Source organism: Coptis chinensis, chromosome 6 (assembly GCF_015680905.1).
Source record: "Coptis chinensis isolate HL-2020 chromosome 6, ASM1568090v1, whole genome shotgun sequence".
Taxonomy (NCBI): Eukaryota; Viridiplantae; Streptophyta; class Magnoliopsida; order Ranunculales; family Ranunculaceae; genus Coptis; species Coptis chinensis.
The window spans coordinates 55,088,509-55,160,597 of record NC_141461.1 but is presented as its reverse complement, the minus strand read 5'-3'; the positions used below and the strand labels follow the sequence as shown (position 1 = coordinate 55,160,597).

The 72,089-nt window shown below is 38.8% G+C and overlaps 4 protein-coding genes and 2 long non-coding RNA genes across 9 annotated transcripts; 4 read left to right on the top strand and 2 right to left on the bottom strand.

The window, feature by feature from the left end:
• Positions 1–3,752: 3,752 nt before the first annotated feature.
• Positions 3,753–4,430, bottom strand: LOC147493653 (uncharacterized). The gene has a single exon (XM_086567895.1). It carries the CDS (start codon positions 4,428–4,430, stop codon positions 3,753–3,755), a length of 678 nt encoding a protein of 225 aa, XP_086424021.1.
• A 2,241-nt stretch (positions 4,431–6,671) lies between these two features.
• Positions 6,672–13,893, bottom strand: LOC147493652 (adenylate kinase 4-like). Of its 3 annotated transcripts, none has more exons than XM_086565119.1 (6): positions 13,358–13,893; positions 13,135–13,280; positions 12,945–13,064; positions 12,691–12,858; positions 10,135–10,224; positions 6,672–6,926 (listed from the first exon to the last, which is right to left on the bottom strand). In XM_086565119.1, the coding sequence occupies exons 1-6, from the start codon at positions 13,539–13,541 to the stop codon at positions 6,825–6,827; spliced, it is 810 nt and encodes a 269-aa protein (XP_086421245.1). In that variant the 5' UTR covers positions 13,542–13,893; the 3' UTR covers positions 6,672–6,824. The 3 variants fall into 3 exon arrangements, with proteins under 3 accessions (XP_086421245.1, XP_086421244.1, XP_086421246.1); XM_086565118.1 differs by having other exon boundaries at positions 10,038–10,224; positions 13,358–13,671; XM_086565120.1 differs by having other exon boundaries at positions 10,131–10,224; positions 13,358–13,670.
• A 4,944-nt stretch (positions 13,894–18,837) lies between these two features.
• LOC147493651 (uncharacterized) lies at positions 18,838–19,518 on the top strand. Its single transcript, XM_086567894.1, has one exon. It carries the CDS (start codon positions 18,838–18,840, stop codon positions 19,516–19,518), a length of 681 nt encoding a protein of 226 aa, XP_086424020.1.
• A 21,174-nt stretch (positions 19,519–40,692) lies between these two features.
• LOC147493650 (uncharacterized) lies at positions 40,693–41,992 on the top strand. Its single transcript, XR_015199750.1, has 4 exons — positions 40,693–41,461; positions 41,612–41,650; positions 41,733–41,786; positions 41,938–41,992. It is a non-coding gene; the product is annotated as an uncharacterized LOC147493650 (long non-coding RNA).
• A 145-nt stretch (positions 41,993–42,137) lies between these two features.
• On the top strand, positions 42,138–44,104 carry LOC147493649 (uncharacterized). Of its 2 annotated transcripts, XR_015199362.1 has the most exons (4): positions 42,138–42,202; positions 43,113–43,237; positions 43,405–43,553; positions 43,877–44,104. It is a non-coding gene; the product is annotated as an uncharacterized LOC147493649 (long non-coding RNA). The 2 variants fall into 2 exon arrangements; XR_015199361.1 differs by lacking the exon at positions 43,877–44,104 and having other exon boundaries at positions 43,405–43,643.
• Positions 44,105–44,641: 537 nt separating this feature from the next.
• On the top strand, positions 44,642–46,473 carry LOC147493648 (chaperone protein dnaJ 15-like). Its single transcript, XM_086566638.1, has 3 exons — positions 44,642–45,142; positions 45,407–45,596; positions 46,212–46,473. The coding sequence occupies exons 1-3, from the start codon at positions 45,123–45,125 to the stop codon at positions 46,245–46,247; spliced, it is 246 nt and encodes an 81-aa protein (XP_086422764.1). The 5' UTR covers positions 44,642–45,122; the 3' UTR covers positions 46,248–46,473.
• The last annotated feature ends 25,616 nt before the right edge of the window (positions 46,474–72,089 follow it).

Sequence of the window (72,089 nt, the reverse complement as noted above, 5' to 3'; positions counted from 1 at the left end):
TTGAAAAATACATTATTGATAGAATACCTTCAGATTATTGACATTCTGAGGCTTTGCTAGCAATTCACCATCAGCTTTCTTTAGATAGTACGCTCCATTTATCCCCACCTTGTGGACAATGTATGGGCCTTCCCAATTTGTCGATAACTTTCCAGCTCCCTTTTCTTTTGTCGCCTATGTAACCTCTTTCAGCACTAGGTCACCTTCTTGGAAATTTCTTTCTTTAATTTTCTTATTGAATGCTTTTCTCAGCTGCCTGAATTTTTTACCTGTGATAGGAATCAAGCTTCATTCTTGCTTGCTCCCTTCTCTTTTCCAAATTCAAGACTTCTGCCTGCATCCCCTAGTCATTCAACCTTTTTTCTACAAGCATTGTCCTTGATGTCAATACTACCATCTCAACTGGAGTCACTGCTTCCATACCATAAACTAGAGTAAATGGCGATTCCCCCGTTGCTACTCTTGGCATTGTTCTGTATGCCCACAACACACTGTTTAACTCATCAACCCATAACCTTTTCTTATCCTCCAGCTTCTTTTTGATGGTGTCCATAATAGTCTTATTTGTTGCTTCAGCTTGCCCATTCCCTTGAGCGTAGTAAGGTGCTGATGTAAAGTGTTTAATCCTGTATGATTCTAAAAAATCTTTCACTTTACCGCCAATGAATTGAGGAGCATTATCCGATATAATAGCATACGACAATCCGTATCGGCAAACCACTCTTTCAAAAAGAAAACCGATGATGTCCTACTCTTTGACATGTTGCAAGGCTATCGCTTCTACCCACTTAGTGAAGTAGTCAATTATTGCCAACATGAATCTTTTCTTCCCTTTTCCAGGTACTAGAGGACCCACAATGTCCATCCCCCATAAAGCAAATGGCCACGGGTTCGAGACACAGTGTAACTCCTCTGCTGGCACATGAATGGCATGTCCATGCTTCTAACATTGGATACACTTTTTTGCATATCACAGACAGTCCCTCCGCATTTGTGGCCAGAAATATCCCTACCTTGCAATCTTACTTGCCAACGATTTTCCTGCTGAATGATTCCCACATTCATCTTCATGTATTTCTGCAATAATTTTCTGAGAATCTTTTGCCGATATACATTTTAAATGTGGTCCTCCTGGATTTTTTCGATACAGTTGATCGTCAATTAATAGATATCTTTCGCCTCCTCCTTTTACCCTTCTAGCCTTATTCTTATCTGTTGGTAGTTTTCCTTCTGACAAAAACAGCATATAATCGCTCAACCATGACGCCCCCAGCGTGTCTATTTCCATCACCTCTGTATGTTTTATACTAATACTTAGAGTTTGCTGAACACCGATATGCAACAAACGACCTTCCTCATTTTCGAGCATAGCAGCTACATATGCCAATGCATCAACATGTCAGTTTTCTCCCCTCTCGAGATGCTGAAAAATAATCTTCCTGAAATCCTTGAGCTTTACTCTCACCACATTCAGATAATCTATCATGTTATCACATTTTGCAGAATATCCTCCATTGATCTGGCTTATCACCAACTGAGAATCACTGAAGACCGATAAGTCTTTGACGTTTAATGATTTAGCCATCTCCAAACCTGTTATTAGAGCCGCATATTCCGCTTCATTGTTCGACGCATGAAAACCTAAAGTAACTGCTGACTCGAGTCTTTGGTTTTTTGGAGTTATCAGAACAGCGCCGATACCACATCCTTTTTGCCCTGATGATCCATCTACAAAGAGCCTCCATCCATTTGTGCCAACCCAAGGATCGTCCTCATCCATTGCATTATCAGGCTCTTGTAACAGTAGAAGATTATCTTCTTAAGCCTTCCAATCTTCATCTTTTGCAGGAAAATCTGCCAAGAAATCCGCTAGAACTTGGCTTTTCTCTGATACTCTATTCCTATATTCAATCCCAAATTCATCAATAAGAACTGACCACTTCACCATTCTTCCCAACTTAGCTGTCTTAGCTAAGGTTTGATTCAGAAGAAGATTTGTCATGCCCACTACTGAATGGGATTGAAAATAAGGCTTTAGCCGTTGAGTAGAATATAGGAGAGCTAATGCATATTTTTCTAACATTGAGTATCGAGTTTCAGCTTCGAGCATTGTTTTAGATTGAAAATACACTAGTCGCTCAACTCCATCTTCCACTTTGACTAGTACTTAACTAATAGAGAAATCCGAAACGGTGAGGTATAAGAATAACATATCGTCTTCTTCTGGTTTTATCAGAGTTGGTACTTCTTGCAGATACTTTTTTAACTCGGTGAACACGAGTTCGCATTCCTCACCCCATACAAACTTTGTATTCTTCTTCAACAGTTTGAATAAAGGTTTACATCTATCGAAAGTTCAAGATATAAACCTATTGAGAGCTACAATTCTGCCTGTAAGCTTTTGAATTTGCTTTCTTGTATTGGGCGAAGGCATCTGTTGGATAGCTCGAATCTGATCTGGATTAACATCAATTCCTCGTTTTGTGACGATATATCCTAGAAATTTTCCTGAGCTTACCCCGAAAGTACACTTTTCATGGTTAAGCTTCATATTGAACTGTCGAAATATTCGAAACACCGTATCTAAATCTTGAACATGATTACTCGCCTTTTTTTATTTGATGACCATATCATCTATGTATACTTCCACAATATGCTTAATCAGATGTTTGAACATCTTTTCCACCAATCGATGATATGTTGCCTCTGCATTCTTCAACCCGAATGGCATTCTAATGAAACAGTAAAGACCCCTTTCAACAACAAATGCTGTCTTCAATTGATCTAATACTGACATAATAATCTGGAAATAATCGGAATGACCATCGCAGAAACTCAACAATTCGAACCCAGCTGTTATATCCACCAGTTCATCAATTCTAGGCATCGGATAATAGTCCTTCGGGCATTGTTTGTTAATATCTGTGAAATCAACACATATCCGAACCTTGCCATTCTTTTTCGGGACAACAACAATGTTTGCAACCCATTCTGAATTATAAATCTCTTTGATGATTCCACATTCTAGCATTTTCTGAATTTCATTTTGTACTGCTTGCACATATATCGACCTACCCCTTCTATGCCGCTGATGAACTGGGGTTGCTCCTTGCATATTCAACTTATGGGAACATATCTGAAGGTCGATACCTAGAAGATCAGCCATCGACCAGGCAAATATATCTTTATTTTTCTTTAAAAATTAGATCAAATCACTCTTGATTTCTGAACTCATCTCTTTTCAATGAAAGTGAAGCAACTTTCATTGTCTTGCCCGATATTGATCTTTTGCACTTCTTCCATTGTCTTATTTGGAATTATCTCGGGCTCTATCTTCATCTCCGATATGAATATAAAGTCCTCCTGATGGTTTTTGCTATTGGGTTTCGGAGATGAACTTTCCATTAATTGCTATCTGGCGACTTCCGAGACGCCCCCAGTGTCCACTTTCTTTTTTTTCATCATACCCTTCACGGTAACAAAATTGCACTTCTCAGATTCTGACTGGTCGCCTCTTATCTCATGTGGCCCATGCGCTGTCGGAAATCTGATAACTTGATAAAAAGTACTTGGAACTGCTCTCATAGCATGTATCCATTTTCTTCCCAAAATAGTATTATGATCTGAATGATGTTTTATGACTATAAACTTAGTCATAATAGTCTGTGGGCCTGCCCTTACTGGCAACTTGATTTCCCCGGCTAGTCTTGTTGAGGTTCCATTGAAACCAAACAGATTAAAATGTGGTTCTTCTAAATGGGACTCATCAAATCCGATGCCTGTATATGCTTTCCAAACAGAATATTGACGGAACTACCATAATCCACCAATATCTTTTGCGCATTATATCCTGATATTCTTAATGTAATCAACAGAGCATTATCATGAGGTAACATTACCTTTGGCAAATCGTCAGGTACAAACATAATAGTTTCAAGTATACTTGCCGATATGAGAGCAGGGTCTACTGGTATCGGCTTCACATTTACTTCCAGCACCTCCTTAACTGTCGATATCTTTCGAATTTTATCCCTTATGATTTTCTTCTGTGGGATAACCCCCTTATATATCATATTGATCACCCCTAAAGGCTTATCATTCATCACCGCCGCCACCTCTGGTCTAGCATCAGCTCTAAACTCCCTGAGTTTTCCATCTTTCATTAATCGATCTACTTCCCTGAGCAATTGAAGACACTTGTTCGTCTCGTGATTCTTTACCATGTGAAAATTACAAAAGGGTTTATCTGCTATCTCCCGAGGCTTGTGAGTCGGATGCTGGAAATAAGGCTCTTTCCCAACCCTTCTCAAGATGTCTTCCAATGTAGTATTAATAGCGATATAGTTGGATGGATCCAACTCCTCTCTTAATGACTTTTTCGAATTTCTTCTTCTGTGAAGGTTGACCCTCAGATTTCGAGTAAGAATCATTCAACTTTCTCTTATCGGATTTATGATGGGTCTCTTCTTTGGCCGAGTTGCTTGCCTCAGACACTTGTAACACAGGTTGAACTAAAGGCGATAAAACACACCCTTCTTCTTGCTTGCGTCTTTCTCGGCTTTATCATAGAGTTCTCTCAAAGTCTTAATATCCTTTCGAAGCATATACTTGTGCATATCGGATGCAGGAATGAGCCCTGTCTGAAAAGCCATTACTGCTGTCATTTCTAACTCATCCAAATGCTCTACTAACTGCGCATTTGCCTTGAATCGCGACAAAAACCCTTTTGGAGATTCCTTCTTTCCTTGCTTTAGTTGGAACAAAGCGGATACCTGCTTTCATTTCACTCGCTGATGCCCATAATTGGTCAGAAATTTTTCTTCAATCTCCCTATAGCATGATATTGATCCTTCTTGTAAAAAACAGAACCACTTCAATGCCTTCCCCTTCAGACTTGAATAAAAGGATTTGCATAGCAATGAATCCAGATATGCAGTTCCCTCATATATCGAAAATTGATGCCGGTACGCGAAGAGATGGTCCATCAGATCCGATGACCCATCATACTGAGTGAATTTAGGCAGTTTAAACTTCGGCGAAATAGGCATCATCTCGATACTTTGATGTATCGGATTCCTACTAACATCATCCGCCAGTTTTCTTATTGACGCTGAAGTCTTCTCGAGCACTTGATTTCCCAATTGTTTTAACATCATTTCTTGTATCATTTCCTTAGTGATAGGCTGTGGAATCGGCATTTCAGCTACTGGCGATACTTTTGCCCCTTTCTCATTTCTTATTGATGCCTTTCCCATATCATGACTACCCAATTTTGAACTACATTCCTCCTCTTTCTTCCTCCTGAAAATCTCTAACCACATTACTTGGACCTCCTTTATTCAACCCTGATTCTCCTTTCTTCATCTCTTGATTCTCCTTTAGTAAAATAACATTCTGCCTCTCTACTTCTTTGAATCTTTCCAACACTTCCTGAAGCGACACCTCCACATTCATATTTGCTTCCATCTCCCTTCGACTTATTGAAGCTCTTGTATTTTTTGTATCCGATTGATTATCGTTCTCCATTCTTTTGCTGTTTGCTTTTTTCTTAGGAGCCATTGTAATCAAATTCAAACTCTTATATCACACTTCCTTCACTCAAATCTATAGAAAACTTTGGATTTTGGATCTTAGAAGAAAAAAATCGGAAATTTTCTTGTTCTAGATACACAGACAGCGCCAATGTGATTGCCAAGAACACTTACTTCTAACTAATGTTCTTAGTTCACACAATTCATGATGAAGATATGAATGAAAGATTTACAATAATTGAAGAAAAGCGATGTGTTTATTGATTGATGATAAACTTCTTGACAATTTCTCTCTGGTTCTCTCTTTCTCTCTCCTGTTTTTACAATTTTTTTGTAGTCTGAATCCAATGAATCCTTTTTTCCTTTTTCCAGTCTTTATATAGCCCTCTCAATTAGCCTTGACCCAATCCGCTGTTGACACATGTCCCTTGTCTTTCTTCCTCGTTTCCTGCCTTCTACCTTCAACACAATTCAAATACCCACGAGATCTACCGTTTATGGCAATATCTCGAGTTTCAAAATACTGAAATGAGCACATTTATAAGTACGATATTTGCCCACTACAGTTAGTCTACTTGGTCACTCGGTCAGCAGTCGGCCGACATAGGTGGAACATCAATCAGTCCAGACACTATCGTTAATCCTCGGAAACCAACTATCCATAGCTTGTATAGCATCATCCCCTTCAGAAACAGTATTGACCCAGCCATTTGCAGTGCTTTGTTAATAGCCAACCTCCGCTGTCAAAAGCTCACATGTCAAGCTAAATTTATCAACTCCTCTCTGAAACCTCCCAAACAGCCACATGCACTTTTTCACACAACCATAGATAAGACACGAGTCTGTAAAAGCTAGATCAAAATTCAGTTTAATAGATCCTGTTGGTGGAGCAAATCCCTTCATCATTTCTTCATATATCGACAACACATACACCAATAAATAGTACTTCGCACAGAATTTTGACGTTCAAAGGTTCCGAGTAGTATCATCGATTCAATGATTTTTATGGAGATTGTTTAAGAAAAAGGAATGTTCTCGTGAGCTTTAGAACGCTTGTACCCCAATCCAAAGCTTAGCACTAGGAGAATTGAATATACTATAGGAAAGCTAATGCCTGAATCTACACTAACAAAGTTCATATACAAAATTCTGACTTTTTTGAATCTCACTGAACTAAGCAGCACTTTCAGTTGGCAAATGAGGCAGATGAACAAAAAGGATTAGCTGATCCAACAGTATATAGGATTAAATTCGAGCACATATCCACAAATGTTAACTAAGTGTGCCTCAATCTTACGAAGAGAGTGCCTTCTCAACCTCAGCAGAGACATCTTTTGGGGCCTTTTCCGCATGAAGATTTGCAACAACACTCTTCTTGGCATAGTAATCAATTACCTGCGTTTTCAATGATAAAATAACCTTTAATGGCCTACTCTATCTGAAATTTTCTACCAGTTCAACTTTATCACCAATAACATCAAATGTTAAACAAAAACATTAACATTTTAGGCAATATTATCCATGACTAAATTTTTTTGTTGCAAGTGACTAGCAAGTCTGCTCACATCAATTAGTATGGCTGAGATTTCAAAGTCATTTTTCTTCTCTTCCTTGCCCATATAGTAAATGTTCGAATTGAAACTTGGTATAGCAGCAGGACTGAGGATTTAAAGGGGTAAGGGAAACACATAGCATAACAAGTAAATCTCAAAAGCAGAGTCTAATTCTAGCGCAATATTTGAATACATTAACTGTTCTTCCGTGGCACCTACCAGGGAGAAGTAATTTCTACCATGATCAATTAATCTTAAAATGAATCCGCAATAACTTACAAGTTTCAAGTTTCAACATTCGTTCAGCAAGTGACGCGTTGACATTTTACGAACACTGATTGCTTAACTTCCAAGCATCATTTACAAAAGAAGACTGGAATTATTATTTTTCCAGAAGCAAGTACTTTCATAAGCTAATAGTGACCAATTTCTCAAGAAGACAGGTCATGAAGTGTATTCCTTTCACTCTCAATTTTAGTAAGCTATTTTGTAAATAGCCAAACATATTTACTCGTGTATCTAACTTGACCTTGTTTGTTTTCTTGACTTATTTGATGGTCATAACCTGTTTATTTCTGTGACTTATTTCCAGTATTAACATCATATGGTTATGAACTACTATATCAGAAAGCGAAAAGCAAGAAACTAAAGATACGGTAGTGTCACCTCTTGAATGTTTCATGCAAATTTCGCCGAGTGGTTGTGAGACTTGGGGACGCATATGGGTTTGGTCTGCAGGTTATAATTTCGCCTAAGAGAGGTCTAGTCCTCCTAATCCTACTGCTGCTTACACCAAAGAGATATAATCCTTTTAATAACAAAGATTGTAAAAGGGTGGTCTTATGATCTGGAATTATGTCTTTGTTCCTCCCCACAGCCAAATGCCCAAAATGATAGCAACCAGGCCTACACCAAAAATCTCCTTTTAACCTGAGAAGGAGCCCAGAGAGGGGGCTACCTCACTAATACCAGATGAGGATGCAAACCGATAAAAAAAGACAATATATCAAACTTCGAACCTCATGAAGACTGCCGAAGCTAAAGCTCAGAAAGATTCCTTTTCCTCAACAGAGAATTCTGAATGGGAAGGTTTTCTTCTGTCTGCTTTGTAACACGAAGTATGGAAATCTCCGCAATGTCCAAACTTACAGGCCAGGGTGCTTCCAGAAAGTAATTCTTTCCCTTCCCATCACCCTCATAATGCCTTTCCTTACACCATATCCATAGGGACCTCTCAGGGCATCTGAGATTGATTTTCAATCTTGAGACAGCCTTGAAGATGTTATGTACGCGGACTGAACTGCAATCAGCCCCACATCTGATAGGAATAACGCAATACTCCAATACATGAAGAGGCTCATCAGCTGCTGTTGCTCTCAATGGTGGCTAAGGTCGGGGACCGTATTAATCTAGTGTCAGAGCCATGAAGGTACCATGCGTTGTCCCTGGGCTTGACTGCGGTCAAGCGTGACAAGTTGGTTCGGTTGGGTAGCTTTGGTCCAACGTGGAGATTGTTAGGTATGTGGACGGCACTGCAATTGGTCCCACATTAAGTAGCAACAAAGCAATGCTCCAATAGTGGCTCTCACCCCTTATTAATACCAAGACCTTCTGAGTTGAAATCTTGCACCATAGATGGGGCCCAGACTATGCAGAAATAGGTGCAGGAGATGGCTAAGGCGCAAAGGTTGAGACTAGAGCCTAGGGCGATCGCTTAGCAATGGCCCCTTCCTCTTAGTACTAAATTCTCCAGTCTTGTTTTCTCTATAAGTTGTAAATTTGAAATCATGCAAAAAAAGTTTATTACGTGATGCATATGACCTACCAATACACAAACACAACGAAACAAGTAATCACACTTTCATCTGTTCATAAATCCACAAGCATCTTACAATTAACTTAAAGCTTAAGTACAAAAGAATACATATGATACCAACCAGGGTTAGTCATATTGCAGATGAACCAGGCCCTAGCAATCGCCTAGGCCCAGATGAGTTTAGAACACCCAGCGGCGCTTATAGTTAGGCTCTCCACTAGCACCTAGGCTCGCTTCTGACTGCATAAAGCCTAGCTGTTGTTGGGCTTATTGGTGGCTAAGGTGGGGACACTATTGGGCTAGGATGAGATCTGTGAGGGCACCATGTGCCCCTTAGGTTTGGCTGTGGTAAAGCCTGACTAACACCCTCAAGACCCATTAGACATCTCTCGCGCTTAGCGTTGTCTGCTAGAAATCCAATGGCATCATCTGCAAATCGTAGATGACTGACTTGAAACACGTCTCATTATCCTAGTTAAAAACTCGAGGACACCCAAATAATTAGCCTACCCAAGGATCCTAAGAGCAAATTAACGTGTTTTGAGAAAATTGGTTCTTGGAAGAGACTTTGTATCAGTAATATCATACGGTGAAGTTAGTCGGTAGAGAGGATCTACTAACAACAGGTAAAAAAAAAGATGCACAACAGGGATAAATACACAAATGATCTCAAGGATAGGGAGTCATCCACAACGTGGAATCTTGGATCAGACATAATTAAGGAAAAAACCCTGTTAGCCAAAGCACAAGACTGAAAATTCCCAGCGATGGAGTGAAGCATTGAGTACCCCCTAAAACTTAGTTGACTAGAAAATACAAGAATAAATACTGAAGATAGTCTGCCAACAGAAGGTATTAACAAGAAGGAACATCCTAGGCTGCTGCAATCCTGTGATAATGAGGGAGGCATGGCAATGATAAATCTAGAGCCAAGATATTGTGGCTATGTTTACAAGTTTCTTTATTCACAAAAAATTATTTAGTTCTGGAAGAACCAGTGGATGATTTTAACGATGACTGGTCACCTGGTAGAATATTTCAGCAGTTAAACTACGTAAATGGAAAAGAACTGTCAAGACAAATCTGAGTAACTTCCGAACTTCAAAAAGGATGTGAAAATTAGAACACGACAAATACCTTTATAATCTAGGAAACCAAAAAAGACCATTGTCCATTCCATAACATCAATTCCAAGAACAGGTTTAAATGAACTTTGACGAGAAAGCATACATACTGGCTCAGTTTGCTTGTGGAATGCCTCCAGTCTAGACCTAAGAACCGCTGCATTATCATCCTTCCGCTGGATCAAAGGCTCGCCTGTGACCTTTAGGGAAATAGACAAGTAAATGTACATTTTAAGTTCTTATATTCATAAAGGAGAAAATAAATAAACAAAATAAATAATTACTCGGATTCCTCCTTTAGAGGTAGAGAGTACCAGTGCCGTAAAACTAGGTGCAATACAAAACATTATCAGACCCGGCCTTAATTATAATCAGAAGCTGCAACGGAAAACCATAATCATTAAACCATCGCTCTAGCAAGAAGAGTGGTCTCATGCAATTTGGCGCCTAAGAGTCCTAACACACTGAAACTTCTAAATACAGAAGCCAGAGTTTGGCTAAGTTGATTCCTGCCCTAGGTTGACTACTTCTCCTAGTGGAAAGATCCAAAGACTTCTTTCAAAAAGGGGACTGTGGATGTCCTGTACTAGGGAATACTAGGAAGGGAGACTAAGAGGACCTATCATCAGAATACCAATATAATTTTAATGTGACCAAATATTACACGGGAATCTGCTAGGAAATCTAAATTGCAAAAGTGGGCAAGGAAAACAGAAGGCAAAACTGTAAAGGCAAAATTTGAACCTCAAGGAGGGTATTCAGTCTAGTCTATAACAAAATGTAAGTCCACATATTTGCACACACTTATTGTTAAATACGATGACTTTGCTTGGATTGATAACTATGAAGATCATTCTAATGGTTAGTGATAAAGTGGCTGATGGGGCTGTTGTTGTTAGTGTGTTCATGGTTTTGGTCATTTTGGTGGGTGTCTTTGTTTGTGTCATGCGTACTCACCCTTGCTCTCCATGCATACAGGCATATAGCTCTACCTTTCTTTGATGCTTTAATCTCCTTTCTTTGATCGGTAAAGTGAAATAAGTAGATCGAGAAAACTTGCGAGTACAACAAAAAAAGAAGATGAAAAACAATATCCTCAAAAACCACTGTACAACATATAGACTACCAATCAAGAGTCTGTACGAAATTTCACCCTCTCGCCACAAGGTGCTCAAAGAAAATACTTCTCAAATCCACAAATATTTTGCTCCAAAAACAAAGAAGGCCCTTTATGGTTATATTATGGAAATCCAATGATTCTCCAACCATAAAGATGCTTTAATCAGATGGTAACCTTGTGCAGATCGAATTCCCTTCAAAACTACTTAATACATTCAAGTCAAAACCCCTAAAACACAAGATATGATACCAATATATCTATATTACACTGCAGAGAGATTCGTAACACCATATCCCATTCAAACATTACATTTCAATTGTGTGAATATTGTATAGTTTTATGTAACTTACCAAACACGATTAGATGTGAACAATGAATCTTGTAGCATTAATAGGCTTTAAGACCTTTATATTCCTCTGTAAAAACGATTCATGTGAAATACTTAAATCCTTCATAGTAAAACTCGATCTGAGTCATAAGTTCCTACTCCAGAATCCAGGAAATTTAGAAAAGTGCATTGCATTGTATCTCTTACCTCATCACTTTCTAATTAAAACTGGAACGAGCAGACCAAGTGGCTTTTGGTCGTGGTGGGGAGGGGGGTTGTTAAAACGTTGTATTGTTTCTTGTCTTCATGTCTGACTTCTTTTTATCTTCCTCTCATTTCTTCTCCTCTTCATCTCTCAATCAATTTAGCGAGAACAGAAAATTGTCTTTCTCCTCCTCTCAATTCCAGTGCCTCAATGAGAAGAAATTAACTCTCCAGGTCTTTCCACTCTTTTACTTTCTTCTCTTCCCTTTTGCAAAGCGCAAAACCCTTCTCCATTTCCAGGCGGTATTCACCTCCTTTTCAATCTTTGATCTCCGCTTTCTGGTGACGACACGAGTTCGATCACCATCTCACGGCATAAATTACTAATTTTGGCAAATAAATTCTTATGTACCTTCCGAAGACAAAAAGAATATATATAGTGTTGACAAGGAAGTAGCAATGGCATATTAAAATGTGTATTTCAGCACCGGAAGATACTGCTTACTAGTTAGTAGTGTATGATTCATGGGCATAAAGCTGGAAGAGACTATTGTGCAAATAAAATAATTAATCAGAACTGGGCAAGAGGCATTAAAAAGATCTTCTGGAGTCATATGCCTATCATAACGTACGTGTATAAGAAAAACAGATTCCAATCTTCTACAAACAGTTATATACTTACATCTTCACCTTAAAGTCATAAGTAGCGGAACCATCCCGGGTGACTTTTGGAATGGTTCCACCACCTAAAATGATTCTTTTTAATAGACTTGGGAACTTTATAAAGCATATTTCTATAGTAATTCATCCACTCACTACTCATGTAATCCCATATTCATTAAGCCTAGAGAGAGAGAAAGAGGTATTGTATTGATGTTGTCTTTCACTAAAGTTCCTGAGATGATTAGTTTAATGAAAAACTTGTCATCTAGAATACCAAGCTCTCTGCATTAACAATTAGTAATTTATGAATCAAAACTTCTGAATAGCAGACAAAAAAAAACACAGTCTTACATCATCAACGCCAGGAACTTTAGGTGGTGCAAATTTTGTATGGTAACTGCGGCCACTTGAAGGGTGGACACGACGACCAGTGATTCTCTCCTCCAAAATTGCATCATCAATTGCAAAGTTGAGTACTTTGTCAATTTTAGTTCCCTGCCTTGCAAGCATCTCATCTAGCTGCATAGAATGAAATAAGAGGACACGTAACTAGAGATCCACGAAGAAAACAATTAAGTTGGGAATGAAACAAAAAGGAGTCGGACCTTTTCAGCTTGAGCTACAGTTCTTGGGAACCCATCAAGAATAAACCCTTTCCGACATGAGGGCTTTTTCATGGCATCGTCAATTATACCAACAACCAAATCATCGGAAACAAGTTGTCCCTGAGATGTCATGACCCATGTTTAACCACCAATATATATAGACACAAAATATATTGTGATATGGTTATACCTTATCCATAGCCTCTTTAGCCTTGAGGCCAAGAGGGGTTTTAGCAGCGACAGCAGCTCTTAGCATATCACCAGTGGCCAAATGACACAAGCAGTATTCGTCCTTAATCAATGGTGATTGTGTTCCTTTCCCAGATCCAGGTGGACCTGACAGACATTTGGAAATATTTTTTTTTAACAATCATGCAATCCACACCACTGATCGAGGAAATGGAGTTACCGACCAATGAGAATGAGGCGTTTATCAGGTTTTGTAGAGCACTTGATGCGTCGAAGAAGCTCCGTCATCAGATCTATAGTTTCTATATTCTCTAAAGACGAGGACGAGCTCGCCATTCGTAAACTTTGCCAGGAGAGCAAGCTTTCTTTTCCTTTTTCCTTCTCTCTCTTTCTACATTCATGATTCATCTATCTCGAGTTTTATACTTAAGGATGCTCCTTTCTTTTTCTTTTTACTTGCTTTTAATTTGAACTCTATTTCTTTACTAATTATATGGCTGTTTGGTGTATTTGCTGTTGGGTCGGGGGTGATATGTTCTTGATGAAAACATAATTCTCTTATAAGACTTTGATTTGTTTGTTTAATATTACTAAATGTTATTCCTCATTTATTTAAACAATCTATAATTTGTTTATTTGCTTTCAAGTTCTGTTTTATAATTAGTTCATCATAGGAGTTGTTGAAAAATAACTGTAGATGTTGTTTTGAAGACTACAAATAGAGTTCTCAATAAGAGTATAGATTTTTTTGTAGTGTCACGAAAAAAAAATGTTCACTTAATCTTTTTATTAACTTTGTTTTTTTAAGTTTTTTTTAATATATATATATATATATATATAATAGAATATTTCAACAAACTTAGCACTGCTAGTGAAAAGAAATGGTAATGTTTAAAGTATGAGAATGTACACTTCTTTTTTTTAGATATCCGGCCTTGAAAAAAATATTGAGAGGTTTTTTTTAGATATCATTGCTAAATTATTACTTTTTATGTTTTTGGAGTTAGATTCTAAATTTTGGAAGACGCTAAGAGGTTAAATGCAAAACATGAGAAGTGTAAATTTGATCTAAAAAGAATAATTGAAAAAGTGAGTTGTCTAGAGACTTTTACAATTAGAGACTCTTCCATTTGGCAATAGGGTGGGTGATAGAGTAAATAGAATTAATCATACTTTTGAGTGAGGTTGAGTTGCGGTTAATCTAGAAGGTCTAAAAAATCTAAAACACACAAAAGGTTTGTTGCCCAGCATATTTGAAGGAAGAAACTGGGTTTGTCATTGAGCAAAAGACTATTTGATAACTATTTTCTTTAATGTGTTGATAGCTTGAAGATATTTAGTTTAATTGTAATAATTTGTAACATAATTATAGTTATCAACAAAGTAGGTTGGGCTGCTGACAACACCGACAAGGAGAACACATGAGGGTAAACTAGCTGACGTCAGACCTGTGGTTTTTGAGGAGAGAGAACCAGGCTTGAAAGTGATCAGAACGGCTCTCTCTGAAACCTGTGTCGGGGTCAGTGACCGTTACTGTACCTGATTCGAGGGGGCCATCTCTCGTTGAAATGGGACATGGGTCAGGTCTGGATATCCAAGCCCAAGAGGAACAAGATACAGCAATGGGTCCCCCAAAAAAAGATAGGACTTTTTGATAAGGCCTTGATAGTCTACCACTCGGACAGAGATGGGTCGGGTATGGACCTGGATGGGAATATGGGTATGGAATGTAGCTCGGAAGCAAGGGGCTTGGGCCAAGGTACTGATACAGATTATGGTAGAGTGGAAAAGACCCAATGGATGGTGGGTAGCTTGGTGGACACAAGAGACCTAGGATTGGAGGGTACTAGCTTGTGAACTTAAAAAGCTTTAGGGAATGATTATACCTCGCCGAAAAATAGTTCTCCTCACCTTACCGAGGCAATTATTCCTCTCCTTGATTGTAATGCACAAGATGAGACTAAGCGTGCCTCAATCCAGACTGGAACTGAGACAACTAATTTTTGTTTCATTGGGCAACCAACACGAGGTAAGGGGGACAGATCTTTGGGAGCTCGAGAAACAAAAAAGAGGAGTTTTTTCAGATGTATTAGAAAGGTTTCAGAAGAGACGGGAGTGGGAAAGAAAAGAAAAGTGTCCAATCGGTCTGGAGAAGAGCTTACAACAGATAATATGGGTGATCATGGGTGGGGAAGGATAAGCTTAAGGCTGGCCATACAGAAATCAAAAAGGGAAAAACTCGGAGCTGATGATCTGATGGCAAGGGGGCTGGGACATTATATGATTCCATATAATGCTACGGTTATCTCAGTCTCTAGTGACTCGATGGAATCAAGTGTACCATCAGAACATTCTCTGGATTCCAATGAGCCTTCTGAAGCTTCAAGAGGAGACATCCCTGAAAAAGACATTCCTACGGATGCTTTCTCAGAGGAAGAATAGGCATATTCATCAGAGGAAGAAGATGATTATTCATCAGATGAGGAAGAAAGGGACCCATCAGAGGAAAATGAGCAAGGTATGGTGGTGTATAATGAGAATCAACAGGAAGAGGTCTCGATAGGGAATGCCCCTCGAGAACTGGTATATGAGTCTGATGACAGTATCACCTAATCATAACCTCTGGCAGTTGATGACTCATCTGTGGTGAGACGTCTCAACCTCAAGTTCAAAAAATAACAGAAGAAGAAAGGTAAGAGAAACAAGAAACAAAGTGGTTTATGTAGCAGGTATGGTGCTGATGCAAGCTCAAAGGGTAACAATGGTGAGTCAAGTAGCAGTGGAAGTCTGTGTGGTCCTCCTCCAAGGTTCGCGGTAACTGTCCCCAAACAGCTGCCTCTTCAGAAATGATACAAGTCTGGAATTGCCGGGGAATAGGTTCCTCCACGGCAATTCAAAATCTAAAGAATCTAGTAAGACAACACCAACCTGATATAGTTTGCTTGTCTGAAACAAAAGTAGGAGAAAATAGGATTAGTCAGTTAAGTAGGGAGATAAAATATGATAATTCATTTTGTATTCCGGCTAATGGGCTGAGGGGTGGTCTGGCTATGTTCTAAAAAATGGGAGTTAATCTGGAAGTGATGGGAGCAACGACAAATCAGATAACAAGTAAACTTTCAGATTATAATAGCTCTAATACTTGGTTTTTCAATTTTGTTTATGGAGAACCTAATGCTCATCTTAGACATAAGTTCTGGACTGAACTGAGGGAAACTACCCCTGCTATACCTGACCCTTGGATCATTTTTGGGGATTTTAACGTTATAAAATCCCTTGATGAGAAAATTGGGGGCATGTCTATTATTACAAATTGCATGTTTGATTTTAACTCTTTGATAAATGATTTAGGTTTAATAGACATGGGGTATAAAGGACCCAAGTTTACCTAGAACAACAATAGAAAGGTGAAGGATAACATCCTTGAAAAGGCTTGATAGTGTCTTTGCCACTGCTGAATGGATGGACCTGTTTCCCAACATGGTGGTCAGAAATGTTGCAAATGCCACATCAGACCACCTATCCCTTATGATACATCTCAAGCCAAAAGTGGAGAAAGCAATAGGCCTTTCAGATTCTTTAAGATGTGGCTTCAGACTGAATCCTGTTGTAGATCAGGCGTGGAACGAGGTAACTCATGACTTGCCTGATTGGAAAGTTATACTCAGGCTAAAGAATACTGAAAAAAGCCTTAAAGCTTGGAATAAAAAAGAGTTTGGTAACATCTTCCATAACATAAAGAAGATCCAAAAGGATCTAGATAAAGTGCTCCAAAAGGACTTCAACCCTACCAATTATGAGAAAGCAAATAAGCTGAAAGCTAACTTGTTTGATTGGTATGAAAGGGAAGAAGCCTTTTGGAAACAAAAATCTAGCCAACATTGGATAAAAGGAGGGAGGAACACTAAGTTCTTCCACCTATCCAATGTCTACAGAAGAAGGAAAAACCAGATTGATAAGATAAAAGACAGTGGGGGCAGCTGGAATGAGGGAAGGCAGGAGGTGGGAATGGCAGTTAAAGAATACTTTAATGATATCTATGCTTAAGAGGAACCTGATATCAATGAAGATATTCTTACACTGCGCTCTCCTTGCATTATTGAGAGAGGAAATGAGATCCTCACTGGCTGCCCTATGGGGGCAGAGATTTGGAATGTGGTAAAAAAGATGGGGGCTCTGAAAGCCCCTGGACCTGATGGTTTTCAGGGCTGTTTCTATCAGCAGTGTTGGGATGTTATTGGCAATTCCATTATTGAGTGTGTTAAGAACTTTTTTACACAAGGCACCATGAACCCTAGCTTCAATGAAACTTTTATTGCTTTAATTCCTAAGATATCTAACCCTGATCATATGTCTAAGTTCAGACCTATAAGCCTGTGTAATTTCTGCTATAAGATTATAGCAAAAATTCTAGCTAATAGGCTCAAAGCTTATATAAATAAAATTGTCTCCCCTTTTCAAGGAGCCTTCATAAAAGGTAGGAGCATAGGGGATAATATTGGCTTAGCTAGTGAGATATTTTATAATATGAATCATATGAAAACCAAAAAAGGTTTTATGGCCCTTAAGATAGATATGGCTAAAGCTTATGATAGAGTAGAAGGGACCTTTATAGATAATATCTTTCAAAGCTAGGTTTGGTTTTAGTGATAAGTGGAGACTCCTCATCTCCCATTGTATCTCCACAGTTTCTTATAGAGTGTTATTGGATGGTTCTCCCCTTGAACAGTTTACTCCTGATAGAGGCCTGAGACAGGGAGAGCCTCTCTCCCCTTATCTATTTATTCTTATGTCTGAAGCACTATCAAGGATGATAACCAGGGCAGAGAGTAATGGAGACATCCATGGTATTAAGATCAGGAGGAATGCTCCCCCTATTACTCATCTCCTGTATGCGGATGATCTTATCTTATTCACTAAAGCTAATCTAGCAGAGAGTGAAAAGTTTAAGATCATCCTCGAGGATTACTGCAAAGCTTCGGGACAAAAGATAAATTTTGATAAGTCCAACATCTTCTGTAGTAAAAATGTCCATAAAATACATAGTAAGATTTTAAAAAGATTCTGGAAGATAAGAGTCTTTGATATAAAGGATAAATACTTGGGGGTCCCTATTGTTCTCTCCCAAAAGAAGAAAGAAGACTTTAACTTCCTGGTGGACAAAGTACATAATAAGATTAAGGGGTGGAGGGCAAAAGTCCTATCTCAAGCTGGAAGGACTACCCTCATTCAAGCTGTAGCTCAGGCTACACCTCTCTTTGCCATGGCCACCTACAAGCTCCCTCAATCTACTTGCAAGAAGATTGATAAAGCTTGTAGGAATTTTTGGTGGCATGGGTAGGAAGATAGCAAAAATATCCACACCACAGGGGGGGATAGTATCTGCAAACCTAAGGCCTTGGGAGGCCTAGGGCTGAGAAAAGCTGGGTATATGGACAAAGCCATGCTTACAAAGCTGGCCTGGAAAGCTCTAACAGATGGGACTTCTATATGGGCTAAAACTTTCCTTGCTATTTATGGGAACTATTGGTTTGATGTTAAAGCTGAACCCCCACCTTGGGCCTCTTGGTTATGGAAGGGAGTTCATAGGATTGCCAGGGACATCCTACCAGGGGTTGTTTGGAGCATTGGCAAGGGGGACAAGGTCAATGTCATGAAATAACTTTGGATCCTCATAAATGATGCCCTAACTAAACTGGAAGAGATGTTACCTGGCAGACCAGACCTTGAGAGTCTAAAGGTGAGAGAATTGATGTTAGGGGATGATTCTGGGTGGGATAACCAGAAGGTTGACAGGTTGTTCCCACCTGAAATAGCCACCCTCATTAAGCAAGTGGTGACCAGACCCTCCACTCTGGCAAGTGACTCAGCCAGATGGGGGGATACCAAGAATGGTAAACTCTCTGTAAAGTCTGCCTACCACTTCTTGAATAACTCTAACTGGCAAGGAGGCACATCCTCCTTTAATACAAAGAGTGTCCTAACTCTCTGGAGAACAAAGTTGTCAGCCATCATGCAACTTTTCATATGGAAACTGTATATGGGAATCCTTCCCACAGGGGAAGTGCTGAACAGACACAATCTTAAGGGGGACTTCACTTATCCTCCTTGTTGGACTGAACTAGAGGACCCAAACCATTTATTTTTCCAATGTGAATGGATAAAGATGGTATGGTTTGCCTCTGAGTTGGGAGCAAGAGTGGAAGAGAGAGCAGCTCTGACTATCAGGGATCGGTTGGATGAATTTCTAGAGTGGACTAAGGCCAATGATCCTGGTCTTGCTGAAAAGGGGATGCTTGCAATCATTCTCCTACAAGAGATATGGGATATAAGGAACAAAGCCAAGTTTGAGGGTAAAACACTCAATAGGGATGGGCTGTTGTGAAGGGCTTATGCTAAGAGGAGTAGATATAGCCAAGCTTTTACTGATACTCAGGGAGTGACCACAACTAACTCAGAGCCCTCTGATTTATGTCATACTGTAGATTACAAATCTCTCTTCCCTTTGATTGAGGAAAACATTTTGGTATTTAGGTTTGATGTTGCTTATTGCAGGAATACAAGAGCTGCAGCTGTTGGTGCCTTGGCTTAGGATGAGGAAGGCAATTTGGTGGGTGCAGCTACTAGAAGTTTTGATGCTGGGAATGCTAAGGAGGTTGACATGGTGGCCATGGAAGTGGCAGCAAAGCTAGCAAGGACCATAGGAAAAACATCGTTCCTTTTTTAAGGAGACTGTAAGCAGGTTGTATAGAATTTACAGCTCTCCTATAACTTAGAATCTCTGAACTGGAGATTAGATGTTATTAGGTGCATGATTATAGGCTTATGTCAGCCCTTTACCTTTTATAATTTTAACTGGATTAGCAGAGGTTCAAATTTTGAAGCCCACGACCTAGCTAAGTGGGCCTTCAAAAGGCTAGCTTGATGTGAGCCTGCTGCCTGGACATCTTTTAGAGAGTAGCACTGTACCTTTGATGCTACAATATATGACATGCTTCTACCGGAAAAAATAAATATATAATATATTTGATGTGTGGGTTTATAGCTAGAAGAATCTATTTTGTAGTAGTACTTTGATCTAAAATATTCTATTTAGGGTTAACTAGTATTACCCCCCACTAGATGAGCCAATTAGGATTTCCCTCCACTAGATGGGAAATTAGGATCTCCTTCCCTCCCCAATACACACAAAAAAAAAAATTCAAATTGAGTTGACCGTTTTTTTTTTTTTTTTTTTTTTTAATACTACTTAACTCTTCTATTTAATGTTTGGGTTTAGTTGTCAATATAACAAAGCAAGCCATGCTACTCTTTTATACTCAACGGTTGGGATGGATTTAGTCCTACGATGTGAGTGGTGGCTCAGATGTTTTCTTGCACCTCGAACATAGTGTGAGCAAGATTAGAAAATTAAAGGTAGTAAATTAGCCCATGTTAGGAATTAAAGTTCATTAATTGCTCTTTAATTTAATAAAGTTTATTGATTATCCCCCCCCCCCTCCCACTAGGACTGGCTCTGAGATTGTGGAGGCCCTAGACGAGTTCTTACATGACAAAAAAGCCCATAATTTTTTTTCCTGCACCATTTTATATTTCTTTTGATATATATAAATTTTGAAAACTATAACATAAGCAATTGTGTGGTGTAGTGGTTGTGTATTTAGTTTCGGTGAATGTACGTGGGTTCGAGTTATTGCAGTAGCATTTTCAAAGATTATTATAATTGATTTTGGGCCTAACCAAATACAAACTGACCAGACCCATACCAACAAAATCTTACTAGTTATGGTCTGGATGGGGGCCCTTGTGTTGGGCTGAAGTTTGGGGGCAAACTCTCGAGGGAAGCTGTTTATTTTAACTTTCTAATTGATTTGATGAACTCTAAAAGCATCCATAATTATTTGGGGGTTACAAGTTTAGTGGAAGCACATAATTTTATTAGAAATAGGAGCTTTTATTGGAACGATATTATTTTTGATTAGGCTTGCCTTGAGCTCACATAATAAATTCGTTACCTAGTTCAGTATTATCACAAGTAGGCACCTAGGAGCTTAATCAATACCAATTTTAGTTGATTGTCTATGTGGACTAGACCTCTATCTCACCTCTTTGTCACTTCGTCTCTCCTTTATTCTTCTGCTCCTCCTTAGAAAACGATGGATTAAGTGTGCTTACAAAATTGTTATTGTATGGTGATTACAGTCTACATTAAAATTTAAGAGTTAGATGCAGACTTTTACTACTAGATCATAATATATATCCCACTAATTTTTAACTATTGCCTAACCTAAGGGCATCTCCAATGGGGGGTGTAAAATTACACCTCTACATAGGCGCCACCTAGGTGCCATTAGGATTTTACTACTCCAATTGTAAATTATTGTAGAGTCCATAAATATCCACTCTCTATTGTTCTCAATGGAAAAGTGTAAAAAAGTTCAATTTTAAACTCGAACGTCACTTCAAGTGACGTCCCTCTTTAAATTAAAGTGGGACGTCCAAGTTTAAAAAATTTAAATTGTGACTTTAGAAATAGATAGGGACGACACTCCAAGTGACGTCCGAATTTGTTTTTACTCAGACGTCTGTTCGAGTGTCGCCCGGGCTTTTTATTAGCTGATAACGAGAGAGGGAATTCCCCACCCTCTCTATCAACTAATACTCTATTACCTACGGTATAACACCCCTATTGGAAAGAATTTTTTGACATTTGGGGTGTAAAATTTCCACTCTATATGGTTTACACCCCGCATTGGAGATGCCCTTAGCTAGCAAAATTGATGAGATTTACATCAACCGCATAAGTACACCACATTATATACTCTGTAAAGAAGGACCAAAGTCAGTGTCATGTAAGGTTGGTTTAATAAATTCTTTAGGAGATTTCACTTTACGTTTGATGATGAGAATAACACTTGAAATAGAGTGGTTATTGGAAAAAAAAAAAAAAAAAAAAAAAAAAAACACTCGAAATAGAGTTTGTTAGCCTGCTAAGTGTATGGATTGCTCAAGTAACATTCAATGAGTCCATGAGTCTTGGAAATGACTTTATGGGGATTGATCAACAAGTAAACCAGTGATAATCTCTCTCCTTTAAAGAACGCACCCCACCTACAGTGTTTTTTTCATATGTTGTTTATTCGTTTTTCTGATTTTGCCCTCGCCAAACACTATTATTACAACTTATGGCACAGTCCATGCCATCCGAAATTTTGAAAATTTCATCGGAAATTTCGGACAAATTTTCACACTATTATTACAACCCATGCCACATCCTATGCCATCCAAAATTTCGACAATTCCACCCGAAATTTCGACAATTTCATCAGAAATTCTGGACAAATTTTAAGAAATTATTTTTTTTATTTCGACAAATTTAACATATTTAGTCTAAATTAGTGGGTTAGTGGCATAATTAGCAATTCGTAATACAGCAAAAATTCGATATAGAAAATATTCGAATAAAATTCGAGCTTCGATAAGAATTCGTTTTTTCAATTCGGATTAAAAAAAATGGAAACAGCAAAAGTTCGGTTTGTAAGTAATTCGAGTATAATACGAAACTAAAAATAAAAAAATATGATAAAATTTGATAACATACTCAGCAAACTTATAGTGAAAATACGAATAATTCACGAATTAATAATTTCTTGCCGAATTAACGAATTATTCTATATCATTGATAAATACAACATTTTTAAACGTTTTCCAAATTAAACGAATAATTCGCAAATAATTTGCTGAATTGCTAACTATGGTTAGTGGGACCTCCTTACATCTAGAACAACAAATCAGGGATTCAAATGTGAATTTTGGAATCGGGGTTTTTTATTAACCCGATTGATTTCAGTTTCGGACAGGTAACATAAAATAAGTGTGAAAAACAATAGGCGCATCGCGAGTACCAGAATAACTTTCACGCTCATCGAGCATGCCTAGAATGCTAATATCTATGTAAAAATTAAAGTGAAATTCATCTACCCCTAAAGAAAAAGCCACACAAGCGCTTTGGACCCCAACTTTTTACTTTTTGTCGAACTTTGGGCCCACCACCTTAGTCCACACACGATATGATAATTTGTCACCCATACTAGGGTGCAAACAGGTTTGGAATCAGATATGCTTGTATTCGAATACGAATCCAAAAATTTATACTAATATCCGAATCCGAATCCGACAGATATTAAAAAATTTATCCGAATCGATATAATATCCGATCCAAAAATTAATATTAATTAAAATTTTATTTGCTTTGAATAATTCATTTTTCCACTATAAAAACTAGTATAAATATATATATATATATATGCCATTTATTATTATTATTTTGTTATTATAGTTTTATATTATTAGTTGATGATTTTATACAATAAAAAATGAATAAATAAATTATATATAATAAATATTATTTTTTTAAATAGGATTGGATATGGATGTGGATATGGCAGTATCCGAAACCAGTTCGGACATAAAAAAATTATCCGAATCTGAATATGATATCATAAATTTTTAGATAATATCTAATTTTTCGAATACGAATTCGAATATTTGGATATCCACTTGCACCCCTAAGTCCCTAACCCATACACTAAAATAATTGATGAGCTTAATAAGATAAAAATGTATAGGTTTAAGCTGGCTTATGTCTAATGATAACGACAGGCTTTTAAAAAGCAAAAGATAATCAAACAATGTTCCTATAAAAAGTAAAAACACACAATTATATGAACTAATTGGAAAATTAAATCTATTCATCAGACATCAGACATCCCCCCTACTGACTGTAACTACCTATTCATTTCACAGCTCCCATAAAATTTGTAATATTAAAGCCTAAACTGATTCAACCATCCACTATTAATCAATTGATTAATGCTGAATAATTTTTGCTCTTTCTTCAATCAATCACAAAATTACAAATCGAATGGATTATATTACCGACTAATTTTTTATTTTTATTAATTTTTTATTTTTATCATAGAACAAATGTCTCACAAAATTGCAGTACACTCTAGTATTACCTCAAAAAGCAAAAGAAATTTTAGTATATGTAGTATATGTAGGGCCACAGGGCTGACACTGCCCCCTAATGACTATACCTATGGTAAACTTCCCAACCTAACGTTTCCAACAACAGTAAAACAAAATTTTCTTCTAACACAATAGATTGGCTTATATACTCTGTTCAGATCGTAGCTGGTCCAAACATGAACCTCAAATAACATCTCTTTCGCTAATCCTAAACATACAAAGGTACATAGTTACAAATTTTAATCCATCGGTAAGCATAGCAGAGATCAAGTTGATCATTCAGCTAGGTAATACATGGTTTAAAGACACTGTAAAGAAGCATTTTAGTTATCCCTTACAAATGTGATAGAGGAAAATAATGGGTTTGAAAATGGGAAAGATCGAGTTCGTTGTTGAGCAAACTGCCTACGTATCTATCTCTCGATTCTGGGGGGAGAGAAGAATCAGGTCTGGTGTAGTTCATGTAGGGGATATTTATAGCTTGTGATCGTGGAGATCTATCTAACACGTGTACTGACAAACACAAATGTATGGTTCAGATTGAGAAGGAGTATTGGAATGATGTTGGTAGGAATTCTGTAATGATGGGGAGTGGTTACAGTGGTTCGTAATTTGCGGTGACGGAATGTGTAAGTATGGCTTTAGCAATGATTGCTTCTAGAAGATAGGTTGTGCCACGAGATAGAACACTCTGTGTGAGGATGTGCGAGTCGATCTGTTCTTGAGCAATCTCGTAGCTCGTGGGTGTGAGTTAATGATGTAGGTCGCTCTGATGGCAGTTTGGGGAACGAGGTCAGAGGTCGGTGTGGTATTTCCGCTATGCTAGACACGTGCTTGATATTCCTGAATGAGGATATCACTCCCTTATACAACCCCTTTTCAGTAGGGCGTGCTGTTCATTGAAGCGACTTGCTGAGAGAAAACGGTGACGCGTGTTAAGCATGAGTGAAGAAGCTAACTGGCGTGAATGGAAATACCCACCGTGCTATGGAAGTCAATTTGTGCTGTATGATGAACTGATGTGGGGTGATAGTTAGCACGTGGCTAGCATGTGAAAGAATCTGAGCAGTTGGTGAGGAAACATGTCACTGTTTTTTCTGAAATTTTGAAAAGACAGGTCTTTGGTAGACGTGTGCGGGCTAGGGCTTAGGTTGCAATCATGATGCATTGGGAACTGGAGGGGTGGTTGTATAAAACAAATTTTGGAGATTTGAAAAGCCATTTTTTGTTTCGTTTCCAGAACCACAGAGACTAGAACTCTTCATGTTAGTGCTTCCGCCATTGTTGCTACTCATTTTTCTTGTGTTCTTGTTTGTTTCGTTCCATTGTTAGGTCATCTTTAGCTTGTCTTGTTTAAGGGTCTGTAATCACTAAGAAAAGGGGGATGTCTGATTCGAATGATACTCGATCTGAATAGATTTGAGAAGTTTCGTTGAGTTGTGGGGAAATGGAGGATGAGAGGGAGGAATTAGTAGAGGTTGAGAGTGAGGATGTGGAAGAGGAAGTACGATCTGAATCTGTTGCTACTGTAGCTAGTACTTCAGGTCGTGATGAGGGGTCGTCCTCTAGTGGGTTGCTTCCTAGGGATGTAAATAAACATGCAACAAAAGCTTTCGTTGATCTAAGGGAAGTGTATGGTATCCAGGGGGGCAACTTGGAGATACACGAACTGGAAAAAAACGTAAAGGTGTTTAGTGAGAGGTACACAGCACCGAACTACGGGATAATAGTGTGCGAGGGGCAGCTGAGTGCTAGTATGAGGATACCGTTCTCGAAGCTGACTTGTGACTTTTTGAACTTCTGTTGGAAAGCGCCCTGCCAGTTTGTGGGTAATACTTGGAGACTGCTTAATGTGTTTGATATGCTGAATGTGAGTGGTGAATACCGCATAGGGGTCGTTGACATTATTGAGCATTGCTCAGTAAAGTGATCTTGTGCTTTTAACTTTAGCTTGCAAACAGTGACAGGAAAATCTAGCATGTTGGATGGTGTGAGCAATGAGGCTTGGGAGAGGAGGTCGTTGCTGTTAGTGGGGAACTTCTGTGCCCGAGGATGTAGTTTGCAAACTAGGGTTTGCAATTTTTCGGGTGGGTAGGAGTGAATTATCCTGTTGTTTCGATGTTTGAGTTATTAATACGTTAACTGACATGGTTCTGTGCTGTTTTTGCAGAGCTCGTTATAAAGAAGTGAACTAATCGGGAGGTGATAGAGAAGTTTGCGAAGTTAACTCGGGCTCAGAAACGGGAGAAACTTCCTGAGGTTGTGCACTTCTTTGTGGAACGAGGAGGTCGCGTGGTTAGGGAGGAGAGGAGGAATCAGAAAGAAAGGGCTCAGGGCCAAACTGTTCGTGAATCATCTAGTGAAGTAGCGATGGAGAAGAACAAGAGCGATCTGGTAACGAGGGAGGACAGGAACCGCAGTCGTTCTGGTCCTAGGCGACCTGTCGGAGGTGCTGGAGCCTCGGGGGCTGGTGGGTGGTTAGGCGATTTGAAAGGGGAGGGGGGTCTAGTAGCTCTCCCCTTGAGTTGGAAGAGATCGCCTTCAGGCCTCGTGAGCGAAGCATCTCGTTGAAGAGAAAAGCTGATGTGATTGAGCCTAGGGCTGCTAAGATTTCAAAGGTTGCGGAGCTCGTTGTTGGGGGTGTCTCTGGTGCTGGTGGTGGTGCTGGTGGTAAGCGAGTTGGAGGTAAAACCACTCGGAGCGCAAGGTCGAGGCCTACGCCCAACCTGAGTATCTTGGATCTGGAGAACTTTGGGGTCCACTGCCAGTGCCCCGAGAGCCCAGCTCATTAGCAAAATTAAAGGTCCCGAGTAAGGTGAGTGGGAAGTCTGTTATGGCTGATGATAATTTGGAGCGCCAAGTGGTGTACTTGGACGACCAGGGGGTGCAGCGAACTGTGAAGCGAACTGATGTCAGCTTCAAATCGAGTAAGATTGCGTCTTATCTGATTGATTATGTGTCTCTGGATGGCAGCCGTAAGGAACTAGACTCCGAAGGCCTTGCTGACAATCTTACGTGAATGGATGTGACTCACTGCCTAGTAAGTGACGCTCTTTAGATCTTGTTCATTACTTTTGTATCTGCGTCTCAAATATCGATTGTTGTTGTACTTTTATGTGTGTAGCTTGTGAGTGGATATCAGAAGCTGAAGGAGATTGTTCAGATCGCTAAGTCAGAGAAGGAGTCCGTCACCTAGCTGAAGGATGAGTTGAGAAATGTCCAGGACGCGTATGTTGTTGATCGCAAGGAGCTCGAGGAATTGAAGAAAGAGCACTAGAACGCTTGCTTGGCGACGATGGTGATGAGCACCGAGTTGGAAGAAAGAAAGCTAAATATGCATGTCACAAGGGAGAAACTTGATGCTGCGCAGGCAAAGATTGTCAGGGTGACTGGGTACGCCCAACACTGTAAAGACATCACTCAGTAGGCTACCCAAGCTTACAACGTTCTGGACGCTGATTTTCTTGAGTTAGAGGCAGAGTACAGAGCTTTCAAAAAGGAGCATGAACGTGGGGCTCCCAGTACATCAGTGGTACCCGTACTGGGGGATGCATGTGATGTTCCTATCTTCTCTGCACCAGGTCTGGAGGTCGTTAGGTCTTAAACTGAACAGGTCGCTTTTGATGTGCTTGTGGATGTGGATGCTACTGGTCTCTCTATTGTTGCAGGTGATGTGAACGCTACGGAGGATGTGCTGGACCCCTTGTCTACCGAAAATATGTCTGTTCTTTCTTGAAGTCGGGAATTGTAATTGTTTTTTATGGTACTGATTTTGTAAGTTGTGATACATTAGAGCTAGTTTCCTGGGGTAACCTAGGCAGTTCACCTTTCTTTCGGGTTGGTAAAATACTGAACAAACTGGCTTCTCAGATTGTTCTGGGGAGCTAGTGGAGTGATGAATGGTGGATAACCAAGTTAGATTTCCTGAGTAGACTCAGCAGCTTAGTTAGTAGACGAACTGGGTTTGGAGTTCGCTTTTTTGCTTTTATTAAATGCATATTTCTTGTCTTTGTTAATTTTCGTGATGCTTTGAATGTGATATTCTTGATAATGTTGTAATTGTCTGGCTGTGTCTACGACCCTTGGTAGAGTGGGTGAGGTTAACTAATCTGTGAGCCTGATTAAGCATTCTGCTGCTTAATTCTAGCGTTGTAGGGTTCGAATTGTGAGAGGTCTAGTGAGCATTTTGCTCTTATGAAGCGTTCTCCCTTATAGAGCGCTCTAGTGAGAGGAGACCGTAGCACGTGTGTGGCACGTGTAGGAATATGAACAATTGGGGATACCAAATGATGGTTGCCAGGTGGCCTGACGTTTGGCATCTCGATGTAATTATGACATGCCTTGGGAAGAAACGTTACTTGAACATAAAATGAACTGTTGTTAGAAGTTCAAGGGTATTTGCTCTACCTCTTCTTCAAGTTGTTCTCCAAGGTACTTGTTTCTGCTCTTCGCTCGCTGAAGGTAAGTGCCTTTCATTGTTTTCGTTACGTTTTAAATAAGAAATCTTTGTTTTTGTGATCGTTCGTTGAATGTTTGGTTGTTTGTAGAATATACTATGGCCAAGCGACGTGAAAGTGCTGCTGACGATGAGGGGGCGAGGGAAACCTCTCCCCTTGTGATGGAAGATATAGAATTTAAGCCTCATAGTCAATGCGATCGTGGAAAACGGAAGGTGGTTACTCCTGATTCAAAGAGTAGAAAACGACCTAAATCTTCAGGTCATTCTGCTGGAGGTATTGTATTCAGGTCCCCTAGTCGTAGGGATGGGGCCAACTTGGCTAGTGAGGAACGTAGCGACCTGGGTCGGGGCCAACGTGCTGCTAGTGAAAGCTCTGTGCAGCGTACTGGCGATCTGGGGAGCGAGTTCTTCTACACTGGGAAGACAGGAAAGAAATGTATGGTGAAACGTTCTGACTGTAGCTTCCACTCGGCACCCATAACTACCTGTATTCTGGAAGGGATTGTGTTGGATGGTGATAAGGTAGAGCTTAAAGATGAAACCCTGGAGACGACTCTGAAGACCATGGATATGGCATGTTGTTTGGTGAGTTCTTTATCTGTACTAGTTTCTTGTTGCCTTGTTGTGATGTTCTATTTGTAGTTCATTGCTGGATATGATAAGTTAAAGAATACCGTCCAATGTACTGATAATGGTGAAAGCGATGTGAGAAAGGCCAAGGAAGAGCTATCGAGGATGTGAGCTGCGTGGGAAGCTGATAAGAAGAAGCTGAAGGCAGTGACGAAGAAGCATCAGGACGTTGCTGATGAGAGGTCGGTGTTGGTTAGTTCAATGATGAACTTGCAAGAAAAGCTGGTGGTTGTGATGGAGTAGGCATTGCACGCAAGGCGCATATGACCGGGCATGCAGCGAATATGCAGTGCTGGAAGATAAGTACTTGCAGCTGAAAGAGGCGTGTGATTGTGGGGATCTGGGTATGAGTATGCGTGTTCGTACCAAGAGATGCGAGGAACGCTCCCTTGACCAGTACTGCTCCCGCTGTGCCTGCTGATGATAAACACATTGTTCCTGGTTTTTGACTATGGTTGCTGGACTTGTCTTTTGAATGTAAGTTGTGAAATACTTTGAATGTTTTGCTTGTTCCCTTCTTTGCAAGAGATTAAACTATAGAACTAGTTTACCAAGCTTGTCTGGGCAGTTCTCTTTGTTTTGTGGTTACATTGCTACATAATGAACTGGTTTCCACGTAAGTGGCAGTTCGATATTTCCAAAAGTTGTAAGAAGACCGATCTAGATTTCTAGGTATTCCCAGCAGATCGGTGGATTTGTGAACTGGTTTCCTGAGTTTGTTCAGGCAGTTCAAATTATGAGTGTTTATGGAATGCATGTCATTTGCTTATGCTTAACTGCTTGTACCTATTGTTTTGTCCACAATAAATAAGGCATGTAAGGGCTAAGGAGCCTAAAAATTAGCTTAAGGAAGCATTTTGCTCGTAGAGAGCGTTCTGCCCATAGAGAGCGTTCTCACTTAGTTGATCCTAGAGTTGTAGGTCGTCAACTAGTAAGAACTGTATAGGCTATGGAGCCTGGTAGCTCGAGTGAGCGTGGTAGCTTAAGAAAGCGTGTTGCTCGCAGAGAGCCTGTTAGCTTAAAAAAGCATGGTGCTCGCTGAGAGCATGTTAGCTTAAGAAAGCATGGTGCTCGCTGAGAGCATATTGGCTTAAGAAAGCTTGGTGCTCGCTGAGAGCGTGTTGGCTTAAGAAAGCTTGGTGCTCGCTGAGAGCGTGTTGGCTTAAGAAAGCTTGGTGCTCGTTCAGAGTGTGTTCGCTTAAGAAAGCTTGGTGCTCGCTAAGAGCGTGTTAGCTTAAGAAAGCTTGTTGCTCGCGGAGATCGTTTGAACTTATGAGAGTGTTTATGGCTCGCATGCGCGAGTGGCTCTTTCAGCGTGAGTTTCATGTATGTTGGTGAACTTGAACAGAGTAGGCCGTGATAAGAAATACAAGTAAAGTATACATAAATTTGCAGTAAATAGAAATATAGATTGCAACACATTACACTTTTATTGATAAAATTTCTTTAACAAATAAGTGTTCCAAGGACGTGGCCATGGTTTCCCTTATTGGGTCTTGATCCAGTACGCTCCATTGCCGACGATGCGTTCTACTATGTACGGACCCTCCCATGTTGGTGCTAGCTTAGGCCTTAGAGTCATCTTGAGTCTTTTTCAGAACTAAGTCACCAGGTTGAAAGGATCGAGGATTGACTCGCTTATTGTATGACTTTTTTAGAGTCTGATGGTAAGATGCCACTCTGATGGCTGCTAGGTCGCAGCATTCCTCTCGAGCTAGGACGGAGTCCTTCTATCCAGATTCGACGAGCTCTGACCGAGTCGTGGTGACTGTCAGTTCGGTAGGAATAACGACTTCCGTGCCATAGCATAATGAAAATGGTGACTCGCCTGTGCTAGAACGAGTTGTAGTTCGGTGAGCCTATAGAATGTTCTCTAGTTGATTTGGCCATTGGCTCTTATTCTTTTCAATCTTTTTCTTCAAGTTTTCCAAGATTGTTTTATTGCTAGCTCCCGCTTGGCCATTGCTTTGGGCGTACTGGGGAGTGAGAAATGCATGAACGATCTTCCACTTTGCCAAAAACTCCTTGACTATTTTTCCCTTGAACTGGGAACCATTGTCCATTACCAGTGTGTGTGGCAAGCCAAATTTGGTAATGATGTGTGTCCAGATGAAGTTTTTGACATGTGACTCTTTGACATGAGCTAAGGGGATTGCTTTGACCCACTTAATGAAGTAATCAGTTGCGGCCAAGATGAACCGAAAACCAGTGCTTTTTTGCGGGATGAATGGTCCCATGATGTCTGGTAAGCACCCAAAACTGTACTATAAAACCCCGTAGAGACATAACATTCCGATTAATTTTGTGTTTAATAATCATGAAATAATCGCATTTTCGTGCTTTTGTAGGTTTGAGCAACTAACGTACAAATGATGATAAAGCCAGCATATAAGCACGAAATAGGGAGTATACATAAGCTTTCCGATCAAGCCCATGTGAAGCCCAACAAATCCGGACTAAAGCCCAAAGACTCAAACAGTACAGAATCTAGTAAAAACGAGATTACGTGCAAGAAGCATCAAACTGTCGAAGCTCATATCTCTTGAACTAGGACTCCGACTGCGACAAGTGAGCTGCCCAGACGATCAGTGCGACAAACTTTATGCATAGGCGGGAAGTTGTAAAAATGCCAAAAGACCGGACCGCCACTGGACACTGCACATGGACCCACTAGGCAAGCCCGCAAGATTTGATGAGTCATCATGAAAGTCAAGACAAAGGTGCAAATAATTGGTGCAAATTTGACACCTTGCATGAAATTAATGAAGTGGTTAGATTTAGGTGATGATTATCTAAAAAAGGAGAGGTGTCAAATGGGGGTTAGTTTTGGATAAGAGGAAAGTAAATGAGTGGGGAGTGTTTCATGTGGGAAAAGAGAAAAAGACTCTCTTATGTAAAGCGGGGCTGATTTTGGGAGGACCTAGCATTTACTTCCTTCACTTTTATTTTCCTTTTACACTCCTTGTCTTTATTTTTTAGTTTTTAGTTCTTAGTTTTTTTGGTAAAAGCTTGTCACATTTTAATGGTGGAAAACACTTTCTAGTTCTTGTAATAAACTCCTTCCTTAGGTAAAAATAGGTTGTTATATCTTATTTCTTTCTCTCTCTCTCTCTCTCTTTTTTTTTACTTATCTTACTTGTAGTTTTAATTTAATCCTAGGATTATGAGCTAGAACCCTCCTTTTGTGGAGGTTAATGATGCTCATGTAAGGAACCCCTTTTTGTACTGATTTTCTAGTAGTTGTTTATGAAAAACAAACTAGACTTTATATCCTACCCCAAAATGGTAGTGGTGTAGATTCTAGTTAAGAATTAAGTTGATGACTTAGAGATAGGTCATTTCCTTGGTTTCTCATGCTAGCAATATAATCTTAGAGATAAGTTGTGTTGTTAGGGATCAAAAATACAATCTGATTAGGATTTGTCTATGAATTCTAAAAGAATGTAAGATGCAATAAACTAAAGTCAAACAATAGAGGTTGTTTTCACATGAGGAGAACTAACTCTCCACACCTTTCTATAAATCGATTTTTACTTTGTTTTTAGTGTGCATGTTACGTAACTTTAAAGAATCTAGAAGAAAACTAAATAGTTTTAGTATAACCAACCATAAAGTATAAAAAGAAACTTACTTACTATGTTTCCTAACTTAGAGCATTAGAAATTTGTATGTTGTCCTAAACTTTAGGTGGAACGAAACCCTTACTTAAACTATATGCATGATCATGTGAGTAAGGACATTGAAGTCTACACCGAACGGAATCGAGTTATTCGTATCTTTAGACCGTAGAAGTGTAGAGATCAAATGGCGCCACTGCCGTTCTAAAGACCCAAGGACTTGTGCTTGCAAACTGGAATTGCTCCAAGGGGAAACCCCCCACTCTCATCCTTACATTTATTTCTTTTTCTTGTGTTTTTTTTTTTTTTTTTTTTTTTTTGAAATCTCCCGCGTTTTGCTACTGATCCGCATACTACTTTTGGTTGCACTTACATGTTCCATATGCTAGGACCTGGAAACTAGGCTATAACAAACACTAAGCTTACTGTGAAAAATTTGGCCTGCTGTGCACGTTTCTTTTATTTGACGGACTTGTGGGACGCTAACAGGTTTCAAATTTTAATAGACTATTGTATGATTCACATGTATTCAGTTATGTCGTAGCATGGACTATTATTTGCGTATTAGGTTAAAAATATGCATGAATCATGTGAATACGTCTGTGAATATCTATATACGATTAAGTGACTATGAATTGCATCTAAATGTATATGTACATGTCCATGGTACTGTTTTGCATGGTTATATATATATATATATATATATATATATATAAGTTGCATGTTTAGCATATATATAAATATGGATGGAATATAATTGCATGTTGGCATATTTAACTTTTGAGTTATACATAGTAATTAGGGTGTGTTTTGGTATTTTGGCCATAACTTTGGCTACAGTTCTCTGAATCACGCGTGTGAGCTCAATTCGGAAAGATCTCGACGGTGCGCACGTTGTCACCACTGAGGTCAAAATCCACTGTTTTCCCCTCCAAAATCATTATTTTAGAAAATTGTCTTGTTTAATAAGTCGATTTTGCCATAAAAAAGGAGAACATTCCAACGAGGGTTAAAATCTAAGTTGGGTAAGTTGTTTCTAAACCCTCCGGGGTGAAGCTGCTCTCTATATGAGAATCGCAATCTCAATGAGTATTGACGAAATTGAATTATTATACAAAACAAGAGTCGTATTTTAGTTTATGTATAATACGTTGTATATTTAGTTTACGTCTTTGCCTAGTCGTATATATCTACATACGTATAATATCTTCGCATGCTACTGTAACTAGATACGTATGAGTGATTATAATTTGCCTGTTAGTGTAAATGTACAAATATGTAATATATATCTACCTATTTGCCTATATATACATATTACTGATGTGTATTTGCATGTACGTATCGAAGTATTTATTGATGATACAACCTTGCCTATTCGTATTGCTATACGTATGAGTAGAGTATCTTCACATGCTACTGTATCTAGTAATGTATAAGTAGGTCGTATTTGCATGATTATACTTTCTCCCTTGCATAAATTTTAATTTAAAAAAAAAATGGACTTTGCATAAATTTTAATTCCATAAATCTTAATCATATTCCAACGGTGCCTAGGAAACTTGAAAGATTGAGTTTACTTAATTAGAACCGTGCTTGCACGGAAAGCCTCCCTCATATCTCTCTTGTGACCTAGTTGTTACTTTATGCACACGTATTCTTAGCTTCACTGCTACGTTAGCAGCAGCTTAGGCCTACGTTGTTCAACTCTAATGCTTGAAGATAATCATAAAATTCAAGTAATAATAATTTCTTTCTGTCAATTAGATCTAATTTTATGCTTGCATGAGATTAAGGTCTGGTTCTACTAAAGAATTTGAACATACTTATCATAGGAGAAAATACGATAAGCATTTGCGTAAGTTCTCACCTCCACAAAGTTCTTCATTTATTAATCCAAATCAACAAGATTCCTTGTCACCATTTCCGTCATTCATTATGGCTGACAAAAATCCACCAGCTGAGATGCCCCTTTCAGACTTCTATACAGCTTTATAGGAAGGACCTTCTTCCTGCATCAAACTCGAGGATATTGTTGGTGATTTTCAAATTTCGCCAAACATTTTTAGTTTATTACCTGTGTATCATGGTTTGGATCATGAAAAACCGTACAATCATCTTAGTAGGCTTCATCAAGTGGCCACAACATTTCACCATCCAGCCGTCTCTAAGGAACAACTCTTGCTGCGGCTGTTTCCATTCACTTTAGCGGATAAAGCGTCAATTTGGCTAGCAGGACAACAACCACAATCCATAGACACATAGAATAAACTTGTTCAAGCTTTCATGCTTTAATTTTATACTCAGAAGAAAACTACTGAAATGCTTCAGAAAATTCAATTCTTTCGCCAAAATCCTCATGAATCTTTTACGGAAGCATGGAGTCGCTTTACTGATCTTCTTTTAGAATGTCCTCATCACCAACTAGACAAAGCTGTCCTTGTTCGCTCATTCTTTAATGGACTTTCTGATCATCAAAAAGAAACTCTTGATATAATGAATGGTGGTTGCTTCATGGACAAAGGAGCTACTGAAGCATATACTTTTCTTGGAAAACAAGTGAAAAAGGTACACATTGGGGTGGGTAACACTGATTCTTCTAGGTCATCTAAGGATACTATTACAAAAGCTACGTCTATTTTTTAGGTAAAACCCGATCCTGAATTAAAAAATTTGATAGAATCCCTCACTAAAAAAGTAGATGCCCTTGCAGTTCAAGTAAACGATCAACTCCCAAAACAGATCATGAACGTTAACACATCCCCGTGTGTTTTTTGTCTCAGTCCTGACCATCCTGATACTTATTGTCCTTTGTTATATGCCTCCCCTTCTCAACCATCAGAAAAGGCATGTGCATTCAACATTCCTAATGCACCTTGGTGACAACATCCAAATTTCGCTTGGCGCCCGCCTACACAACAGATGGTTCCTCCAGGTTTTGCTAATCCACCTGTTCGACCACCCAACAACTTTATTCCATACCGCCAAGGAAATAATCAGTAGTACCAACAAAGTCAAAATCAATTTCAAAGTAATTCTAATGCTAACTATCAAAACAACCGCTGCCTTGTTCCAGCCAATCCAAATTCTAGCTATAATCAACCACTTCTAAGCAATAATTGTGAACTCGTCCCTGTTGCACAACCTATGCCTCTCGCTACCGATAGGACAAACGAGACTTTCTTCGCTTACATAAACCATCAATCCCAAATCCTAACGTCTATCCAACAATCACTACAACAATTAGCACAAGAAAAGAGTCAAAAAGGCGTGTTTCCCGGCCAAGCAGTTCCAAACCCTAAGCCGGGAACACTGCCTGTGAAGTCACAAATGCACCTAGTACAAATGCTCCAAACCAAGGTGAGGTGAATGCAATAACTACTCTTCGTTTGGGCAAAACCGTTGACAATTAAATCCATATGCCGGATGATCAAACAAAAGTAAATGAAGATTCCAATGAATTTGCTCCCGATAATGAACCAACAGTGGAAACACCGAGTTCATCAAAGTCACCAACTCAAGAATTGGGAAACAAACGAACGAATCCTTATGCCAAATTCCGCCCTAAGGCACCATTTCCTGCCCGTTTGGCAAAGAATAAACCTGATAAAAATTTTGATGAAATTAAAAAAACTCTTAAGAATTTGACAATCAACTTACCCTTTCTCGATGCCCTAAAACAATTGCCAAAACATGCAAAATTTCTGAAAGATATGTGCACTACAAAAAGGAGAACAAATGTTCCTCAACAAGCATTCCTTACCGAACATTTTTCATCAATAACCGAATACAATGGTATAGTCAAATACAAGGACCCTAGTAGACCAACAGTTCTATGCACATTAGGTGACAAATATACAGCTACTGCATTACTAAACCTAGGAGCGAGTGTGAACTTACTTCCTTATTACTTATTCAAACAACTAGGCCTTCATGAGCTTAAACCTACCACGATGACTCTACAATTAGCCGATCGTTCCATTAAGTATCCAAAAGGCATTGTGGAAAACGTACTTGTAAAAGTCCAAGACTTTTTCTATCCAGTCGATTTTGTCATTCTGGATACAGAAGTTGCCTGTGACTCCATTCCTATCATATTAGGGTGTCCGTTCCTAGCAACTGCTAATGCCCTCATAAATTGTAGGGACGGTTCTATGACTATGTCCTTCGAAAATCTTTCAGTCCAGGTTAATGTGTTCAAGTTGATGAAACAAATTCCAAAGAATGACATTGATGGGGAGGTTAACCTGGTTGACACCCTTGTGCAGGAATATTTCACAAATTCTTTTCCTGAGGATGAAATACACCAATTCTTTTCATGTGGTGATTCTGAATTTGATGTGGATGCTTATTCAAAGAATGTAAACAAGTTCTTAGAGTTAATACCACTAATTGACCATACTACCATCCTATCAAGCAACTTGGATGAGCAACAATCTATTTTCTCTATGGAAGACGATATTCCTCAAGAATCTTTAATACCCACTCCTCCCACCCCTAACTTAAAGTCTATTCCTTCGGACTTAAAATACGTACATCTAGATCTAGATGGTAGTCACCCAATTATCATATCATCACAATTGACTGCCGATCAGGAATCACGTTTAATTAAGGTCATCCAAAGACACCATTCTGCTATTGGATGGTCTCTTGATGACATTAAAGGCATTGACCCTAAAGTGTGCACCCATCGCATACATCTTGAAGAAAATGCCAAGACGTCACGTGAGCCGCAACGTCATCTGAATCCCACCATGAAGGATGTAGTACGCGAAGAAATTTTAAGGTTACTCGATGCCGGTATTATTTACCCTATCTCAGATAGTGTTTGGGTGAGTCCAGTGCACGTTGTTCCCAAGAAGTCTGACATTACAGTTATGCGAAATGATAAAGATGAATGTATCTCCGCTCGTATTCCATTGAGGTGGCAAATATGCATTGACTATCACAAACTTAATGCGGTCACTCGTAAAGATTATTTCCCACTTCCCTTCATTGACCAGATGCTTGAACGGTTAGCGGGTCATGCATTTTACTGTTTTCTTGATGGTTATTCATGATATTTTCAAATAATCATAGATCCTGCTGATTAAGAAAAAACAACATTCACCTGTCCTTTTGGTACATTTGCATATAAACGAATGCCTTTTGGCCTTTGCAATGCACCTAATATATTCCAACGTTGTATACTTCACATTTTCAGTGGTATGGTTGAACGCTTTATGGAAGTGTCCATGGACGATTTCTTAATATATGGTAATTCTTTCGATAGCTGTCTATCAAATCTTGGAAAGGTTTTAGTATGTTGTAAAGAGAAAAATCTTGTTCTTAATTGGGAAAAATGTCATTTTATGGTTATAAAAGGAATAGTTCTAGGTCATATCGTTTCAAAGGATGGAATCGAAGTCGACAAAGCTACGATTGAAAAAATTGCTTCAATTCCTATACCAAAATCAGTTTGCGACATACGTGCATTTCTAGGACACCCGCAGGATTCTATAAGAGATTTATTCAAGATTTCTCAAAGGTTGCTCGACCTTTAACAAATCTCGTGCTTAAAGATGTCGTATTTGACTTCACTTTCGATTGCAAACAAACTTTTGAGACCTTAAAGTCCGCCCTAACTACAGTTCTGATAATTCAACCCCCTGATTGCTCTAAACCTTTTGAATTAATGTGTGACGCGAGTGACTACGCTATTGAAGCTGCCCTAGGGCAACGCCGATAGAACAAACCAATTGTCATTTACTACGCTAGTAAAACTCTTAATGAAGCACAACATAATTATACCACCATTGAGAAAGAATTTCTCGCAATTGTCTATGCCCTGGATAAGTTTCGTCCTTACCTAGTTGGTTCTTCCACAATAGTCTACACTGACCATGCGGTGCTTCGTTATCTCTTAGCAAAGAAAGATGACAAACAGAGGTTGATCCGCTGGATACTCCTCTTGTAAGAGTTTACTCTAGAAATTAGAGATAAAAAAGGTTGCAAGAATGTGGTTGTAAACCATTTATCACGACTAGTCAATGATGTCGATAATGATGTCGAACCCATCTGTGATTCATTCCCAGATGAACACTTATATTCTGTTTTTTCATCTCCTTGATACGCTGATATAGTAAACTACCTAGTTACCGAGGAAATCCCTTCATCTTGGACTCGTACGGACCGGATAAAGTTCTTATCCATAGTAAAATTTTATTTCTGGGATGATCCCTACCTCTTCAAGTATTGTTCTGACCAACTGATACGCCGTTGCATTCCCGACTAGGAACACAATGACGTGTTATCCTTTTGCCATGAACAATCTTGTGGTGGTCATTTCAGGGGTAAGAAAACTGCGGCCAAGGTTCTACAATGTGGATTTTATTGGCCAACACTGTTTAAAGATGCACATGAGCATTGCAAAGCATGCAATCGCTGCTAGTATCTAGGACGCATTACTCAACGGAATATGATGCCCTTAAATCCAATTTTAATTGTCAAAATATTTGATGTGTGGGGCATCGATTTCATGGGTCCCTTTCCAAATTCTCAGGGTTTTCTCTACATACTGGTAGCTGTTGACTACGTGTCAAAATGGATTGAGGCAATGGCATGCCGTGCTAATGATCACAAAACTATCGTTTTGTTCGTAAAGGAACATATTTTCTCTCGATTTGGTGTTCCCAAAGGCATCATTAGTGATGGGGGAAAACATTTTTGTAATAAATTTTTTGAATCATTAGTAAAGAAATATGGAGTCACTCACAAAGTAGCAACTCCGTATATCCTCAGACCAGTGGACAAGTCAAAGTCTCAAATAGAGAAATTAAGTCCATTTTAGAGAAAACAGCTAATCCATCTAGGAAAGACTGGTGCCTTGTGGGCATATATAACGACTTTAAAGATACCTATAGGCATGTCTCCTTACCGCCTCATTTTTGGAAAACCTTGTCATCTGCCGGTTGAACTTGAGCATCGTGCTCTATGGGCCATCAAAAGCCTTAATTATAATCCCAATACGGCAGGCGAGAAGCGAAAATTGCAGTTAAATGAGCTTGAGGAGATTTGGAGTGATGCCTATGATCTTTCGAAATCCTATAAAGCCAACATGAAAAGAGTGCATGACAAGCACATATTAAAAAAAGATTTCAAAATTGGTCAAAAAATTTTGTTGTACAACTCGAGATTATACATTTTTCCAGGAAAATTAAAGACTAGATGGTCTGGTCCTTTCACTGTCTCTGCTGTCACCCTTTATGGGGCTATATCTTTGAAAAATTTAAATGATGACAGGGAATTTCAAGTAAATGGCCAACGCCTTAAATATTATCATGAGTTGCGCTCTCCCGATGTCGAAAAGACTCTTCTCAAAGATCCAGTCTACCAAGGCTAAAAGATTCGTTGGTGTACTTCCTTCTAGGTGTTTAAAATAAGGAAAGTACGCCATTATGGTAGTCGGGCCCTCTTATATTTTCTTCTCTCAAATCTCCTAGAGTGTGTGGTTGCAAGCGCCGGAACCTAAGTCAACAAAATCTCTATTTCAGAACTGAGTATAAATGTCTTCTGATAATCGAGCAAACGTGCCTTCTGGTAAACAATGGGTACCAAAAATTTCCCATCCTTCCTTCTCTTCCCTTTTCCAATTCTCTTCCTCGTGAACTCCAGCTCATCATTTGGTGTAAATCTCACCTATCTCGAATAGGTAATGGTCGTAGTATTTTTGCTCGGAACCGACGTGCGCGAAAGATGGGGTGGTGTATGAATTGTCAAACACCTTTCTATCCAGGTCTTGAACTATTATCTAATATGAGCCAGTATAATATATATTATTCACTACACCATAACTGCATTTTTGTGACAGAGGCTTTTGAGGTTTTGTGACGCCAAAATGGCGTCAGAAAATTTGTGACGGCAATTAGGCGTCAGTATTTGGTTTTAAGCGTCACAATAAATCAAAAGATTATTTTATTTTTTAAAGAAAATTCTAGAAAAAATGAGTGACGGCATATAGGCGTGAAATGTTAGCTAATAAAAAATTGAAATAAGCGCACGTGTTATGGCACAAGCGTCAAACTCGAAAGACATCGGGTTTCTTCTCGATCTCAACTCTCTGAAAGAGTGAAACCCTCCACCCAATTCGCCATCAGATTTAGAAAAGATAACCCCACTCTCTCTCTACTCTCTTTGATCAAAACAAATCATCTAACCACATCCTCTCCTCTCCTTCTCATATCTTCAAACCCCATTTCTATCGCTCTTGCCATTTCGATTGAATTTTAGTTTTTCCAAATTTCAAATTATTATTATTATTATTATTATTTGAAGGTTGCGTTGTTTTCACGGAGCGAAGAAGCCGCCTTCTATAAATAAATAGAGTTTGTATCTTGAGTCGATTTGAAAACAAAAGAATAATATTGAGGAAAGCAAGGGGGGCAAAAAGGAAAGCAGCAGCAGAAGAAGTAGTAGTATTGGTAGAGAATAATAATAAGAAGAAGGTTAAGGTGGCTGAACAAGATCCACCAGAAGAACAAGCTGGTTCAAGTAGACGTAAGCGTGTTAAGGCTCCTACTACTCCCGACGAATTCTTCCAAGAGAAACGTAACATGGTATAATAATTTTCTTTAATATTCAATTTTATTGACTGTAATTAGGGTTTTTAGTGTTTCTCTTGGAAATGTGAGACGTTTCAGATTCACAAATACCCACGTTTTTATATTGAAATTCATCTAATCGAATCCTCGGTTTTCATTTTGCAGGAAGATTTATGGAGAGCTGTTTTCCCTGTTGGAATTGAGGTTCACTTTTGTTTTGTTCAATTTTTCATTTGTTTATTTATTATTACAGCAAAAAACTTTTTATTATGTAATTTTAATGCAGTGGGATTAGTTTGATATGGTCTATCCGTTCAATTGGAACTTTTCAAATTTAGAAGTGAGTATGAAAATTCCTTATATATATATATATATAAGGAATTTATATATATATATATATATATATTTGGATTAGTTTCTATTATTTATTTTGCCTTAATAACTGCACAACAACAATTTTCTTAACGCTAATAAAAACATATTTCGTTCAGGATGCCTTTGAAGAGAATGGAGTGCTTCATGGCAACAAAGTTTATCTTTTCAGTTATCGAGGCGTAAGTTTTCATGTCTTTCCGGATCTACTTAGGTTTTGTCTCAACTTATCTATATGCATTTTTAATATGCACATCGATATCTATCTATCGTAAATACCTTCATTATTATATCATACTAATGGTCTCCTATTTCTGTTTTTCAGCTTAATGGGTACCTGTGAACGGTGAAAATAAAGTAATATGCATCCCTGTGGTGGTGGCAGTAAGTTCCCTTTGCAAACATTCTTTTTATGGACATCATTGAGTTAACTCCTTGTTTTGGAATTATGTGAGTGTTTCATAGGACAATTGATGTTTGCGGTTTTCTCTTTTGTTGCTTATAATAGACTTTCGGAAATTGTGATGGGACTGGTATTACTTGATCATTGCGGAATTATTAGTGAAACGCTTATAATTTCTAATACAAACGGGTAAACTTATAATAGTAAAGATGCGCTTAAAATAGTATTATGTGTTTCTATTTTGGCATTAAAGAACAACTCAAATGATTTTTGATAATGAATATGGAAATAAATTGTTGAATAGGGAAATAAATAAGGCAACTTGATATATGTTTATGAATAAACTTATAAGTCTGGAGATGATTTAATCGTCATTATGTAGCTTGTAAGTATTAGCATACTCATAAATGCATTTATAAGACCTAAAATGAAAAAAGAGGGAGGTGGAATTTACTGATAAGTATTGGCCTGTTTACTTATATAGACTGGAATATAGTTTTTCTTCAAAATTCCAATGTCTGTTTTCTTGTTTGTTTTGACATTAGATCTCTATAGCTTAAGCAAGCTGAAGTAGAAGCTTGCAAAATGACTTATCTGCAGGATCACTTCAGTACCATTTCTAACTTGGAACTGTAGACATTTAAGAGCATTAATCGTAGAACTTCCTATTGCACAATAACTCTTGTGAGCACAAGAAGCTTGTGTGCTACTCTGCTGGACAGTCATATAGACAATAACCGTAGCTGATAAATGTTTTCTTTTAACATACACTGGTTTTACTTGTTCCACTCATTCAATAAATATGTAGTAGTGTAGGATCACATAAAAAAGTGTTCCAGCTAATATATGTTTTGTATCTCATGCAATGTTTCATTTACCTCTATTTGACAGATTGTGTCTCCTTTCCCGCCTTCCGATAAGATCGGTATTAATTTGGTTCAAAAGGAGGCCGAGGAAATACTTCCCATGAAGAAAATGAAAATGGATTGGGTTCCATACATCCCACTAGCATATAGGTATTCTCTCCTAACTTTTTGTTGTTTTATTAGACCTTAATTATCATTTCTTGAAATTGCTATTCTATCTCTTAGCTGTTTCTGAATTGTTGCGAGTTTACAATACTCTATAGTCTATCCTTCCAGTACATATATTTATATGTTGTTTCAATTGATTTTTCATACAGGGATAGCCAAGTGGATAGATTGAAGTCTCAGATTTTTATCTTAAAATTTTTCAAAGAAGGTACTACGGTCTTCATTTTTCCCAGCCATAGATTTTGTATTCCTGGGTTATCAGTTATCAATTTAGTAATGTACATATGATTAAGATCAAGTAAGTTGACTATTTCTTGTGATATTTTGTCGCTCATATGGCTCATAGTTCCTAAAGTTAATTATTTGTGTTTTAAGTTCATAATCTGGTGAGGGGAATGCTGATTTTATTGGCAAGATCAATACTAAGTCGCAATTGCACTAGAATTTTTTATTTCTAAAGCTGGATGTCAAGCCAAATAAAACATGAGAAAGGGTTCTGAACCCATTTTCATGTTGTTTATTTTTCTAAAGCTACAATATTTTAGCTTAAAAAAGGATTCCAAGTAAAGGGCCTACATGCTTTTCTCCTCAATTTCTTGATGACACTTTTTATATTGCTAGTGCTCATTCCACCTAATGCACACCATTGGATGTTTGTTTCTCTATATTGCATCTTTTTTCTGGTTGAGACAAGTTTGGCTAACACACAAGCTGGTAAGAGCTACGCATGGAGTAAATTGTTATTTTCAAATTACTTAGATGTGAATTAAGGAAGCTGCCTGTTTACTGCTTGGGGTGTCATCCTTGTGCTACTATTGAAACAAAATCCATCGACATCTGTTTCTTGCATATCCGGCCTCTCACTATCTTTGGAGTTATACTGAGCTATGAGCTATCAAAGCAAGATGCTGTCTCCTTTCAATAGTTTTGGTCCTCCATTTTATGGACCACTGCCTTTGTTTTCATTCGGTCACTAATTTTGAATCAGTATGGACTTGGATTTCAAACTGGGGCCTGCAACTTCAATTAGTGTTCAATCTACGTCAGTGGCTGATCAGTTTGTTACTAGGTATGATAATGTTGTTTATAGCTATATAGTTTGAGCAGTTAAATAGTAAATTATGAATATGTATTTTTATTTGTATTTTTTGCTTGTACAGTGAAGCAAAGGACAACTTTCCTTTGACTGCCTCACCTTGTGGAGATTCTATTGAGAGTAATGGTAGACCTGGAGCAGGCTTGGTTCGTGACACAAATACTACCGATAACCTCTTGCTTTTGATGGTGAAAATGATAATTTGTCGAGGGGAGAGAAACTCCAAACCTTGTAGTAGAAGTAACATTGCTCAATCTGAACAAGTATCCCGGATGGATGGCTATCGTAATGTACGGAGCCGAAGACACGGGATGCTTTGTGGTTTTGTGGTGAAAAATCAGGCATATGCTTTCGGAGAAATAGGTCAAGATCTAGCCGTGATAGTGTTAGTGGATGCTCCATCGATTTTACTTCGCCGTAATGGCTCTTCGGTTTTGCTTTCTCGCCCGCATCTAGGTGTGCCTGCTGGTGCTGGTGCCATGGACCTGCTTGGTGCTTCTTCTTCTTTATATGGACTTGCCGATGCTTGTCTTCTTTGCTTTGCTGCCATGGACTTCTTTGGTGCTTTTCTTTAGCTTCTTCTTCTGGGGTGGAGGACTTGTCAGCACCTACCGATCTGCTTGTGATAAATATCTTGCAAAACTTTTAAGTAAGAACACAAGTGGAGCACTTGAAAGGCCAAATGGCTGGATTGCACATCCCTCTGCAGTGTACTGAATTTCCCCCATCTCTAGGGCCAAGGCAGTGAAAAACAAAGCTGGACTGGAAGGGATGCAGAGTTCACACTTGAGGTACATAATACCTTTTACGTGAATGTGATATATATGATCCTAGTTTGAACCATGGTTCATGCACACAACTCACTCCTATTAAAAGAGATTCTTATCCCATAAAAGGTGTAGCATGTCTCTCTTATATATCTGTAGGTATTGTATTGACAAAAGAGAGATGTATCTGACTAATATTTAGGATGTTTTGAACCATGATTTGAACGTGTACAAAAAATATGGAGAATCTTAACAACATGAGTATAAGGTATTATATTTCATTTGTAGGGATGCAGCTGCTCTCTCACAATTTTGGGCTTGGCTGGAAGAGGAAAGCCATGAAAAGACTGCTAGCTATACCATTGAGGCTCTTTGTGCAAAATCCTTTGAGGATACCTTAGAGAAGCTGAAAGAGATTGAGTCACAAATTGTAAGGAAGAGAAATGAATTGCAGCTGTTTGAGACCGAATATAGAAAGGTATGTCATTACTTTCCCAGCTAGAAAGTATCTGGTAAAAATAGTCCAAACTAAAGTGTGGTGGTTAACTGTGTAACTCTATTTTGGATAATAGAATAATAGGAAAAAAAAAGTGGTTTAGGATTGTTTTACTGTTAGTAGTGCCGATGGTTTGTTAGTGCATTCTTTTATTGAGTTGAACCTCAAGGTTTTGTTTTATTTCTTCGTTTCGTTTTCTACGTTTATACTTCAACCAAGGTTGGAAGTTGGAACATATGCCACTCTAATCTATTATAATGTAAGCCAGTTTCCATGTCATATGACACCAGGCTATATACTAGAAGGTAGAGGCAGTACCCGTTTAGTTGTATATATGTCACATTGTTGTTCATATAGCTTCTAGGGCTAAAGAGGCTCTCATAAGTGCTTTACTGTGTATTAGTGTTGTGTTGTCAAATAGTAATGTCCTATAGCTTCTTTGATATTCTAGTGGCATGGTTACCTTCTTGCTATGTTACTAATTTGGTAGACTAGAAACTATGTCACTTAGTTTTAATTAGTATAAATGAACCTATTGTTGTATATATCTCTCGTTATATTTTAAGGTAGAAGTCTATCTAAACTTTAATGAAACAGGTAATACATGTGACATTTGTTTGTTGCCGACCTTGAAGGATGGAGGTGGTCGATATTGCCACTTGGACACTTTCTAATAAGAAGACTTTCTTTCTAGCTAGTTGTAAGCATAATGTAATGTACTTTTTCGCTTGGAAAATTGAAGTACTTGGTGTTTACAAGTGATTTGTATTGTACTTTTTCTTTGAAAATTGAAGTACTTGGTGTTTACAAGTGAGTTGATAATTTTGAGTGATGGAATGAATGTTTTATTCTTGAATGAGATTGACGGTGTGAATGTGTATTTTATGGAATGGACTATTTTTTAAAAAAGTTTTATCTTAGCTAATTCATATAGTAACCGGTGGATGTATATCAACCAATTATTTTTTTTTCCCTAAAATATATTTTGTGATGCCAAAACGATGTCACAAAATTTGTGTCGCCAAATATTTTGTGACGCCATTTTGACGTCACAAATATTTGTGACGCCATTTTGGCGTCACTAATTTGTGACGTCATTTTGGCGTCACAAATTTGTGACGTCAAAATAGCGTTACAAATATAGTGACGCCATTTTGACGTCACAAATTAGTGATGCCAAAATGGCGTCACAAAAATAATTGACGCCAAAATGGTGTCACTAAAATTATTTGTGACGCCATTTTGGCGTCACAAAAAAGCTGTTTTGGTGTAGTGATTGTCTGACACCAGCTCAGTAGGATAAAGTTCCTCGTCGCCCCGTTGCACCCACAGGTTGGGATTCATCTTGAGGATCTGACGTTAAAAGACTCACCTTTGTCTTGAGGATCTGACGTTAAAAGACTCACATTCATCTTGAGGATCTGACGTTAAAAGACTCAACATGTATATACTCGTGTCTTTTATTTTCACCTTTGCACTAAGCGTTGTGCACAAAGAAAGTCTTGATGTGCAACATCGGATGGTCCCTCGTTCACAATGGTAATGGATTTCACCAGGCCAACCCCGAATAGTTTTCAATTTGATGACAATTCGGGGCGGTTTGAGGCTATACCATATGTACTAAGGGTAATATTATTATTAGACCATTGCACATTGGTCAGGGATGGTACCGTCCTGAACCCTAGGCCCCCAAAACATAAAGGTTAAGCTACAGTCTAGCTGGATTGGGTTCACCCCAGAGCCGACATGACAGTTGCATTATGTTTTTACAAGATTCAACCCCCAAATAAAAATAAAAATAAAAAGGTTTGAATGTGCCTTAGTCATATTCCATTAGATGACATTTTTAATGCCGATTGTTTTGACATCTCATTCGTTCAATTTGGAGTTAAAACAAATCGAAATTCCGCATTTGAAATTTTGGGATATTTCGGAACATAAAGGGAATTTCCGGAATTCATTTGGGCTTGGGACAAAAACTAGAACCCGACCCAAATCACGTGTACGGTCAGATACCCAACAGTCAGATACCCAACGGTCAGATTTTCCAGTATAAAATCTAACTCTCCTTATCCACTTTCACTCATCCCATTCTCTCATTCTCCACAACATAATCTTCATATATTTTCATCTTCTTCAACGTAATGGATCCGATCGAGAAATTAAACGAAGAGCAACGTGATGGGGCATTCACAGTCGCACTGATAGCAGTATTTATCGTTGTGATACTGTTAATCATGCATAACGTCCTTCAGAATGTCTAGATTTATGTAACCTACATCTCTTTTTCCCTTTTGTTGTTTTGTAAATTACTATGGTGTGTTAAATAATTCTCAAAACATTTGTACGGGTTACGTATTAAATGAAGAAGTCCCCTATTTAATATTTGTGTGTATTAATCATATTTTCACTTTATCATAAACATAAATAAAATTATTATCAAATCCATAACAACGAAGGAAAATAAATAACTCACGAAAATAATTCGATCTAAACTCATTGTGTTCATGGAAAATCGCGCACGTTATACGGTACACCTAAACAATTGTCGTGCACACAGCTCGATAATTCTATTCAGCTTCCTTTATCGAGGTATGATCATCAATTCTAAAATTACATGTAGGTCTAACTGCCCTGTGAAACCTTCCTCCATACTTTCTATCATTTTAATACCTCATTAATTGTTGTTGGACATCTGACATGAAAAGACATACTATGGATATCCATAGTTGTTGTACATAATTGTGTGTACCAACACCACATGGTTCACTTGTGTTTTCACATATTAATTATGGATCTAACTGCACTTGGCATCCTAATTCGTACAAGATCTTATATTGGCTATAAATCTTTTCGTTTCAGCCATTTTCATTTCACGGATTCTCCACTATCCCTCCAGCACTTACACTTTCAAATGGATCAACCAAGAAAGATAGTGCCCGAAAAAGACTACCTGAAACTTTTTGATGATGGCCGATTTTCTCCTTATTTTGACACAGAAATTGTACGTCGAGGATGGTTGCCTCTTCTATATCATTCAGCAGCTGATTATTCCAGAGAATTGGTTTTGATGTTCTACCAATTTAGCGGACCTAAAAATGGAAAATTCTATTTCAATGCCTATGGACAATGATTTGAATTTACTAGGGAAATTATCTCCGACATACTTCAAATTCCAATGAATACACAGGAGTTCCACCTTCCAGAGTCAACATTTGATTCCGTCAAATCTTTTCTACGTGCCACCATATCTCGTGGCGAAGTCAGAAATAGACATCACATTGTTCTGCGACGCTCTTTGAAACAGAATCAAAGAGTTGTGCTCCACTGGTTGGGACACAATGTGGTAGGTACATCACACCAATCTGAAGTGACAAAACCTCAACTCCACCTACTATGGATTATACAGAATCAAAGGGATGATTTTTGCATAATCCAACACCTTTGGAACGCGATCACCAGGAAAACTAAAAGGTTAGCACCTCTGCCTACTTTAGTCAAAAAAATCATGACGCGTTAGGGCTATCCAATAATTGCTCCAAAATACCTCTTCAAAGAGCGGCCATTACTATGCTTCACATAGATTGCTCCGTTGGGTTTTGGACTCCCGATAGTCTGGCAGATGAACAGGACGACCAAAGCTCAAATTCTGAACATTTATTTAATGAACATGCCTTGCAGAACATTTTTAATCCCATAAAAGGCATTAAATTTCTTCATCAAGGCATGTGGGAACTACACGCATGTCAGGAAATCATCATCAAAAGTCTTATGGATTTCCAAGAACGTCAAGCAATGCATGATGATAAGCACCCAAAAGTGTATTATGAAACCCCATTGAGACATATAAATTTGGTTAATTATGTGTTTAATAATCATGAAATAAATATATTTTCATACTTTTGCAGGTATTCGCAGTAAACATGGAAATATTATTTAAACCTGCGATAAAGCACAAGGAACGACATATATATGAATTCTTCCAAATCCGCACAGAAGCATCAAACTTCTGAAGCTCCTATCTCTTGAACCAGGACTCCGAATGCGATAAAGTGAGCTGCTCGCATAATCGTACGATGAACTCTACGCATAGGCGGGAAGTTGTAAAATTGCCCAAAGACCGGACCGCCACTGGACTGCACATAGGACCCACTATGCGGGCCTGCAAGATTGGATGAGTCATCAATCATGGAGCATGTCAAGACAAAAATAACAAATTATTAGTGCAAAGTTGACACCTTGCATGTAATTAATTAGATTAGGTGTTAATAGTGAAAAAAAGGCAATGTGTCACTTTGTTTTAATGTGGTGGATAAAAATGAAGTAAATGTGGTTTGATGTTTCATGTGGGAGGAAATGAGATTTCTTTCAAATGGAGAAGAAAACAAAACAAGGGGACACTCCATTTACTCCCTTGACTTCTTTTCCTTACCTTGTATTATTTTAGTTCCTTAGTCATTTTTATTATTTAGTTTTTAGTTTTGTAAGAAAAGCTTGTAATAGTTTTAATGGAGGAAACTTTGGTTTTTTTCTAGAAAATAAAAAGAAAGCAAGTTAGTTTAGATAGTTAGTCTTCTTCTTCCTTTTTCTCTCTCTCTCTCTCTCTCTCTCTCTCTCTCTCTTTGTACTTCTAACTTGTAATCCTTTATCCCAAGGATCATGAGCTAACTTCCCTTTTGGGGAGTTAATCCAACTCATGTGAGGGAAAATATTTGTTGTTGGTTTGGTAAGTTGGTTAGAAAGAACAATTAGACCTACATCCTATCCCAAAATGATAGTTGGTGTAGTGTCTAGTTAGGAATCAAAGTGATGAGCTTAGAGATAAGTCATTGCTTGGTTCCACTTGCTAACATGTATGAGCTTAGAGATGAGCCATACATGTTAGGGATCAAGTCTTCTTCTATTAGGACTTGTCTATGAGTCTAGGAAGAATAAAATGAATTTATTAAAATTAACAACAAAAGTTATCTTCACATGAGGAGGATTAGCTCTCCACCTTTTCTTTAGTAAATTGTATTGTGTCTTAGTTGCATGATTTTGAATCTTAATGTTTTTCTTAATGTTTGTGTAGGAAAGAAACCTAGTATTAGTATTAAACTTACTCACTAGTTCCCTAAGAGTAAAAACCAAGTTGTAGCTGTCCAAGACTTTAGGTTGGTTCGAATCCTTACTTCAACTTTACGAACACGAAGATCGTGAGTAAGGAAATCTTTGAATTCGCATTTTTCGCCAAATTAGAGAGTAAATCTCTAACGTAGTAAAAAGAGCAATATCAAAATGGCACTACTGCCGTTCTAAAGGCATAGGACTTGTGCTACAGATTGGAAGTTGCATCAAGGGGGCACCCCCACTCTCTTCCTTTCTTCCTTTTCGTTTCGTTCTTACGTTTTTTTTTGTTTAATTTCGTATTTTGTCTCGTAATTGACCTTATCACTCACGGATTTTTTGCTGTACTTCCAGGTACCAAAAGTTAGGACTGGGAAAGTACACTGCAGGTGATTATAAGAGTTCTGTGAAAAGTTGAACTCATTGTGGCATAATTGACACGCATGCGCGTGGCTGGACTCGCGTCCGCGGGTGACTTTGCTCATTTACTGCTCATCTAATAGCCCCAACATCCACTGCTAAATCCTGATCCATATCCAGACCTAACTCTCTGGACATGTACCTAAAATTTCGAATATCTTTTGGGATTAATCACGTCGACGAATTGAAGCGTCTGTTTCATTTCTTTGGCGGACTAGCGGGAAGCTACAGGTTCCAAATTTTTAGTGTTGTTTTTTTTTTTAGTTATTTGCATGAATGCCATGTATGTAGTATAATGTAATAGTTTATAGATTATTATTTACATCTTAGGCTAGAAATATACATGAATCATGTTAATACGCCCGTAAATATTTATATGCGATTAAGTGGGTATGAATTGCATATTAATGTATATGTACATACCAATGGTACTGTTTTGCATGGTTATCTATATTTATATGTATAAGTGTCTATTATTGCATGTTTAGTATTTCTCACGATCACGCATTACCGCGATTTGTCTAATAAGTCGATTTTGTCAAGAAAGAAGAGAACATTCCAACGAGGGTTAAAATCTGAGTTGGGTAAGTTGTTTCTAAACCCTACGGGGTAAAGCTTCTCTCTATATGACACACGCAATCTCAATGAGTATTTCCGAAATCGAATTAATATGCAATACAAGAGTCGTATTTTAGTTCATGTATAATACGTTGTATGTTTAGTTTTGTTGTATTTATCTGTCTACGTATACTATATTCACATGCTAATGTATTTCGATACGTATGAGTGATTCAAATTTGCCTATTACTGTTGATATACGTCTACATAATATCGACTTACAAATTAGCGTACATATACATATTACTGATGTATATTTGTCTGTATGTATAGAAGTATTTATCGATGACACAACCTTGCCTATTCGTATAGCTATACGTATGAGTAGAGTATCTTCACATGCTACTGCATCTAGTATTGTATGAGTAGATCGTATTTGCATGTTTATATTTTCACCCTTGCATAAACCTTAGTTAAAAAAAAATAAAAATAAAAATAAAATAAAATAAAATAAAAATAAATAAATTGAGCCCTTGCATAAATTTTAATTCCATAAATCTTATTCATAATCATATTCCAACGGGGTCTAGGAAACTTGAAAGATTGAGGTTACTTAATTAGAACAGTGCTTGCACGGAAAACCTGGCTGTTGGTTTATGCACACGTATTCCTAGCTTCACTGCTACGTTAGCAGCTTAGGCCTACGTTGTTCAACTCTACAGCTTAAAAATAATAATAAAATTCAAGTAATAATAACTTTCTTCTATCAATTAGATCTAATTTTATGCTTGCATGAGATTACGGTCTGGTTCCACTAAAGAATTTGAACATACCTATCGTCGAAGAAAATACGATAAGCAATTGCGTAAGTTCTCACCTAAAAATTGTTCTTCTTCTGTTAATTACCTTCATCAAGATCCTTCGTCGCCATTAACTTCTGTCGTTATGGACGACAATCCTCCAGCAGCTGAGAAGCCCCTGTCGGACTTCTATACTGCATTACACGAAGGACCTTCTTCCTGCATCAAACTTGAGAACATTGTCGGTGATTTTCATATTCCGCCAAACGTTTTTAGTTTGTTACCTATATACCATGGTTTGGATCACGAAAAACCTTACAATCATCTTCGTAGGCTTCAACAAGTGGCCATAACATTTCACCACCCAGCCGTCTCTAAGGAACAACACTTGCTTCGGCTGTTTCCATTCACTTTAGCGGAGAAAGCGTCAATTTGGCTAGCAGGACAACAGCCACAATCCATAGACACATGGAATAAATTAGTTCAAACTTTCATGCTTCAATTTTACACTCAGAAGAAAACAACTGAAATGCTTCAAAAAATTCAATTCTTTCGTCAAAATCCTCATGAATCCTTTACGGAAGCATGGAGTCGTTTCACTGATCTTCTGTTAGAATGTCCTCACCACCAACTAGACAAAGCTGTCCTTGTTCGTTCATTCTTTAATGGTATGTCTGATCATCAAAAAGAAACTCTTGATATAATAAATGGAGATTACTTCATGGACAAAGGAGCTACTGAAGCTTATACTTTTCTTGAAAAACAAGCGAAAAAAGGTACACACTGGGGTAACACTGAGTCGTCTAGGTCATCAAAGGATAATGTTACAAAGGCCACATCTATTTTTGAGGTAAAACCCGATCCCGAATTAAAAAAATTTGATAGAATCCCTAACTAAAAAAGTAGATGCCCTTGCAGTTCAAGTAAACGATCAACTTCCAAAACAGGTCATGAACGTTGACACATCCCCATGTGTTCTTTGTCTCAATCCTGACCATCCTGATGTTTATTGTCCCTTGTTATATGCCTCCGCTTCTTAACAGTCGGAGGAGGCATGTGCATTCAACATTCCTAATGCACCTTGGAGACAACATCCGAATTTCTCTTGGCGCCAAAATAACCAACAAATGGGGGCTCCTCCAGGTTTCGCTAATCCACCTGTTCGACCTACCAACAATTTTATTCCATACCGCCAAGGAAATAATCAACAATACCAACAAGGTCAATTTCAAAATAATTCCAATGCTAATTATCAAACCAACCGCAGCCTTGTTCAAGCTAATCCAGATCCCAACTGTAATCCACAACTTCTAAGCAATAATCTTGAACCTATTGCACAACCTGCGCCACCTGTTACGGATAGGACAAATGAGACTTTCTTAGCTTACATGAACCAACAGTCTCAAATTTTAACGTCTATCCAACAATCACTTCAACAATTGGCGCAAGAAAAGAGTCAGAAAGGCGTGTTTTCTACACAAGCAGTTCCAAACCCTAAACCAGCAAACACAGCCTTTGAACTCACCAATGCACCTAGTACAAGCACCCCCAACCAAGGTGAGGTGCATGCAATCACTACTCTACAATCTGGAAAAACTGTAGACAATCAAATACGTATGCCAGATGATCAATCAAATGAATCCGAAGGATCAAATAAATCTATTTCCAATAATGAACCTACGGTGGATTCACTAGACCCAACAAAGTCAACATCTCCGAATGTAGGAAACAAGCAAGTAGACCCCCTTTGCCAAATTCCGCCCTAAGACACCGTTTCCTGCACGCTTGGCAAAGAATAAACCTGATGAGAATTTTGCTTAAATTTGAGAGACTTTTCAAAATTTGACAATCAACTTATCTTTTCTCGATGCCTTAAAGCTATTACCAAAACATGCAAAATTTCTGAAGATATGTGCACCACAAAAGGAGAACTAATGTTCCTCAACAAAGCGTTCCTCACCAGAACGGTTTCCTCCATCACCGAACATAATGGTATAGTCAAATACAAGGACCCCGGTAGACCAACAGTTCCATGTACCTTAGGTGACAAATATACGACTCATCAAGGCTTCTAGACCTAGGAGCTAGTGTGAACTTACTTCCATATTACTTATTTAAACAACTAGGTCTTCATGAGCTCAAACCTACCACCATGACTCTACAGTTAGCTGATCGTTCCATAAAGTATCCAAAAGGAATTGTGGAAAACGTCCTTGTAAAAGTCCAAGACTTTTTCTATCCTGTAGACTTTGTTATTTTGGATACAGAAGTTGCTTGTGATTCCATTCCTATTATCTTAGGACGTCCGTTCCTAGCAACTGCTAATGCTCTTATTAACTGTAGGGATGGTTCAAAGACCATGTCCTTCGATTTCTATCGGTCGAGGTGAATGTGTTCAAGTTGATGAAACAAATCCCGAGCTGACATTGATGGTGAGGTCAACGGGGTTGACAGATTACATTACCAAATTTAACAAAAACTCTTTTCCGAGAAGATGAAGTGTACCAATTTCTTTCCTTTAGCGAATCTGAGTTTGAGGGCGAATGATTATACACAAAGTAAATGAGTTATTAGAGTCAATACCATTATTTGACCCTACTTGGCGATCGACGCCCAATGAACATGGATGAACATCAACTGCTTATTGCATGGATGATGACTTTCCTAAAAAATCTTTAATACCCACACCTCTTCCTTCGGAATTAAAATACGTACATCTTGATCCAAATGGTTGTCACCCAGTTATCATTTCTTCATAATTGACTGACGATCAGGAAGCTCGTTTAATTAATGTCATTCAACAACATCGTTCTGCTATTGGATGGTCCCTCGATGACATTAAAGGCATTGAACCTACTGTGTGCACCCATTGCATACACCTTGAAGAAAATGCTAAGACGTCGCGTGAACCGCAACGTCGACTAAACCCTACCATGAAAGATGTGGTACGAGAGGAAGTTTTAAAATTACTCGATGCGGGTATTATTTACCCTATCTCTGGTAGTGTTTGGGTGAGTCCAATACACGTTGTTCCCAAGAAATCTGACATTACAGTTGTGCGAAATGATAAAAATGAATGCATTTTCACTCGTATCCCAGTGAAATGGCGAATATGCATTGACTATCACAAACTTAATGCCGTCACTCGTAAGGATCACTTCCCACTTCCATTCATCGATCAGATGCTCGAACGCTTAGCCGGTCATGCATATTACTATTTTCTTGATGGTTATTCAAGTTATTTTCAGATAGTCATAGACCCTGCTGATCAAGAAAAGACCACGTTCACCTGTCCATTTGGTACATTTGCATATAGACGAATGCCTTTCGGCTTTTGCAATGCACCTGGTACTTTCCAACGCTGCATGCTTCATATTTTCAGTGATATGGTTGAACCTTTTATGGAAGTATTCATGGAGGACTTCTCAATATATGGAGATTCTTTCGATAGCTGTCTACCAAATCTTGAAAAAGTCTTTACACGTTGTGAAGAGAAAAACCTTGTTCTCAATTGGGAAAAATGTTATTTCATGGTTACAAAAGGAATAGTTTTAGGACATATCATTTCAAAGGACGGAATCGAAGTCGACAAAGCTAAGATAGAAAAAATTGCTTCACTTCCTATACCAAAATCAGTTCGAGACATTCGCGCATTCTTAGGACACGCAGGTTTCTATAGGAGATTTATTCAAGATTTCTCAAAGGTTGCTCGACCTTTAACCAATCTCCTGCTTAAAGATGTCGTTTTTTACTTCAGTTTCAATTGCAAACAAGCCTTTGAGATTTTAAAAACCGCATTAACTATCGCCCCCATAATTCAACCACCGATTGGTCTAAACCTTTTGAATTAATGTGTGACGCGGCGATGCTATTGAGCCGCATTACTAGGGCAACGCCGCCGAAAGATAAGCCAGTTGTCATTTACTATGCGAGTAAAATCCTTAATGAAGCTCAACGTAACTATACCACCACTGAGAAAGAGTTTCTCGCCGTTGTATATGCTTTGGATAAGTTTCGTCCTTACCTAGTAGGTTCTCCAACTATTGTCTACACTAACCATGCGGCACTTCGTTATCTATTAGCGAAAAAAGATGCAAAACAAAGTTGATCCGATGGATTCTCCTTTAGCAAGAGTTTACTCTAGAAATTAGAGATAAAAAAGGTTACTTAAAATGTGGTTGCGCACCATTTATCACGACTTGTCGGTGATGTTGATAATCGATACCGAACCTATCCGTGATTCCTTTCCGATGATGAACACTTGTACTCTATTTTTTTCGTCCCCTTGGTACGCTGACATAGTAAATTACTTAGTTACCGAAGAATTCCCTTCATCTTGGTCTCGTAATGACCAGAAAAAGTTCTTATCCACTGTGAAATTTTATTTCTGGGATGATCCCTACCTCTTCAAGTATTGTTCCGACCAACTAATCCGCCGTTGCATTCCCGACTGGGAAGACAATGATGTGTTATCCTTCTGTTATGAACAATCTTGTGGTGGTCATTTTAGTGGTAAGAAAACTGCGGCCAAGGTCCTACAATGTGGATTCTATTGGCCAACACTGTTTAGAGATGCACATGAGCATTACAAAGCATGCAATCGCTGCCAGCAGCAAGGACGCATTACTCAACGTAATATGATGCCCTTAAATCCCATTTTAATTGTGGAAATCTTTGATGTATGGGGCATCGACTTCATGGGTCCATTTCCAAATTCACACGGCTTCCTATACATTCTAGTAGCAGTTAAATATGTCTCAAAATGGATTGAGGCATTGGCATCTCGTGCTAATGATCATAAAACGGTCATTTTGTTCGTAAAAGAAAATATTTTCTCTCGATTTGGTGTTCCAAAAGCTATAATTAGTGATGGGGGAAAACATTTCTGCAATAAATTTTTTGAATCTTTAGTAAAGAAATATGGAGTCACGCACAAAGTGGCAACTCCGTATCATCCTCAAACCAGTGGTCAAGTAGAAGTCTCTAATAGAGAGATCAAATCCATTCTGGAAAAAACTGGCAATCCATCTAGAAAAGACTGGTCTCTACGATTATCTGATGCCTTGTGGGCATACAGAACAGCTTTTAAGACACCTATAAGGATGTCTCCTTATCGCCTCATTTTTAGAAAACCTTGTCATCTGCCGGTTGAACTTGAGCAGCGTGCTTTATAGGCCATCAAAAGCCTCAATTATAATACTAACGTGGCAAGCGCGAAGAGAAAATTGCAGTTAAATAAACTTGAGGAAATTCGGAGTGATGCCTATGATCTCTCGAAATCCTATAAAGCCAACATGAAAAGAGTGCATGACAAGTACATATTGAGAAAAGATTTCAAAGTGGGTCAAAAATTTTTGTTGTACAACTCAAGATTACACATTTTTCTAGGAAAATTAAAAACTCGAGGGTCTGGTCCTTTCACCGTCTCTGCTGTCACCCCTTATGGGGCTATTTCTCTGAAAAACGTAAATGATGACAGCGAATTTCAAGTAAATGGCCAACGCCTTAAACATTATCTGAGTTGCGCTCTCCATATGTCGAAGAGACTCTTCTCAATGATCCAGTCTACATAGACTAATAGATTCGATGGTGTACTTATTTCCATGTGTTTAAACAGAAAGAGTACGCCATTTGGGTAGCCGGAACCATAGTCTTCTATTTTCTTTTCTAAAAATCCCTAGAGTGTGTGGTTGCAAGCGCCGGAACGATAGTCCACAAAAACTCTACTTCAGAACTGAGTATAATTGTCTTCTGATAAGCGAGCAAACGTGCCTCCTGGAAAACAATGGGTACCAAAAATTTCAATTCCTTCTTTCTCCTCCCTTTTCTATTCTCTTCCTCGCGAACTCCAACTCATCATTTGGTCCAAATATCACCCATCTTGAATAGATAATGGTCGTAGTACTTTTGCTCGAAAGCGACGGGTGAAAAGGATGGGGTGGTGTATGAACTGTCAAACTCCTTTCTATCCAGGTCTTGATCTTCTATCCGAGATGAGTCGATATAGGATATATTATTGTCTGACACCAGCTCAGTAGGATAAACTTCGTCGCCGTCCCGTTGTTCCCACAGGTTGGGATTCGTCTTAAGGATCTGACATTAAAAGACTCATATTCGTCTTGAGGATCTGACGTTAAAAGACTCACATTCATCTTGAGGATCTGACGTTAAAAGACTCACATTCGTCTTGAGGATCTGACGTAAAAAGACTGTATATACTCGTTTTTTATTTTTCTCTTAGCGCCAAGGATGGTGCCCAAAGAGAGTCGTGGTATGCAACATCGGACATTTCCTAGTTCGTGCGGGCAATGGATTCCACCCAGGCCAACCCCGATCGGTTTTCTATGTGACTGTATTAAGGGGCGGTTTGAGGCTATACCATATGTACTAAGGGTAATATTATTATTAGACTATTGCACATTGGTCAGGGATGGTACCGTCCTGAACCCTAGTCCCCCAAAACATAAAGGTTAAACCACAGTCTGGTTGGATTAGGTTCACCCCAGAGCCGACATGAAAGTTGCCTGAGTTAAGCTGTTGTGATGTGTTGTTTTATTTGGACTGCCGGTGTTGTTGACACGTTCCTTTCGACTTGTACATTTGTATATAAAAATTGTAAATAAATAAAAACTAAAAATAAATAATAATAAATAAATAAAAAGGTTTGAATGTGATTTTGTCATATTCCAGTGAATGGCATTTTTAATGTCGATCGTTTTGATATATCATTGTTTCAATTTGGAGTTAAAACAAATCGAAATTCCACGTTTGAAATTTCAGAACATTTCGGGACATAAGGGGAATTTCTGAATTCGTTTAGGTTAGGGCCAAAATTGACTGACCCAAAATCACGGACCCGTTTACAAAAACCCACACGCGGGGCACCCAAGCGTCCATCCCTCACATTTTTTCCCCCTCAAAATCCGGATCTTGGTCTCCCTCACACTCACCTCGCGCACGCGACTAGACATACCTGAATTCAACCCGCGCACACGGGTTAAACTCCACCAATTCGAACTCCCTTCCTCCAGCACCATCTCCTCCATCACTCCTAGCAATTTCCACCCTCAGAAATTCATCTAGACCTTGCTATGGCAGCACGAAGGAGAATCACAGTTGAGAGAAATTTTGAAAATCTCTACAATTTCGGGATGTTTCATCCATTTTTCGATAAGGAAATTGCTAGTAGAGAGTGGGAATATCTCTTGCATCGAATTCCAGCTGATTATTTCGAAGATTTGGTGTTGAAATTTTACGACAATGGAGGTTTCCAGGGTGATGAATTTTGGATTATGGCGGATGGGTTGGAACGGGAACTCACGCAGGAGTTAATATCGAATACAACACAGATTCCAATAAACTCTGATAATCTGACCCTGTTGTTGTCATAGTATCCGACTACGAGGGACTTAATGTTTGACACGCTTCTTGAGGGAGAGTACAATAATGGCTCGAATCGCGTACCAAAGACTCGCCGATGAAACCAACTAGCCGCCACTCAATGGTCGGGCGATAAACGCCATTGAACTTCAAAGACATCCGACGTGAACAAGACATTTTGCACTCTTTGTGGATCCTCCAGAGAAGAAGAACACTTTCTACGTATGGTCCATTTCCCGGGCCATGTTCTTATGACCGCGTCAACAGTCACTCCTCTTCAGATACTTGTTACTCGGCTTATGCTTAACTTAGGATTCCAAATCGCTACTCCTTTCATTCCAACAAGGTCTTTCGAGAATTTTGGAATTTTCGAGACTTGTGTTCTGGACCACTGGGACCCAGTAGCTAGAGATGATATTGAGCGTGATAACGTACCTCCTCCTCCCCCTTCACCACCCGACTGTTTTAATGAGGTTACCATGCGCCGAATCAACACTCCCATGGAAGCCTTGAGACACATGAACACTAGTATGCATAGGATGTTTCTTCATCAGGAAGAGATGCTTACTTCCCAAAATGACTTCCTGCAAGAAATGCGCAATCGCCAAGGCCGTTTCCAGAGAATGATGATGGCAAATCAGCGGCAATTCCAAGATCAATTGCTACAATCTATAGGCCACATTCCAGACCAGTCAGCTCAGCCAGAAGTTCGTCGTGGCCGACGACGTAGAAACCCGGGTTCATCTTCTGCTAACCCGGAGGATTCCCAGTAGCTGTTTATTTCCCTTGGTTTAGAAATGACTATGTCATTTATTTCCCTTATGCATTGCATTTTTAGTTTTCTTGTGAAAAAATATTATATATCGGTTGATTTCTCATAATTTTGTATCTCCAGACGGTTTGAATGAGAAATTATTTATGTTATGAAATTATTGTACTTTCTAATATAGTAGTTTGTTCCTTGAGGGCATTTGGCTTACTCTCAAAGCCCAACGGTCAGAAATCTAATTATAAATACAACTCTACTTTTCCATTTCCCTCATCCCCTTCTCTCACTCTTCACAAATTCCTCTCCACAAATTCTCATTTTCTTGATCATAATGAATCCAATCGAGCGATGGGAAAAGGAGCAACGCGAATGGGCTATCACCGTATTCTTGATAACAATGTTTATTATTATTATGCTGTCACTCATGCATAACATGATCCAGCACATCTAGATCTATGTAACCATCTCTCTTTCCGTTTGTCATTTTGTATATTCGTATGGTGTGTTAAATAATTCTCGCACATTTGTACGGGTTACGTATTAAATGGAGAAGTTTAGTATTAAATATTTGTGTATATTAGTTGTCTTTTCCTCTAAAAAAAAAATAATAATAATAATAAAAAAAAAACCATCCAAAACTCACCAAAATAATTAATTGATACTCATGGTGTTCAGATAAGATCGCACACGCTACAAGGTACGCATAACACTTGTCACACATGCAGCTCGATTATTCTAACCATATTCTATTACTGCGGTATGATCATCATTTCTGAAATTACGTGTAAGTCTAACTACCCTGTGAAACTTTCTTCCGTATTTTCTAACATTGAACCATCTCATTAATTGTTTTTGGAAATCTGACATGACAAGACTTACTATGGATCCCCATTGTTGCTGTTCATAACCACATGGGTCATTAACTACACTTGGAATCTAGATTGGTAAAGACTCATAGATTGGCTATAAATCTCTTCTTTTTCAGCCATTCTCATTCAAACAATTTTCACTATCCTTCCCTCAGTAATACTAACAAATGGATCAACCAAGAAAAATAATGCCCGAGAAAGACTACCTAAAAGTTTTGGAAGATGGCCGGTTTTATCCTTATTTTGACACCAAATAATATCGGGGATGGGCGGACGCTTCTATATCATTAAGCAGCTTGTTAATCTCGAGAATTGGTTTTGATGTTCTACCAATTTATAGGACCTGAGAATGGAAAATTCTACTTCAATGCTTATGGACGGCGATTGGAATTGACTAGGGAAATTATCTCGGACATACTTCAAATACCAATGAATACCCAGGAGTTCCTTTTTCTAGAGTCATTGATAAATGTAAAATGAATAGTTTACCTACGAAATGAACGATGAATTCAAAACGTAAGTAAACTAAAACTGATCTTTTAAGCGCGCCTATGTTTATCAAAGATTCTACTCTCAATCCTATGAGATATAGTGGAGTAGAGTGATTCGTTCCACTCTTAGTCCTTCCGCATGCTGTTTTCTCACGTGTAAGTATTCTTCTTAAAGTCTAATGAGAGATTTACGAAAAAGGCAACTAGACTACGATACAACTACCCACGAAATGCAACTAGTCGACGATAGGAATAACTAAGGGAATGCTACGTTGATTCGATGATAAGGAGTTAGAGGGGAATTGATTCCACCTTAACTTGACTTAATCATATTAACTACGAATCGTCGTAATCCGAATTGAATCTGCCAAGGAACAATTGGTTCTTCCTAATCCCTAATTACACATGACATTTCTACCAATTAATAACTAGCATGTGAACGATTAAACCCATTCTCATGGTGAACTAAACGTTTCTAGAGTGGAAAGGAAATTACGACGAATCTACGTTAATCGGAATCAAAGCTTTCATCAAGGTTTCTCAACCCCCTCTAATGGAGGTTTAGCCGAGAATCATTACGCAATTATTTCCGATTAAATTTAAACTAAACATGATATAAAGAATTGAAATTTACTTAATTAAACAATAATGAAATCTAATTTAATGACTAAAATGCAATAAGGACAGGAATTTAAATTAGATCTAGAAATGGAAATGACAAAAATCGAAGTTGATAGAAATACTACTTTATTGATCTAATCAAAATGAAGAACAAGATTCAAGGGTTTAATCTAATACAATAATTGGATTTTTAAACTACACTTAATCAAAAACAATTAAATAAAACTAGATCTAGAAGCTATTTTAATGGCTACTTTTTACTCTCTAACCTATCTACCATTAACAGAGAGCTAAGCTTTTGTTTTTATATGTTTTCAGATCCAAAAATCGTGCATGGCCTTGGAGCCATGTTTTGGGCCAGAGAATCAGGCCCAAAACCCAATTCTTTCAGTCCAAAAAGGCCTCTTCAGCTAGATTCGGCTTCAACAGACTTTTCGTCCACTTCTCCTCCTCTGATTGGGTCAAGGCTTGACCATTGCAAAGCTCTTTCCGAGCCGGTCGTTTTGACATAAGGTAGGCCCAATTCGAGGTCCGAGTCCAAAGATATGGCATTCGAAGTTCTCACGACTTTTTGCTCCTTTATCTCGCTAAAGTGGCACATTTCTGCACATAATGGACTTTGAAGCCCTGAAATGCATAAAAACACGTAATCGGTATTAACTCTTACTTATTATTCACATAATTGGTCTAACAAAGATGATTATTAAGGGTTAAAACTACAGTTTTGGGCTCTTATCAAACCACCCCCAAAACAAAGATTTTGCTTGTCCTCAAGCAAAGATGAGAAATTAGAATAAGTGACCAAAAATGGAGTTCTAACTACTCTCGTTTACTGAATGCCATTGCATTGACCATATGCAACAAGGCCTTAAACCACTAGGAATTCCCCAGTGGACGAAGTTATAGCCTCGTGAGAGTTTTCCAGTGAAGGTACTCACAAACTTCATCTATACTACAACGACTAAAGAAAATAAAACTATTGTTTTCTTATTCATGCTCAACTATCCATACATCTCTCTAGCAATTGAATAAGAATAACCCAGTCAAAAACCTAAGTTAATATATGCATAATAATCAATCATCTACAATAAACATATATACAATGAGTAGTACTATCAAATGTTTAGCAGGTTTGTTTCTGAGAACTCGGAATAGCGTCCTTAAGTAGGTTCTCACAATAATAGTCAAGAAACAACACTCTGATTTTTCCACTCAAGTTTCACTACTCCAGTGTGCAGTGGGCACACTTTACCTTACAATCTCAATGACAACAAGGAAGCCGGAGTCGATCAAACACATCTGCCACTTACTATCACACTAACCTATTCCTAATTGAGCTAGAGGTCTTTATTAGGTGTTGCGGGGATTAGGAGATGGTTTAAGAAGGAAGGAAATGGATATTCAAAAGGACAAGTCTGAGATAATAGAGTCTTCATATTACGTAACTAGAGAACCTTGTTATTTACTTTTGCTTCTACACTTTGTTTCCATCCTTAGCCATATTTTTCTTTTTCTTTTCTTTGGCTTTTGACTCCCTTTTATTCTATTTTTGGAGTTTTTATTTTATTTATATTTATATTTTTCTTTTCTTTGGATGGAAACTTCTTTTCTTTATTTTCTGAAGCAACTAACTAATTTTTGTTTACACAGGTTTTTCTCTTCTTCTTTCTTCATCATTCTATTCTCAGACTTATTCTAAATTGGGTAGGTTGTTTTTTTTTTATTTTGTTTTGTTTTTGCAACAGGGTAAAGAATTTGTGGTTTATGAAAGGGCTAATGAAAGGCTCAGTGGGATGACTAGCGAAAAATATACTTAGGTCAGAATTTCTAGCTATATCGATCCAAAAAGGGCCTAAATTCTCGCTTAGGATATGGTTTAGTGATCAAGCAAGTGGACGTGTGATATCTCTATCCGGATTTTACTTCTCCCTTGTGTCATTTCTCAAATGTTTCGCTCATATAAGGCTTTAGGCTATATTCTCACAGGATTTGTAGAATAAGTACTCTAGCCTAGATTTCAGAAACTTACTGCTAACAATCATAGATACTCATGTAATATATTTATAGATAGATGTAAAGATTATTACCTATATATTAACCTAAGTTTCTAACAATTATTCTGATGCAACAGCTACGTGAGACTTCTAGATTGTTAAGAGCATGGAGAAAGAAACAATACCAATATTCCTAAGTGTATAGCATAACTTATTTATTTATATTTTTGAATTTTTGAAATTTTAACTAGAAAACAAATGCATATTATACATATTTATATCCTAGCAGATGTCTTAATTACACGTGTTTCTATGCCCCCAAAACAAGAAGCATGCTTTGTCCTCAAAGCATTTAAATAAAGAGGGTAGGAAAAATACCATTGAAACGCGTGAAATTCAGAAACATCTGCAAAACAAGGTTAGAACGTACTAATATAGGAAATAAAACCGACGAACTCTATAAGAGTTCCACCCATTATGGGGTTAACAGAATTAAATTGCTTGGGACATAAGCGCACACTAATGTAAACTAAAACTTACCTCCACTCCACTTTATTTGTCATCTTCGGTCATCCTCTACTTCTATAAAGAAGTGAGGCTCCTTCGCCCCTGCCATGCTATGATAATTTGCCGTGCTTCACGCCATTTATCATCTATGGTTGCTAACCTATTAAGTGCCACTTGGTCCGATGGGGTGTAGGGTGCAACCCGGGTGAGGTTGTATCCGCCACCCTTGCCAAGTCATTGCACGAAAAAGATCGAATAATACTATTGGTGGGTCGCGACCGTGTCTACCCTAATCCAATCCGTGAAACGTGTACAAAAAACAGGAAAGAAACATAGCATAATACGTGAAATTAGAACAGGCATAAGAAGGTACTTATGCCTCATGGTATGGGCTCGTGCTAAACTAGACATCAAAGTTCTAGGAAGGTCATGGAACCGGCGTCCCGTGGCTAAAGCAAGGAAAACGCTGCAAGTGGCGTCATTCACAGAAGAAAAATGTCATTCCCCTAAAATGTTTAGCATAATCCAAAACATAACAGTTCCTATGTTCATGGACAAAGCTACCAAGGGCAACGTTATAGTCCCCTTTGGTCCTCATATATGGAAAATGCCTGCCCCATAAGCCTCGTGCAAAAAACTTATAAGTGTAGACATGCATATTATCGAATCTAATAGCACCATGGGTCTTGTATCTCGGCATAGCAAGTCCAAGAACAAATGCTAGCAAGAACCCGGTAATTTCCATTGGTTCATCGTCAATGTTGATGGAGAACACTTGTTCTCCATCCGTCTCTCAAAGAAAATGCGCTATTATAAAAATAAGATGCAAGTCTTTGGAGAATAAAGTTCAGCCGGTCTTACCATAAGAGGTTCCCACCAACGATGTGATCACCTCACAAACCAAGCACCGTAAGTAGTAGTGCTTTGGAACAAATCTTCAAAGACTGTTCGGTATTATTATAGGAGATGTCATCTCAAAACTACGCCCGAACAAATTGCAAAACAACCGGCACAACTTGCGGAAAACTGGAATTTTTGGTCCACGGAAGTCGGGCGCCGAAAGCATTAACTAGGGCGCGAAGTCGCTCTTTTGTATTTTGAATTCCAGTGTTTGAGCGCGAAGTCGCTTTGACTTGAAGCGGGCGCCTCGAGCAAAATTTTCTTCGGAAGTGTAGAGCGCGAAGCGCTCCTCCGCATGCTGGCGGCCCGAAGCTGCAGATTTGTGAAAATGGAGACGAAACGGGGGAATCGCGGGGTGTGAAGGGTGCGTGATGGAAGTTAGATGTAGTGTGAGTTGTGAGTGTAGAATGTATGAAGTTTATATAGGTTTTAAGTTGCTAAAACGGATCGGGAAGTTGCCAAAAGTATTTACGGCAGCCTTCCCGGAAATCCTAAAATTTCCAAACCCAAAACGGAAACAACTCATTTTCTTGATTCTAATTCAAACCCAAGATCTTTTAGGTTGATTTTATGATTGAATGTACCTATTTAATCTAGATTTCATCCTACAATGATTCTCAATCATAGATATGCCTAAACGGCCATATTTTCACCTTACTCCGCAATAAATTCTAACACTAGGGTTATATAAAAATAAAGCTTGAATTGATAAAACCACCCCCAAACAAGTTGGGAAGGTGGGATCAATATGAAACAACCACACATACTGAAAATAACCCCTTATATTAAAATTTTCATTCGAGTACCTTTCGCTACAAAATTCAAATTATGAAAATAAAAGTTACATTACAATAAAAACAACAAAAATAAATAAAACAACAACCACTATCAATCCTCACACTCTCTAAACACCTCGCCACCGGGGGGCGGAGGGCACACTCTCTCTAGTGGTGGCTCCCGGCTCCCCGGAAGGTCCAGCAGCAGTCCCGTCGACGACGACGCCATGCCTCGTAGAATGTCCTCGTAGCAGAGTCCGTATGAGGTGGGAAGCGTGCAAGCATATCCACTCTAAACTGGCGCTGGGCTTCCATCTCAGCCCTCGCCTGTTCCCATCTCTCATCCTCTCTCTGGGTGCGGAGCTCGAAGTTGTGATGAATAGTCGCCTATCGAGTCCGGAGGTCTGCATTGATATAGTGTTTAGTGAACGATGCCCCTATGATGCACCACCATGCGTTTCGTGATCCGACCAACACCTCTCGGGGCATCCGTATCAAAGCAAGTCACGCCCCTCCTCATCCTCCTCCAAATCATCCTCATCCTCCTCCTCTACCTCATCCCCGCTTTCCCTATCCTCGGGCAATTTCCAGACTTGTTGGACACACTCCTATAGATACGCGGGTTACGGTGTAGGTAATGTAAATCCTATCGACGGAGTCGCTTTCATCTTCAAAGATGATCTTGGTAATTAATACAGGAAGAGGTGCCAAAGACTTTCCGACCCCCCCTAATCATGCTTCAAAGAAAACTCCAAGATACAGAAATCGCATTTCTTCTCCCCGAGTACCCATAAGATGTGGAGGCAGGTCGGACCGATGTCACCGACCTTGTCCTTCCCTAGACATTCCGACCAATCCATCGAAGCCCGAGCCACCGGGTTGGTCCCGAGGGATGCCCTCGCGAACACAATGGGACTTTGTATTGTAGCTCCCATTGATGACAAATCCGCCCATCAAAAAGGCTCTACCCTCGTCAAACCGGGGCTATTGTAAAGTGGCATCGAGATGGATTCTAGGCGAATGCCTAGAATCTCGACAACAAAGGATCGAGTCAACTCCTTCCTCTTCTTCTTTACCAACACAAAAATCCTACTCCCTCCAACTCCCCGTGTTGTAGAACCGTCGGACCAAGTCTTCGTGGTAGAAGGCTTTCGGTCGAAAGTACCACAAACTACTCCAGTCTCTACTAGCCATTTCGTCACCGTGAAAAGCGGCGCCGTGGTCGGCAAAGGAAAACTTGCTCCGTAAAATTCGGGCGCTTGTTGAGCCATCTAGTGTTTGGAATGGAGTGAGGGTTGAAATGTGATGTGGTGGTGGGATTTTAATAGGCCGGTTGAAGCAACAAAAGTGGTGGTGGTGGAGTGGTGGCGCGCACCAAAAATTATGAATTTTCGGTGGGTTTTAGTGATGGAAATCGGTGGTGGTTGTGGTGGTATTGTTTTAGAGAAGATTTGGGGTTAGAGTTGGATTTTGGGCGTGGGTTGATTAGGTTTTCTTTTTATTTTGATTTTTAGGTCGGGTTGGAAGCTTTGTTAATGGAGGTTTGTGAGAAAAAAAAACGATGAACTGATGGTGAAGGCAAGGGCGCGGTCGCGCTGTTGGTGCGCGCGGGTTGGGCCCAATGCGAATTTGTCGAATTTTACGATTTTTAGCGCGATTTCAAACTAAAATTGCCGCTTCGTTACCGGTCCGATTTTGGTGAATGAGATATGGACATGATCAGGAGAGAATTTCCTATCCAATGATCCATAAAACACTCTATTCCGACTTCAGATGACATACGAGATAGTGGAAAATGCCTCGAAGTGCGTGCATGACGTAAGTTATGCGAACGAATGAACTCTAAATTAATAGATTATGTCAATCCGAATCGTAATACAATAAAACGGCCTAAGCAACTCTAATGGGACATAAAACATTTTAGTACGGAAGCACGAACACCCCACCCCCAAACAAATTTTTTTACAACAAAGCTTAGAAAATTTGTTTTTAGCAGTGGGTCTTTTAAAGTCAGATTCCCGAGACTTCCTAGATTACTATGTTTATTTATTATTTTTTATTTTTATTTTTATAAGGAAAAACAATAAGCAATAAAGACATAATTCACACCATAGAGAAACATGACTCAAAAAATCCGAAAAACATGCAAGAGTGGAAAAACGCGTGAACTATGTGAACCGTAGACTTAGGATCCGTACTTACAGCCACGGACTCCATAGGGAGGGCCCGGTTACCTTAATGGTGCACTCACCAATATATTGAAGTGAAAGGAAGTGCACCAAACACAAAATTGAGTCGCTTTATAGTCGATACTTCGAGACTTTATCTAAAACATATGTATGAATATGCAGTTGATCATATATCGACAACCGAAATAGTTGTGGATCATTCCATAAATAAATATCACAGAAAACATATCCAAACACAATCAAACACCAAGATTTCCTACGACGCAGCCTAGTGGAATCCAAACGAAGTCGGATAACCCTATTGTGTAACCTATCATGCACCTTCTTTTTAATTTTTGAATGCATGGGTGTTTTAGTAAATAAGTGTGGAAAAGTGAATGGTTGTGGAGAATATGGTGGATATGGATAAGTTGTAGAAAGACAGCCCGCATACCAATGAGGGATGTGGTTTTAGCACCGAACTCATTCATTGTGTGTGTAGGGACTGCCTCAATTCTGAAAATGAAGGTGTCAAATAGTTTGTCCTTCAAGTATCCGCTTTGCTAGAGGATTTAAAAATTATGAAGCACAGGAGAAACAAAAGGATCGAGTGCAAAACTCGAGATTCCTTTGAAAGGGTGGAAGGAAGGGAATCGAGATGGATGTTGTGCAAGGTAGATCTTGATAGGGTGAATCGTCACCTACTTTCGAAGAAACTCGTCAATTCCTCATCTAGATTGGTCATATCCACATTACTATGGTAGTCCTCTACATCTTTGAGAAAGTCATCTATCCCGCCCTCATCAATAATATGTGTATCGACTAGTGTAGGGATGAAAATGTTGAGTCCGACTTTCCAAAGGAAAGAATTTTGGGCATATGACTATCGGGAACGTGTTGTTGAAATAATCTCGGCGAAGCTCTCGATCATGCTAACCTCTTCCTCCATAGATGAATCGGGTAAATGTGTCTTTGTTTTAAAAACATTGACTTCAAATGAAAGAAGATGGCCAAAAGACATGGACATTGAACCATCACGGCAATTAATGAGCGCATTGGCAGTTGCCAAGAAAGGACGCCCTAAAATGATCGACAGAGTCGCTAGCTTAACTTCTCGATCGAGGACTACAAAATCAGCCGGATAGTAGAAATCCTCGAACTTTTACCAAAGACATTTTTCGACTACACCCTTAGGATACTTAATAGACCGATCGACTAATTGCAACGCCATTTTAGTGGATTGCATCTTGTCTAGACCTATTTGTCTATACAAAGAAAATGGGAGTAAGTTAACACTAGCCCCCCCGTGTCTAATAACGCTGTCGTCGTATAAGAATCTCCTAAGGTGCATTGTAGAGATGGGGATCTACGGTGGTCCTTGTACTTAACAATTCCATTATGTTCGATAAGGTTGGGAATTGTTCCGTTAAAAAGGCGCCTTTTGGTATATTTGTCTTACGCCTAGTAGTAGTACACAATTCCTTAAGAAACTTAGCATGGTGTGGTAGCTTTTAATAGCTTCGAGGAAGGGAAGGTTTATAGTTAGATTCTTAAAAACGTCCCTAATCTCCTCATAATTTGTATCCCTAGTTAACATGGCTAATTTTTGTGGAAACGGTGGTTTCGCCTATATTTAGCAATGGTATCACCGGATGTTTAACCGTGGCTTTCTGTTTCTTAGGTTGTGTTGTAACCGGTACCTCTACGCTGGTAGGCTCTTCAGTTTCTATTTCGGTATCTAGTAAAATAGCGGTGTAGGGTTATTGGTGGGGTAACTATAGGCATAGTTACCTTGTTATCAACCACTCTGCCGGAATCCGGAGAGTGGTGATGGCATTTATCTCACCTACATTTGCATATTCATTACTAGTATTATCGGTTACCTCAAAGGTCGCGTTTTGTTGTTTTAGGATTAGGTATTGCGTGACTGGCAACACACCTTTGGTTTGGGCTTTATCTTGAGCCAACCGTTGGGTTAAATTATTAACGGATTGTAGAAGCCGCCGGTTAGATTGAGCCATGGTTTGGAAAAGTTTTTGGCTCGCTTGTATGAAAGTGTCAAGGCGATCCGGTTGTGTGGGTGTAGTAGTCACGGGTGGTGTGGACTGAACTATTTCAATGAATTATTTATTGGTGGATTCTGATAATTATTATTTACCTTAACGATACCTCTATTAGCATTATAATTATTATAATTACCTTGACCTTGTGCTTGACCTTGTCGAGGTTGCACTTGGTTGTTATAATTATTAAAATTACCCGACCGACTCGCCCTTGTCGTGGTGGAGCTTGGTTAAAGCCGCCGCGGCCTAACATATTGATTATTGTACCCTTGAGGTGTGACGGTTGGTTATTTCGCCAACCGGTTGGGATTTTGTCTCCAAGGGGCGCTAGGTTCACTATTAATGGAACAAGCCTGTTCATAGGCTATAGGACGCGGGGAGTCGGGATGCTCGTGGGACTCCAACAAAACTACATGGATTTGAATTTACATTCATGACGGGATAGGCTTTTGTTGTACGTAAATGGCCTCTACCTTTTAGTAAGTGATTCGATTAGAGTTTTAAGCTCGAATCGTGTTTAATTTCAAACATACCGCGAATCTTAACTCTATTAGTAGAACTAGCGGAGCGGAGTAATCGCCACTACCTCCCCAGTTATTATTTAAACGCTTTAGTTTGGTCGCCTAAAATTTATAAGCCTCCAAGGCTCCTTTACTTAAGAAACTACCCCCATTCATTATGTCAAGGACTTCTTTATGGTGATGTTGAAGTCCTTTGAAAAGGCACGAACTAACGTGTCTTTTGCTAGGTTATGGTGTGGACACTCTATAAGCAGATCGGTGAAACGATTCCAAGCCTCCTCAAAAATGATTCATGAGGATTTTGTCGAAAAGAAATGAATCTTGGAAAGCATCTCATCCGTCTTTAGGGGTGGGTAAAAATGTTCCATAAACAAATGAACAAGTTTAGCCCACGAAGTCCACGTAATTAGGCTTGGGCGTTAACTAAGACGCCTTTATCGGGCTAAGGTGAAAGGGAATACCCTTAATTTAATTTGTTCCGCACCAACCGTAGGATGGTGGAATGTTGTTAGGACTTGTTCAATCCTACGAT

Coding starts and splice junctions, on each gene's coding strand:
- LOC147493653 (XM_086567895.1), bottom strand. CDS start 4,430: ATGATTCTTACTCGAAATCTGAGGGTCAACCTTCACAGAAGAAGAAAT.
- LOC147493651 (XM_086567894.1), top strand. CDS start 18,838: ATGTTACCTGGCAGACCAGACCTTGAGAGTCTAAAGGTGAGAGAATTG.
- LOC147493652 (XM_086565118.1), bottom strand. CDS start 13,541: ATGAATCATGAATGTAGAAAGAGAGAGAAGGAAAAAGGAAAAGAAAGC. Junction 13,281..13,357: donor TAAACGCCTCATTCTCATTG/GTCGGTAACTCC, acceptor AATGTCTGTCAG/GTCCACCTGGATCTGGGAAA. Junction 12,859..12,944: donor CTGTAGCTCAAGCTGAAAAG/GTCCGACTCCTT, acceptor CATTCTATGCAG/CTAGATGAGATGCTTGCAAG.
- LOC147493648 (XM_086566638.1), top strand. CDS start 45,123: ATGCAGAGTTCACACTTGAG. Junction 45,143..45,406: donor ATGCAGAGTTCACACTTGAG/GTACATAATACC, acceptor TTTCATTTGTAG/GGATGCAGCTGCTCTCTCAC. Junction 45,597..46,211: donor TTGAGACCGAATATAGAAAG/GTATGTCATTAC, acceptor TTAATGAAACAG/GTAATACATGTGACATTTGT.